Source organism: Bradysia coprophila, unplaced genomic scaffold, assembly GCF_014529535.1.
Source record: "Bradysia coprophila strain Holo2 unplaced genomic scaffold, BU_Bcop_v1 contig_339, whole genome shotgun sequence".
Taxonomy (NCBI): Eukaryota; Metazoa; Arthropoda; class Insecta; order Diptera; family Sciaridae; genus Bradysia; species Bradysia coprophila.
Window position 1 is genome coordinate 2,031 of NW_023503598.1, and position 72,089 is coordinate 74,119.

Below are 72,089 nucleotides of genomic sequence, written 5' to 3' on the forward strand. Positions count from 1 at the left end.
GATGGAAGGGGACAAGTTTCATTTTATAAAGAGCTACAATCATTTAGCAGCTCATTACTGAGTGATTCGTCGGTGTGTGTACAACACACACGTAGTTTATTCATTGCGGTGCAATCTTCTCACTTGACATAAAAGAGTTGAAAAATAAACACAAAAATATTGAAAAAAGAAAATCTGACAAAAAAATGGTTGAAAAAAAATTTCTGACAAAAAAATATTGACAAAATAATTTTCTGTCAAAAAAAATGTTGAAAAAATAATTTTCTGACAAAAAAGTCTCGAAAAATAATTTTCTAACACAAAAAGTGTTAAAGATAATGAAAGCTTCAACTACTAAAGACTGATGAGAATGACATTTGGTAACATATTCTTGTTTCCGGGGCACAGATATCTTGGTCCAGGCAATGAATTGAATAATGGGTCTCCGGTTGATAGTGACGACTTAATTGCGAAAGAACACGATTTAGCTTACAAAACTGCCTGTACTAGTGATGACGTACACAATGCTGACAAAAGGCCATCTTAGCGTTTCTCATTGATTGGCTAAGAAACAAAAATTGGCATTCAGCCGTCGGAGTGATAGGCCTGGGGTTGAAACATTTAACTGAACTCGTCTGTGCTAAAATATTTTACCCTAAACTAGTGAAATCTCAGAGTAACACTAAATAGGGTTGCAAAAACCAAGTATCGCGGAGATTTGTCTATAAATGAAATGTTACGGCTAGATATGATTCAGTCAATGATAAGGTATGGTACAGTTGACACAGTAGCGAGAACGGATATTAATATAAATAAAAATCTTTACAAAATTGTAAAGATTATAGGACTTTGGGTTTTGTACATGCCACAACGCTCCACGAAGAAAAATGAAGTGTCCAATATGCGGTGAAGTGTTTATAAGTCATTTCTACTTATATTCTCACCATTACGAGAAACACGTAAACGTAACCAAACCTGAAGTACAATATTTGTACGGTACTCCTGAAAACGTATGGATCGATCCTAGACCTCGAGCATCCCGCAATGTTAGACGTCTGGGCAGACCACCTTTGATTGTATATCCAGCGAATAACACTTCGAAAGTAAATGAAACAAGACAGTTCGAAACAGAGTTGACAACTGGAAACGGGATGTTACGTGATGGGACTCTTAGAGACCTCCAAAGTTATACATATAAAGAGCTTCAAGCAATTCTTCGGTTTCATAAGCATCATTGTAATAAATAAGGAGTTCCAGAATAATACTACCTCAGTTCTACTCCAAACGGTGACAAGTGAAGATAAAGAATGGCTGTAACCTGTCCGCATTGCTCAAGCACTCTTGCCACCACTTACAACTTAAAAAGGCATATTTCTAGAAAACATTCAGAATATGTCCAAAACGATAGTGACGAAGACGTTGAAGAATGCGATAATGATCAAGAAAGCGACAATGTTGGTACTGAAAGTGATCAAGATGATGATGATGCAGAAGAAGAAGACAAAGGAGACAATAACTCAGGAGAACCAGAATCTATCGAGAGTCAAGCTACCGACTCAGCCGATGAAGATGGTACATACACGTACGACGAAGTTGTAGCAGTACTAAGATTTTATCTGGAACAACACCAACAACTACAACAATGATTTTTTTAAATAATTTACTTGTCATTGATTATGTAACAGTTAAGCTCTTCAATTAATTTCTTTGTTTTCATTTTAATAAAGTACAATTTTACCAGTAAATCAATATCCGATTTTTTATTGACACAGTTTTACCGATCAAATTTCTTGAATCAAATTTTTTCACTACTTAAACCTTAAAAAGGCATATTTTGGCTTACGACCAAACTTCATCATCTTTTTCCTTAAGTTTTTTTTCTTGATCCGCTTTTTTTTGTGCCAAAAAGTTTCTGACAACGCAGTTTTGTATATAATAATTGAAATTTTTTTTAATGAAAATGTCATTAAGATGTAAATTTAAAGAAAACTTGCCGATAAATGATTTCATTGAACCACCGTTTGACATATGTAGGACAAAACACGCAGCATACATACCACAAACTTTTGATTCAAGTTGATGGAGCTGTTGCTCGTTTGATTCAAAAGTTGAACAATTTCTAATAAAAAAATCTGTCATGTCATAGATGTATGGGGGAAATCCAAAACTGTCGCAAAATGAACCTTTACGATTTTTATCCACATAAAGTCCTACCCAGTGAGTACCGGGTGAATACGATGACGAAAGGTTGATTATGAAGCCGTACTCATCCTTTTCCGACAGTATAACATTCTCCAATTTGTCCATTGTGCAGACTTTAAATTTCCGATTTTTTGCTGAATTATTGATTTCCAAGAAATGCTGCAGCACAATGGTATTCATTGTATCTTTGACCAATTTCAACAAAGCGATTACAGTGGTTGACTCAGCTGTAGTACGGTCAAAGTGTAGGTCTAGAAAGATGTTCATTCATCAGTACCCCCTTTTTACCGTTCTTCATAAGGTTTTACAACAGAAAATTTCTTCTTACCTTCCAAATTGTCACCTTGTTTTCACCACTGATATTATTAGTTTCGTAAAAATGCAAACAACCTGCCTCTACGAACCCCAGAACAAAACTGTACTGATCTCACTTCACAGGGTCGTTTCATATTCAAATATGTCCATTTTAAAGACAGTTTCTCACAGTTTGAAAAAAAAGAACCATTATTTACTTGGAACTATGGACGATATCGGCGATGTGTACGAATCGCGATGTATGAAAAATACTAAAGAAATTGATCCTACAAAAATTTTGCAACTAAATGTCACTCCGCAAGCCTTGTCAGCTTATTTTTAATGACCTTCCACTTCCACTTGTCACAAAAACATAACAAGACAACAACAATTCTACAATCAAACGAGAAGGCAAGGAGAGCATGCCACAACAGAAATAGACTGTGCTTGTCCTTCTACATAGAGTCCGTTTTATGCCAAAATATTGTCGAAACTGTGAGAAAGAACCATCGCTCCCATGGATGTATTCATAAACTCAATTTTCCTTCACAGAACACAGAAATAGGCTGTGCTGTTCATACTGGACCGTCTCCTTATTATACAGAAAATATCACAAAAAATCTAAGAAAGAACCAACATTCACAGGCATTTTTTTCCTTCATCTGAGAATGTATAAAAAAAATGACATTCTCTCAAGAGTTACATTCAATACAAAAGACATTGAAGAAACACAGCTTATGCAAAACAGGATCTTCACTGATCGTCTGTATAGTAGTGCAGTTATATAGTCTTTACAATCAGAAAATTTGTCCTTACCTTCCAAATTGTCAGAATTGTACGCCTTGTTCTCACCACTGATTTTTTTTTTAGTTTGGTGAAAATGCAAACAGCCCGACTCTACGAGCCCCAGAACAAAACTGTACCGATCTCACTACACAGAGTAGTCTTATATTCAAATATTTTTATTTTAAAGACAGTTTCTCACAGTTTGAGAAAAAGAACCATGGTTCTATGGACGATATCGGCGCTGCATACGAGTCACAATGATGTAGGAAAATACAATAGAAACTGATCCTACAAAATTTTTCCAACTAAATGTCACTTCTCCGCAAGCTTTGTCAGCTAATTTTTATTGGCTTTCCACTTGTCACAAAAAACATAACAATACAACAACATTTATGAAATCAAACGAAAAGGCTCAAGTACAAATTGCCGCAACAGAAAAGACTGTGCTGATCCTTCAACATAGAGGTCTTATTAAGACAAAATATTATTAAAACTGTGAGAAGGGACCATCGGTTTCATGGAACTATTCATAAACCAAATTTTCCTTCACAGAACACATCTAGACATAGGCCAAAGCCCGTAGCAGGGTAATAGAAAAAAATAAAGTAGTACTTTAATCGAAGTATGCGAATATTTCCATACCTTTTTTCATAATGTCATTGTAAAATTACCATTAAGGCTGCTAATGGTATTATTGGTATCAAAAAACTACTCTATTTGACGTGTAAAATCCTCTATTACACTGCTAGGTGCTTTGAATAGACTCTTCATACCACACCGAGCCTTTTTTATACAGAAAATATCACAAAGACTATGAGAAAGAACAAACACTCACATGAACCTATTCTACAGGCAATTTTTCCTTCTAAGACACATCTGAGAATATGCACCAACTTTTAAAGAAAAAACCGACATTCTCTCATGAGGCATATTCAATACTCCTTGTCCGGTATATATAGGCCAGTAGTAGGTGCACAATCGTAAAGGTTACTCAACCGCGCACCACTCGAATCTACAGCTGCATTCGTATTTTCAACATTACCAGATTGGCCAGTACCGTATTGTATACCAGTACACGCGGTAGTACCCCCTACAGTACAACTTTCACCATCAATACACTGCACAGCACCATTTTCGCCCACAGGATAAGTTCATTCATGGCACGACTCATTTCTTCATAATAGTCCCTCATGTCAGATTCTGATATAGACGAACATTCAGTCAAGTCAACCTCCAAGAATCAGTACTCTTTGAACCTGTCTTCTCTCTCAGTGGGCGCATCGACCTCTTCACAAATAGGATGTTCGTTCCGTGCATCCATTTTTTACACAGTCAGATGTTTCAACACAAATTAGTTTAAATAGTTTTCTGATGCGATTTTTTCTTTTCTTGTTAGAATCGTTTTGTGAGATTTTTTCCACCAAAATTTTTCTTGGGTGGATTTTTGTTTTGCTCACCCTAATTAGTCTTCTAATTAGTTTTTCTAACCCGATTTTTTCTCTCAACGAATTACATTTTATATTTTCGGCTACCAGAAACTCTCAGCGCCAGGTGTCACTCAAATATAGACAAAAACAATTTGATGACAGCAAGACAACACCAACTACTTTTTTATCTTCGCAAAATATTCAAAAAATAATAATAACAACAAAAAAACCAAAACACAAGTACAACCTATCGTACCTCTCTCCAGAAATAGACTGTGCTGTTCGTTCTGCACTGAGTCCTTTTTATACAGAAAATATCACCAAAAATGTGAGAAAAAATCATCGTTCACACGGATCTATTCCATAGGCAATTTTTCCTTCTAGGAACATATCTGAGAATATACACCGACTTAAAAAGAAAAAAACCGATATTTTCACAAACTATTCAACACAAAGGACTTAAAAGAAACACCGTTTATACATGGAGTATATGCGCATAGTTCAGCGCATAGTCTTTACAAAGGATATACACCGCCTATAGCAAAAGGTACTGTGACTATACCGCCTAGAATAAGTGAAAATAACACAAAAGGATATGCGCCGCGTATATAAAGTGGTATCACTGTTATATAAATGAAATCCACCGCATATATAAAGTGGTGATATAAAGGAAATTTACTGCTTATATAAGGCGGTGATACAAAGACAATTTGGCGCTTATATAAAGTAATTAATGTGTGATAAAAAAAAGACCAATAACACTGCATTTTAAGAATACCAGAAAATGTATACCAGATGTGCGACCAAAACTCATTTTTTTTAAATATCGGAAACAAAAAGCTGTGCAAATAGACAACAGAAATATTATAATCAATGCAATGAGATACTGAAACATCAATTTTGCTAAAATGTAATACAAAATTCTCACAGAATGTTTACAACCTATATATTCCTATATTCCATTTTTACAAAGGAAATATACCGTAAACAATATATCATTTATACAGTGTATCTACATATAAAAGGATATGCGACGCGTATATAAAGAGGTATCACTGTTATATAAACGAAATCCACCGCATATATAAAGTGGTGATATAAAGGAAATTTACCGCTTATATAAAGTAAAGCGACAATCTCTTTATATAATGTGGTGATATAAAGTGAAATTTACCGCTTATATAAGGCGGCGATATAAAGAAAATTTGATGCTTATATAAAGTAAATAATGTACAATAAAAAGCGGCAATCTCTTTAATATAAAGCGGTGATATAAAAGGGAATTTACCGCTTATATAAAGCAATAAATTAGTTAATGGCAATAAAAGGCGGCAACCCTTTAATTAAAAGTTTGACAGCTAAGCCACTAATCCCCGTATTACTCTTCTACCAGCTTAACTGTATATCGCTTAGGTATATTATAATAAAGTCTTTACCTAGTTAACCAACAATCTAGTTTGCAATTTATGTCACACAGTGGAAGAAATATAAGAAGTTGCATTTTCAACCATTACAATCCAATCGACGATATTCATTCCTCCCACATGCGATTTACACGTTATATTAATACGGAAATATCGTAGCGTTGGTAATGCATGTGGAATAAATAGCGTCGATTGGATTGTAATTGTTACTTCTTATAATTCCGAGACTGTAAGAACCCAGAAATCTTGTCAATCCTCGCTAAAGAATTTCTTAATGTTTAGACTCCTTTTGACAACATTTGGTTCGATCAACCATAGACTGTTCGTAATAGTTCAACCTTTTAATAAAATTATTCCAATCTACTGAAAAGTTTACGCTTATGCGTGGAAGTGTCACTTCACACATTACCAAAATCGCTAAAATTTCGAATAAATTTTTGGTAATTTCTGGTAAATTTCAGAAAATTCGGTAACTGGATTTACCAATAATAGGCCCTGGCTCGTCCAAGAAATCTATACTGACAGAGAAATATAAGATCCAACCATCTCGATCAACCATTTTAACACAAGGGCTCTATTAATGGGTTTGTGGCTTCCCACCACTTTGAGAAGCACCAGGCCTGTGATGGGAAAAATCGGATGGTGAAATGTTTATGCAGTGGAAAAGTGATAAACCGTTAATTTAGGATTTTACGAGTGCAAATATAATTATGGCACACATTTATGGTGTTAACGAGTCGTCAGTGTTGATGGAGATATTTAGATTACTATCCTAACATGGACTATTTTCGATAATTAAAATTCTCTAAATTATCAAAAAATTATCGAGATTATCAAAATTATCAAAAACTAAAGAGAATTTCGATAGTTTTTTGATAATTTAGAAAATTCGAATTATCGAAAATAGTCCATGTCATGTCTAGTCCTAGTATGTTCATATCTACAGTTCATATAAAAATCGACCGATTTCCGTTCTTATTGCCCGAATATCAACTTTAAAATCGCATAATATTAGGTTATAGGTGGTCAACTTTAGAGTTTTTACAGCATTAGCATAAATTGGGCATGTCACGTACTACAAGAGCGCCATCTTCAACTATACAAAAGTTGCTGACAAGTGATCCAAATTTTAACAAATTTCGTGACCTTTTGGATTGGACACTTCCTGTATTAAAAACGTCAAAATTTAATGAATTCCTGTGAAGTACCCTACAAAGTTGCAGTAGAATATTGTTTTTATAGGAATTAATTACGACAGTGGACGATGGAATTTTTCATTTTTGTTTCAAGGTCATGCTGTTAGAGTAAATACAATCCAATTTGAGATAAGAAAAACTCTACTGCTATGCTAGTTGCTTTGATTACTCTGTTTTATGAATTTCGGGAGCTGCACGACCTCGTGCACGACAATGTAAAACCATAGATTTGTTTAGACTGAATAATTTTACAATTTATTTTCAACATCAAGAAATTACACTTTTTTATTTGCTTAAAATATTAAAATCAAGAAATGAAGAATTTCTGTGTGAGAGATTTCAATTTTTCAATATTTCGTTAGTTTTTTTGTTGTTGTTTCAGTATACAGAACTGCAGCTGGTTTCAATCATAATTGTTTCTTAGGAGTGTTTTGTGTGCGAAGTTTTTTGGTTTTCATTTTAAATATTTTGAATTGTTTTTAACCATCTTAAAATTTTCTAATTTATTTTTTCGCTAAAATCTGGTGATCGATTTTACTGATCAACGATCACACGATTCGAATAACAACTTTCAAATTTACATTTTACGAATGTCAAATCTGTGACCAATACACCCAATGTAAGTGGTTTATAGTCGGATGATTTATTGTCCAGACGTATTAGTAATCAGTATGTGTTAATAGTCAGCTGACGAAAATTCGACACAAATTTGACAGTCATCAAGTGTAAGAAATAACTCCATTTTCTTCATTCTATTTTCTCTTTCCATTTTCACTCTTTCTCTGTAATTTTTATCAACAGGTATAGATTCTTCCTTCTCTATTTTCTTTTGCTACTTCTTCTTATATGTTCATAAAGAGCACATCAAAAATATTTTTTTTTGTATTTTTGATTTAAATTGTTTTTATTTTCTTTCTTATAATTATAATAACCTCAGCCAGTATAATAATTTTTTTAATTTTTTTTTTGTTAGTTTTTACTGTAATACTAATTTAAGTTATAATATATTTAAGACTTAAGTAGTTTCTTTAGACCATAATTTCAATGAGATACACAGAATACTGGATGTTTGTGTGGAGACATCTGTGGATTTGCTTTCCATTTTCAAATTCTTTAATTATTAATTTCATCGTCAGCAAATGTAGATTTTTTTTAATACTTTGAATTGAATTCTTTTCGGTGATTTTCGCTGTTTTAAACATCAGAAAAATAAGGTGGGAAATTGGATGTTTAAAACGGATTTTTTTTTTGGTTAAAAATTTTTCTTCTTCTCGTGGACCAAAAAATATATGAAAAACTGAGATTCTTGTAATACTCTTGCTACATTTATATTATATTCTGTATAATGACAACACTTTGTTTTCTTAAAAATTTATTTTTTTAATAATTCCAATAGGTAGAAATAATCAAAAAAAAAAATTGTTTTTGTAAATGGAACGAAAGATTTCTTTTCTTTAATAAATATTTTTTTCTTTTATCTCTTTTTTCTCAATAAATTTAACGTCATGTATTTTATACAAAATAAGGACAGCAATTGATATGTATAGGTTACAATCTCCTTCGTCTTCGCATAAATTTTTTTGTTTTTAAATTTAAACTTTTAAGTCACAGTTTCCAAACTCTATTCGGTTTGTTTGTTTCTTAATTTTTTTTTTTATTTCTTTGAAATACGTGAATATCATTTTTTTAATGGTTTTTTTGTTATTTTTTTTTCTTTTTTAATTTATTTCCCTAAAATATTCATTTTTTTGCTTTAAATTTAAACTTATGAAGATGCTTTAAATTGCAGTGGATATCATTCTTAGTCCGTTTTATTTAGATCATGTTATGCTTAAAGGCCGACGTTATACGCTTCTCACCAGCTGTGTGCTGTATGTCGTGTTTTATCTGCAATTTTAGAATAGAAACCATTGGTTGTTTATCAGTTGTTTAGACCAAGGTGGATGTCATAAATAATAAAACAAAATTCCATAGAGTAAGGATTTTGTTGTCGCAATAATCGTTTGTCAAGAGAGTCGCCACCGGTCAGCAGCAGGTTTTGATATTTTGTTTTTAGAAGTTGGCACACATGCACTGGTACATTTTACCGGCCACCTCAAGACCTGTGCTTCCACTCACTGACGTAATAAGCACACACTTAGCAAGCTAACCTTAATCTATTGCATAGAAACTCGGGCCGTCTCTTTTGAAAAACGCACAACATTTTGTGAAACACAAGTTAATGGAAAGAATTTTTTACAACACAGGCGAGAAAATAGTAGTTTTTCACCTGAAATGAAACTTTCGGAGCCTTTGTTGTGAAATAGTTATTTGTTAACCAAGGGGAGATAATATAAATTTCAATTCCACCAAGAGCGAAAATTTGCGGCCAGAGCGAGGCGAAGCAATTTGCTTTCACTTTGAAGAAAATAAAGTAAATAGCGAAAATAATCATTTCTTCACCCAAAATGACTGAATACCAAATTCAGTCATTTTAGGTGAAGAAATGATCATTTTCTCACCCAAAATGGCTGAACCTGCCATTTTAGGGGAGAAAATGATTTTTTTCTCACCTAAAATGGCGCCTCTCAGAATGACAACAAAACACCATTTACACAACGCAAGTGGACTAAATAAGGATTTTCGCATCGCTAACCTAACCTAACCTATGTCTAATTCGGGAAAAAGTTGGAAATTGCATTTTCTCTGGTGACTTGATTTTGAAATGATCAGTTTAATTCACGCCGTAAGTGTGCATAAAATTTGAATTTCCAGTGAACGAGTCGATGAAAAAGTGAATTAAAGGGTATAAGTGACGTCCTTGTGTGTTCACATTCAAAACGACTAATTTTGCGTCACAAGTAACAGATGTTGAGTAAGCAAGAAAACTTTAAAATTGAGACAGAACGACCTTCAAGTAAAAAATCGGAATCGTTTTCTACTCGTGGAAAGTGTTTAGAATTATTATTGACGCCGTAAGTCCGCTGGAAATTCAAAATTAAAGTGTGAAACCTACACTGCGTCATATATGGGCAATTCACAATATTCACGAAACTAATTTTTAAATTTATTTGTTCATCCACTGATTCACACAAAATTCAAATTATGAAGCACACTTACGCGGGGCTAGAATTTTTAAGGGAGACGGGATGAATTAAAAGAATCCCTTCGGTTTCCAGTGATTACCGGAGACTTTTTTTGTTTCATCTTTGTTTTATCCTCACTACACTACACACCTAATCATAAACTTTCTTAGTTTTTCATCAATTACTCACACCTGTCCTCAACAAAAAAAGGATTTCCACAAATGTACCCAAAAACTGAGTGTGAGGTAGTGTCATTTTTGAGTGTGAAATCATTTTTGTCAAAAATATTAAAAAAAAAAACTAAAGAAATCCAACTTGACCAAAATTATGTGTTTTTGTCAAGTTAGATTTTTCTTACATTTATACCAAATGTCCCACAAGTTTACAGCTTGCGAGGTGGTTCCATTCCAGAAAAGTACGGTTTTGTACAAGGTAAATATAGTGAGGAGGTAATGTCATAATATATACCCGAATCAGATGTGCGGTGGCACGAAAGTTCGGTACAAACGCCATCTCATACCTTCGTTGAAAGCAAAAAATGGAATAGAAAGTCGGGCCATCTGTTGTGAGATAGTGAAAACATTTTTGTGAAATACAAGTAAATCGTAGTCAACCATTTAAAAAAAATATGTCAGTGGCGTCGAACTTTTGTGCTAGGCCGCGCGTCTGAATGGCATTACCTCCTCACTATATTTGGTTTTGTTAAATAGTAGTAAAACCGAACATTCTCGATAGGGCTTCTTTGGAAAATTTTCAAAATTTCCTACAATTTTCTAAAAATAGGCCCTGGCGTACTCGAATTTTACCAAAAGTAGCAAATTTGATGGATATATAAAACGAGTGTCTAGCATTCAATATCAGAACGTCTGGCACGTTGTATTATAATTGAAATAATTTTTTCTAATTAATTCTAATCAACGTAACGCAATAAACGAATTCATATCGAAAATCGTTGTTATGCGGATTTATATTGCCATTTGTGTGACAATTTTGGCTTGCAGTCGACAACCACTGTTATGGTAGTGTTAACATCAGTTGAAGTCAGTGCTCAGTGGGAAAAGCCTTTCATTGGAAAATAAAATGAAAATATCGAAGAACCATCTCTTACTTCTACTGCATATTCTGCAGATTGATTCCGGACAATTCGCTGAGAATTCAAGGATTTTTCAAATCAATGTCGAGGATACTCCACTGAATCCATGCCGGTTTAATAGCGATTGCGAAATCCAGTGTTTGGATGGAAACTTTTCCACGGATGCGTACATTGAGTCAATTAATTCCACATACTTCGATGTGAGCAAATTGTTTTATTTTATCTAACACACGAGTGTGATCAAGACAGAGTAAAGTTCACCAGGCAGGAGCGCTTGTTAGACTAGGGACCTGAATAATCTAGTAGCCCTATATATTTTGCCAATAAAATTTTTCCATTTATGTCAGTGTTCATTTGAGTTCATTTTCATACAGTGCATTAGGTCCCTTATTTGACGTTTTGAAAATGAACCGCTCCTGCCTGGTTTATTTTACTCTGCCGTGGTGTGATGAGCTTTTGTCTGACTACGAAGCTCGCGTACCTTCGATACTTTTTTTTGATTATTTGGAAGAGGGTTAATTCAACCGAAAAATTATATCTTTCCTTGTAGAACGATGAATGCCATTCAACTGGCGTCAAACTAATTATACCGACCACGTACTTCACCGACAAAACTCTAAAGTCAAAGTGGCTACCGGTTGATATTAACATCATCGATTTGGACGTCGATTTCAATAAAACTTGTGTTTTCCAGCAAAATGCATTCGTCGGAAAGCAGTTCCTCAGTGTGAAAAAGTCAATTGCCTGATGCGAATTGACGTTCAATCAAATTATTTATTTTTTTTAAAATCTAATCTTCCGATGCAGATTTGTCATCCGAAATCTCTGGCCCGAGGAAATACTTCCGAAATGGACGTTCAATGGTCTTTCATCGTTGGTAGATTTGTCTTTCCTAAATGCCCAATTAGCTGTTGGCCGGTGGTGTTGCCTCACTATTTCGTACGCCCTATTGGAATTCGCCAAGAATACTCTGAACTCAGTGACATTAACCGAACGGGACGATTTGTTCAACAAATCATTTCTGATCCAGCACATGCTCGGCTATAGGTCGGAAACACTGGTCAATATGGAGTATGTTAATATCAAGTACAATTTGACGACCATAAATGCACTGAGTTTTGCTGCCATTCCTTTCGTGCGGGTATTGGATTTGTCGGACTGTTACATATCGGTTATTGAAGCCGACACATTCGATGATCTCAGGGAAAATTTGATGATTTTGAGGCTTGATAGGAACAATCTGGTTACTTTGGCAGAAGGTATCTTTGCGACATTCAGTCTAAGTCTGAAGACAGAATCAGCGGATGAAACAACGCTTTCCATTCATTTACAAGAGAATCCATGGCACTGTGGATGTAAATTGTTGTTCTTACAGGAACTACTGCAACAATATTCCAATTTCCATGGTGACTTCTCTTGTAGAAGTCCCACGGAGATTGTAAATTATCCGATAGAAAAATCGGTTTTTTGTCCATTTCCGGTAACTACAACACCCAGTCCTGAAACAACGGAGACATTTGCTGATAATCAATTTGTGGAAGCAGAATGTGCCAACGGTGAGCGAATATTGATTCGTTCTCAGTTGAAAGAAATAACTGCAAGCGTTAAAGATGGAACTGTCTTTGTGAGAGTGAACAATATCGATTCGAATGAAGCTCTTTTATGGTACGAAGGCAATCCGCAATTGTCCAACCGATATTCGATAATTGACTGTGTCCCAAATTCAAGTGAAGATATTGTCATCCCGAATTTGAATAAGAGTATGACATACACATTCTGCTTGATGAAAGTGATACGTACAACGGTGTCACCATTGGACTGCATTTCTATTTATCTGCAAGGAGACGAGGCATCAGAGACAAAAAGAGTTTGGCTAACGAAAAGCAGTAAGTTGATAGTCATCGGCGTAGTCGTAATTTGTTTTGCTTTCGGCATTCTAATCAGTGCGACAGTGACACTGGTCTTCAACAAATACGTGAATTGTTGCGGTCAAAACATCTCTATTGGACAGAGTAGTGAATCGATTCCGCAACAAACTCAACTGAATGAAGGACGTGTCGATGCAGAGTCTGTAGTAACTCCTCCACCACTGCCTCCACATCCCTTTTGGACAACGACCCATGGTGATATATATTACGAAATAATAAAATGAATGCAAAGTTGTTCTCTCGCCCTCCAGTCACACACTTCATTGTATTTTGATGAAAAATCTGGTTTTTCTCAAGCCATTGTGAAATCATTCCACATTAAAGATTTCGAACACGAAATTTGTTTAAAGATTCCAGAATCTATAATGTACAAAGCACGGAGACATCACTAAAACCTAAAACGGTGAATGTGACGCAAATCCGAATGTACTTCTTTACAAAATGTCTGATATCGCTAGGGTCACAGCACTGCACTGCTCCTACTGAATTGACAAGTGACAAATTTGGAGGCTTTGGTGATAAGAGTTGCCGCTTAGGATTGTTTGTATTGTCTGTCTGTACAAAAGAAACGCAGCATCTCCTGTGATTTTATCAGCCTCCAAATATGTTCTATGTTCATGCTGTGTTATAGGTGTGACGGATTCTGTGTCTGAGCGCAAATATTTTACCAGAGAAAATTAACAAAAAAAAAATGCGTCACACATGACAGATGGCTTTCATCTTAAAAATACCTATCTTTCGAAAAACTTGTAACTCGTAACATGTTTGACATAAGGACTTGCGTCACATTCAACTCTTAAAGGCTTTTTGACTGATATCAGTTCTTTTAGAAGTTTTGCTGGAAAAAATTTTACTCTTTGGAAGGTCCCCGAATCCGCAATGATGTTTTCTTTTTCTTTTTCTGAAGGAGCAACCTACCACCACCTCAACAATCCTAAAAATCCAGAAGCTATCTCGAAAAAATCTGAAAAATCCTAATTTTCTCAAAAAAAGCTTAAACTCTCAAAATTCTAGAATGGCAAAGGTTGGAGCTCTGCACCCCGTTTAAGATAGTGCACAGCACTGCTACTAGCATGAACACTGAATTGACGAGTGTCAAATTTGGAGGATTTAGTGATGTCACTTTCTTATTTCAGTGGGGTGGGAAAAATTTGTTTACTCAATTGAAAGTTGATTTGGTGAATAATCCGACGATTGTCATGTCACCCACAGGAAAGTCACTTAATGCAGCTAAAACTGCACTCGAACCACAAAGAATCATAATAATCTCTGATGTTATCTTCTTTTCTGAAATTATAACTGTAACCCTAGAGACGCAGGAAAAATATCAAAATTAGTATAATTCGTAATTGACTTTACTAGCCTTCCGTTTGTGCATATAGATCACTAAAATGACCGCTGGCGTGACGATCGACGGTTCGGTTTTGTGTGCAAACTAATGACAACCAACTTTGCTTCTAAGGGAATTCCCCGTATTTAGTTCAAAGAATTGGACGCACTCACTTATTCATTACTATGTGAAATTGTGAAGTTGGTTTCAATTAGTTTGCACACTTTTCCCCACCATTCCTCACGTTTCCGTCATCAGTTTCACGAAACAAAGAGATCTATCGTTGCCACATGATTTGTTTAGAGGTTTAACCATGAATAGAGTATCTAAGTTCACTACTGTAGCACTGACATTACACTGAGATAAGCTACTGACGTTTGTACAATGTGCTGGTTTACTTTCTTACAAGGACCCTATCAATAGAACAAACTGACAAATGAAAATGATAAATCATATATTTAAATGTGTGTGTGACAGCTTCGTGTACAGACAGAAAAAAAGGACTCTTAACGTCAAAAGTAAAGAGACTCTTAACGTCAAAATAAAGCAAAGTTGACGTTTTCGTGTTAATGGTGTGTGTGATAGAATTTTTCAATGATTTTCGGGTCATAATTCCTCTAGGTAGTCTACCTCTATGCTTTCTTATGGCTTTCATCTGTTCCCTTCCCAGCATTAGTTTACAATTATTCAATTTTAATAAATAAAAGTTGTCCATAGCAACTAGACTATAGCCTGCCAACCACCTTACTGAAATGAGTCAATGACTTATAGATTTTCAGCTTTCCAACATACTCCAATTTAGTAATCAACACATTGTTAACAGGACTCTATCGACCAGAAATATTTTGTGGCAATTTTGAAAACCAGTATGTGAAATTGGAGACTTGTAGGCATATGAAATATGTGTGCGATAAATAACAACGCTGAAAAATGCTTTCTATGAGTGATTGCACTGTACAAAAGCTTCACATTACCATAGCACTGCTAGCAGCATTAACACACATCGTAAGTCAAACGTCAAAACGCCTGTAATTACTGTACAAATGGAAATATGGTGTGGTCTAACTTATACCAACAATGTCTGGCTCCTGTCGTCAATTTGGATTCACCAGCCTCCAAATATTTTCTACGTTAATGCTAAGCGCCGTGCTATGGGGCGTTATCCATTTTTTATTTTAATACAGAGAATCATACGCGCAAAACCCTCCACAACGCACAAAATTTCCTCTTCGAGCTCGCAAATTCGATTACTATTTCACATGACCTCAAGTGATTCATGTTTTAACACTTCAATACCCCATCACCCCGACGTAACTTTTCAATTTAATTACAAATCAATCAAATTCAAACCCACCTGGTCTGTAGCCACTGTCCCAACGCATATTAGAGGATCTTTGAAGTACGAACAGACCTAAAACAGACAATTGAAAAGGCAAATTCAATTTTTATAAAAATAACTCTACACGAAACGCAAAAGTCTAATTCGTTTTCGTATTAATTTAATAAATGGTTTATTACCTTGCGTGCAGCCTGCCGGTGACGTCTCTGCAATTGACAACAAAGTCCTCTGGAAAAGGAAATTTTAGTCGTGAATATCATTAAATCTTTTTCGTAAAATGGTTAACGCTATTTCTCTCTGAGTATACGTCTCAAACAGACATTATCAAACTATTCTTTTCAAGTGATGTCATAGCGGTTATACCCACGCTACGGAAACATTATATATACTGCTACTATTAACATACCCTACCCTATACACATTGAACGTCACAGTCACATACATACCTGGATATATCACAGTCGCTAGATGTTGTACAATCTTCTGCATATTGTTTGGCCAATGCCATCGGCGCTCGACATACACTTGCTCCACTTGTAGCCGAAACATCACAGACTAGGCCAGACTCACAATCGGCATCCCGACGACATAGCTCACCAAGTTTTCGGCCGTAAGCGAATAGGCAATTTCCAACAACTGTGTTGGAAGAGAATTTAATCGATTTTAGAAGCGAACGTTTTGAGTTAAAAATAATTTCTGAATTTTGATTGATATAATGTAAGTGACTGGATGGTTTACAGAATGAGGACAAGCGATTAACTAATTGCACTTAATAGTTCAACTCAATTCTGGCGTTTTAATTTAGTTGGCAGGCATGCATGTAAATATCAATAGGGGTGATATCTGCGCTACGGTTCGATGTGGTATTAAACTCGGATTCCTCAATTTCGACAAATTATCACCTCGGGACACAGTCTAATTTTGTCTAATTTCTCTGTTTTTGTTTCTACAACTTTACAATCTCGCTGATTGCATAAATACCAGCTAGTAATACAATAGTATCGTTATCTCTGTACATAATATTGCGTGTTGTTTTCATATTATCTGAATGAAAACACAGCAAGTTCAACCGAGGGTAACACAATTCGAAAAAAATGGTAGATCGAACCGTCCCGGGTGAAAATGTCGGTCTCATGAGACCACGAAATACGTATTCTCAACGGTCTAACTCCAGTCTCAAAATTGCTGGAATTTTCATTTCGGTCTCAAAATATTTTTTGTGTGCTAAATACATTTTGGATGAACGAATGAGAATGCTGTAGGCTGAACGAGTAGTCTCTTTTCGATAAATGTCTTTGCCAGACCTTGTGAGGCTGAATGAGTGGTCTCATTGCTTATATGTTTTCAGATCGCTTCAGACGGAACGAGTAGTCTCTTTGCTAACATCTATGCATGATCTGTACGAGACTGGATGAGTGGTCTCGTAGCAATAATATCTCCAGATCGCTTGAGACTGAACGAATAGTCTTTTTGCTAACATTTATTTGTGAACAGTGCGAGACTGAATGAGTGGTCTCTGTGGCAGAAAATATTTTTTTGAATTGTGGAGACTGACTGAGTGGTCTCACGATGGAAAAAATATTTCTTTGGACTTGTGAGACTGGACAAGTGGTCTCATTGTAGTTATGTTTTCATTTCGTTTTTTCTTGGACTTGTGCGCCCGGTTGAGACGTCTCATTTTCAGAATTTTTTTTCCGTTTCTGAGACCGGTAGAGACGTCTCTTTGCTAGAATAATTTTTGTTGGACTTGTGAGACCGGTTGAGACGTCTCATTTTCAGAAAATATTTTTTTCCGTTTCTGAGACCAGTAGAGACGTCTCTTTACTAGAAAATTTTTGTTGGACTTCTGAGACCGGTTGAGACGTCTCATTTTCAGAAAATATTTTTTTCCGTTTCTGAGACCAGTAGAGACGTCTCTTTACTAGAAAATTTTTGTTGGACTTGTGAGACCGGTTGAGACGTCTCATTTTCAGAAAATATTTTTTTCCGTTTCTGAGACCAGTAGAGACGTCTCTTTACTAGAAAATTTTTGTTGGACTTGTGAGACCGGTTGAGACGTCTCATTTTCAGAAAATATTTTTTTCCGTTTCTGAGACCAGTAGAGACGTCTCTTTACTAGAAAATTTTTGTTGGACTTGTGAGACCGGTTGAGACGTCTCATTTTCAGAAAATATTTTTTTCCGTTTCTGAGACCAGCAGAGACGTCTCTTTACTAGAAAATTTTTGTTGGACTTCTGAGACCGGTTGAGACGTCTCATTTTCAGAAAATATTTTTTTCCGTTTCTGAGACCGGTAGAGACGTCTCTTTACTAGAAAAATTTTTGTTGGACTTCTGAGACCGGTTGAGACGTCTCATTTTCAGAAAATATTTTTTTCCGTTTCTGAGACCGGTAGAGACGTCTCTTTACTAGAAAAATTTTTGTTGGACTTCTGAGACCGGTTGAGACGTCTCATTTTCAGAAAATATTTTTTTCCGTTTCTGAGACCAGTAGAGACGTCTCTTTACTAGAAAATTTTTTGTTGGACTTGTGAGACCGGTTGAGACGTCTCATTTTCAGAAAATATTTTTTTCCGTTTCTGAGACCGGTGGAGACGTCTCTTTAGTAGAAAATATTATTTCGGATTTTTGAGATCGGTTGAAACGTCTCTTTGGCAGAAAATATTATTTCGGATTTTTGAGACCGGTTGAAACGTCTCTTTGGCAGAAAATATTATTTCGGATGTTTGAGACCGGTTGAGACGTCTCTTTGGCAGAAAATATTATTTCGGATGTTTGAGACCGGTTGAGACGTCTCATTTTCAGAAAATATTTTTTTCCGTTTCTGAGACCAGTAGAGACGTCTCTTTACTAGAAAATTTTTTGTTGGACTTGTGAGACCGGTTGAGACGTCTCATTTTCAGAAAATATTTTTTTCCGTTTCTGAGACCGGTGGAGACGTCTCTTTAGTAGAAAATATTATTTCGGATTTTTGAGATCGGTTGAAACGTCTCTTTGGCAGAAAATATTATTTCGGATTTTTGAGACCGGTTGAAACGTCTCTTTGGCAGAAAATATTATTTCGGATGTTTGAGACCGGTTGAGACGTCTCATTTTCAGAAAATATTTTTTTTCACTTCTGAGACCGGTAGAGACGTACGTCTCTTTACTAGAAAATATTATTTCTGTTTTTGAGACCGGTAGAGACGTCTCTTTGCTCGAATAATTTTTGTTGGACTTTTCGAGACCGATGGAGACGTCTCTTTTTCGTGTGGTCTCACAATGGAAATTTTTTCAAACTATTGAGACTGACTGAGTGGTCTCATGATGGAAGAAAGTTTCACTTGAAGTCCACTGTAAATTCAAAATGAAACGCACAACAGCTAAATCAAATCGTTGAATTTAATCTACTCGCTTTATTGTCATTTATTTTTTGATTCATTGGTTCAAATTCTGAAATGCGCTTATAGTGTGAAGATTAAAAAAATTTCTTCAGAACTGTGAGACTTGTGGTCCACGATGGATTTTTTTTTTTAATTTTGTGAGTGTTAGTGCGTACAAACAATCATTGAATCAAAAAAAAAACGAAAATTGTACTTCGGGTTTTGAAATCGAAGTGCAGTGTAGAAATAACAACAGAGACATTCAGTCTGTGCAAGCTTTAGCGAACAAACTAAATAATTTTTGTTCAATTTACGCAAAGTTTTGCTTTCTTCCATCATGAGACCACTCAGTCAGTCTCACTAGTTTGAAAAAATATTTCTTCCATTGTGAGACCACACGAAAAAGAGACGTCTCAACCGGTCTCAGAAGTCCAACAAAAAGTTTTCTAGTAAAGAGACGTCTCCACCAGTCTCAGAACGGAAAAAAATATTTTCTGAAAATGAGACGTCTCAACCGGTCTCAAACATCCGAAATAATATTTTCTGCCAAAGAGACGTCTCAACCGGTCTCAAACATCCGAAATAATATTTTCTGCCAAAGAGACGTCTCAACCGGTCTCAAACATCCGAAATAATATTTTCTGCCAAAGAGACGTTTCAACCGGTCTCAAAAATCCGAAATAATATTTTCTACTAAAGAGACGTCTCAACCGGTCTCAAACATCCGAAATAATATTTTCTGCCAAAGAGACGTTTCAACCGGTCTCAAAAATCCGAAATAATATTTTCTGCCAAAGAGACGTTTCAACCGGTCTCAAAAATCGAAATAATATTTTCTACTAAAGAGACGTCTCAACCGGTCTCAAAAATCCGAAATAATATTTTCTACTAAAGAGACGTCTCCACCAGTCTCAGAACGGAAAAAAATATTTTCTGAAAATGAGACGTCTCAACCGGTCTCAAACATCCGAAATAATATTTTCTGCCAAAGAGACGTCTCAACCGGTCTCAAACATCCGAAATAATATTTTCTGCCAAAGAGACGTTTCAACCGGTCTCAAAAATCCGAAATAATATTTTCTACTAAAGAGACGTCTCAACCGGTCTCAAAAATCCGAAATAATATTTTCTACTAAAGAGACGTCTCCACCAGTCTCAGAACGGAAAAAAATATTTTCTGAAAATGAGACGTCTCAACCGGTCTCAGAAGTCCAACAAAAATTATTCTAGCAAAGAGACGTCTCTACCGGTCTCAGAAGTGAAAAAAAAACATTTTCTGAAAAAGAGACGTCTCAACCGGTCTCAAAAATCCGAAATAATATTTTCTGCCAAAGAGACGTTTCAACCGGTCTCAAAAATCCGAAATAATATTTTCTACTAAAGAGACGTCTCCACCAGTCTCAGAACGGAAAAAAATATTTTCTGAAAATGAGACGTCTCAACCGGTCTCAGAAGTCCAACAAAAATTATTCTAGCAAAGAGACGTCTCTACCGGTCTCAGAAGTGAAAAAAAAACATTTTCTGAAAAAGAGACGTCTCAACCGGTCTCAAAAATCCGAAATAATATTTTCTGTCAAAGAGACGTTTCAACCGGTCTCAAAAATCCGAAATAATATTTTCTACTAAAGAGACGTCTCCACCAGTCTCAGAACGGAAAAAAATATTTTCTGAAAATGAGACGTCTCAACCGGTCTCAGAAGTCCAACAAAAATTTTCTAGTAAAGAGACGTCTCTACCGGTCTCAGAAACGGAAAAAAATATTTTCTGAAAATGAGACGTCTCAACCGGTCTCACAAGTCCAACAAAAATTATTCTAGCAAAGAGACGTCTCTACCGGTCTCAGAAACGGAAAAAAATATTTTCTGAAAATGAGACGTCTCAACCGGTCTCAGAAGTCCAACAAAAATTTTTCTAGTAAAGAGACGTCTCTACCGGTCTCAGAAGTGAAAAAAAACATTTTCTGAAAAAGAGACGTCTCATCCGGTCTCAAAAATCCGAAATAATATTTTCTACTAAAAAGACGTCTCCGCCGGTCTCAAAAATCCGAAACAATATTTTCTACCAAAGAGACGTTTCAACCGGTCTCGCACTGTCCACCCATATTTATTAGCGATGAGACTACGCACTTAGTCTAAAGCGATCTGGAAACCTAACTACAATGAGACCTTTCATCCAGTCTCAGCATTTGTAACAACGGTTCAAAAATAGAACTACCAGTACATATGTCAGATTTAGCAGCAAGCGTAAGGTCGTTGGCGGTCCGCACTGGAAAGTTAAGCATCATTGGTCGCGGTTAGTACTTGGATGGGTGACCGGAAAAAACATCACGAAATAAAAAAAAAGGTAAAAATAAAATTCATAAATTCATAAAATTTACTAACACTTCTCTACATTTACAATAGCGAATTATAAAAAAAAATGAAAAGTGGTGGCCATCTGTTGACTCAATAAAGAAGTATACGAACAAAAAACTCGAAAAATGAGAGACGTCTCAAACAGTCTAAAAAAAACTCGAATATGAGAGAAGTCTCAAACAGTCTAAAAAAAACTCGAATATGAGAGAAGTCTCAAACAGTCTAAAAAAAACTCGAATATGAGAGAAGTCTCAAACAGTCTAAAAAAAGCTCGAATATGAGAGACGTTTCAAACAGTCTAAAAAACTCGAATATGGGAGACGTCTCAAACAGTCTAAAAAAGCTCGAATATGAGAGACGTTTCAAACAGTCTAAAAAAATCTTTTTTTTTCCTGTCTTTAAAATAGCAATTCGCAATGAGACCACTCAGTCAGTCTCACCAGGTCTAGCAAATCCAAAACTAGACCACTCAGTCAGTCTCACCAGGTATAGCGAATCCAAAACGAGACCACTCAGTCAGTCTCACCAGGTCTAGCAAATCCAAAACGAGACCACTCAGTCAGTCTCACCAGGTCTAGCAAATCCAAAACGAGACCACTCAGTCAGTCTCACCAGGTCTAGCAAATCCGAAACGAGACCACTCAGTCAGTCTCACCAGGTCTAGCAAATCCGAAACGAGACCACTCAGTCAGTCTCACCAGGTCTAGCAAATCCAAAACGAGACCACTCAGTCAGTCTCACCAGGTCTAGCAAATCCAAAACGAGACCACTCAGTCAGTCTCACCAGGCCTAGCAAATCCGAAACGAGACCACTCAGTCAGTCTCACCAGGTCTAGCAAATCCAAAATGAGACCACTCAGTCAGTCTCACCAGGTCTAGCAAATCCAAAACGAGACCACTCAGTCAGTCTCACCAGGCCTAGCAAATCCGAAACGAGACCACTCAGTCAGTCTCACCAGGTCTAGCAAATCCAAAATGAGACCACTCACTTAGTTTCAGGACGTCTCGCAAATTCAAAACCATTCTCGAATGAGACGTCTCACCATTCTCGGATGAATTCCGATGAACAATCTCGATGAATTTTCGGTCTCAAAGGTCAAAAATACGTAGTCTCACTGCCATACAAGCGAACCGGTCTAAAATAGGTCTCAGAGACCACTTTTTTTTTCACCCGGGGTCAGTAAATTAGATGAAATCGTCGATAAATTAGGTCAATCATCGGTAAAGTACAGTGTTTATATGAGGGGTTTATGCATACGCAATATCAGTTCTGTTGAAATTTCGTATTGAAATGCAGTTGGAGTTACCGACATTATTTGCGTACGGTCACAGTGAAATAAGAGCGGCCTGCGTAGACTCGTCATTTACAGCCTTAGTACAATATACCGAAAAATCGGCACATTAAGGGAATTCACGAAGCTGAAATAAGCAGAAATATACGCTGTATATTCCGTATATCTTGTATATCTCGTATATTTCTGTATATCTCGCTTATTTTGACAACTGTCAACAGAAAAATAATTCAATTTCAACTCGATGGATTTTGCTCAAACAAACTGCCATTGCGTAGCGCGCGATCTCAGGAACCTGGAAACGTAATTAGTTTTTCAATCGGTTTAATATTTACCGAGCGATAAGACTTTGAAATCATGATGTGATCAGTATCAAAAAAAAAACTTTTCCAAAGTCTTATCGCTCGGTAAATATTAGACCGATTGAAAAACTAATTACGTTTCCAGGTTCCTGAGATCGCGCACTACGCAATGGCAGTTTGTTTGAGCAAAATCCGTCGAGTTGAAATTGAATTATTTTTCTGTTGACAGTTGTCAAAATAAGCGAGATATACAGAAATATACAGAAATATACGAGATATACAAGATATACGGAATATACAGCGTATATTTCTGCTTATTTCAGCTTCGTGAATTCCATTATTATTTAATGTCGTATATAGATAAAATATCAGAAAATGAATTAGCAATAGATCTGATCTAAGGTTATCCACGCCATTAGTCGTATAAATTTATACGTCAGAGAGGGTTTTTTTCTCCTTTGTTACGATCTGTCAGTTTCTCTATTTTGCGATTTAGTATGGAAATGAAAACTAAAATTGAGATATCTTTGCTGTTTTAAGTGGTTTTTCATATTTTTTTGGACCAAAATGTTTTAAAGTGTATTTGGAATCGATTGACATTAACAAAATAATAAAACAGAAAAAAATATTTTCACACAATCTGTTAATGCCAATCGATTCCAAACACATTTTAAAACATTTTGGTCCAAAAAAATATGAAAAACCACTTAAAACAGCAAAGATATCTCAGTTTTAGTTTTCATTTCCATACAAAATCGCAAAATAAAAAAACTGACAGATCGTAACAAAGGAGAAAAAAGCTCTCTCTGACGTATAAATTTTTACGACTAATGGCGTGGATTTCAGCTGTCAAATCGTCATCCATAGAGACAGAACCAAAAAATTTCCGATCGACGAAACCTATAGATCGGGGGATTGCATCACCACTGTAAACCGCTCTGCTTAAAATTCATTACCGACACTCTGTGATAAATGTCGCATTCAATATATTGTCGGTAAAAAGGTGAAAAGTTCATGGAAAACGGGTATGATCACAATCTTACTGAACTTGTCTACCGTACAACGCATAAAAAACTTAGTGCAAAAGAAGCAAGATTTCGAAAAAGTAAACATAAAAAATTCTCTCACAAAATCGTTCATCTCTTTTGCACTAAGCTTTTTATGCGTTGTAGGGCAGCTCTGGACAAATCAAAGGAAATGTAAAATTGTATGTCACGATTTTCTTTAGTTGTTTTCCCCTCGACTTTACGAGTATTTGTTTTAGACTGTAAGCTGCAACGGAACATAAATGCTAATAACATCCGATTTATGCTTTAAAAAGGAATGTGAAAACTTTTCGAATCAGCAAGGGAGAACAAAAGAGAGGAAAAAAATTGAAAATCTTAAAGTTCTTGTGTGTTAGTTGTGTTCTTCTATCCAATGTTTTTCTGGATTAAAAGAAAGCAAAAACTTTTCACAAAGCTCTGATAAAGTGCCCTCATAAAAGTATAATTTCCCGTGTGGTAGTGGTTTAGTGGGATGCGCTGGAAACTATTTCTTTCTTTCTTTAAATAGAAAAACCCGGACTCGCTAACTTAGTTCATTGTCTGCAAAAGTTCGAATAAAACTTGGAATATAAAGCTGACACCAGCATCCGAATTAGGTCGGTAAATTGTGAGATATTTTAATGATTAGTGGTACCGTCCTTGAACTTTTGGCAGGAAAAACGTGTTTGTTAGTGGGCTGAAATGATAGTCGGTGTTCCTCCCTAAGAATTCATCGAATTTTTACTTTTAATTTTAAACTGCGTTAGTCATACATCTATTTAACGTCATCGGTTCACCCTGATTCTTGGATTTATTTTTCTTTGAATAAATTTTCTGAAAATTAATTTTCAATTTGCATAAAAACGAACACTTCAAAACGTTCAAAACTTTACGGAATGAATGCCGTTTCAATGAATTGTATAATGAGCTGTTTATGAATTCCTATTTTTTAAGGCGAAATGGTGACAAATTATACGCAGAGAGTGAAATATGGAGTTGAAGTGTTACGAAGGTTCACAAGTTTGATTTGAATTTTTGTTCAAGGATCCGATTAAGATTCAGAGAACATTTTTGTAGCTTCTTAAGTGAAAAGACATGCATCACGGAAAATGACTTGATTCTCGGGAAGTATTGTAATAAAAAGTTTAAGCGAGGCAGCTCTCTAGCAATATCACACCGATGGTTTACAATCGGTGTGATATTGCTAGAGAGCTGCCTTGGTTTAAGGTTAAGTTTAAAGTGAAAAAGGGTCACATGAATTTTGTGGTTTCAATGGTTTAGAAGCGCAGAAGCGAGTCGTCATCTAAGCCTGTGTTGAATATCAGATTATAATGGAAAATAAAACGTACTTGTCGAACCCATGAACATAAAACGGCCGTAATTCAAAATCATCACTTCTTCGTCATCCGTTCATTTATCTTGGAAAAAAACTCAAGGTAATCGATCGTACAAGAAATACACGTATGATATAATCAATACTCTCTCTCTCTCTCTTCTCTTAGCAAACAAGCTACTTTTATTAAGGTGGTGAAAGTGTCAAGTAGCCCTTGCACTTTACATGTAAATTACAGCGTAGTCAGTCCAAATGTAGAATAGCGTTTGTAGCATACAAAGAAATAAGGTGTGAATTTGACACATAGAGCGGAGAGTTTGTTTGCTAGAGAAAGTATTGGTATCAAATAATCACAGAAGAGTTTTAGTTGAACAACGATATGCAAATAAATGCTGAAACTCATAATTTGATAGATGCTTTTTGCGCCCACGTGCAAATATAGGCATATAAAGACTGTTAGCACCCGGATGCAAACAAGGCTGTATACTTTGGGGAGGTCACGCAGATGCAGATATGCGGGTTACACACCACGTTTCATACAAAAAATTCACCACGCCATACAAATTCAATTTTGGTGAATTCGTTTGTTTGGAAAAGGTGTGTTCCCGCGTATCTAATAAAATGGCGATCTGCGTGACCTCCCCAAAGTATACAGCCTTGGATGCAAATAGACATATAAAGACTATTTGCACCCAACAAAGTAATACTTGACTAGCCACTTTATTAGAGATGACGCCAATGGCACTGATACCACCAAAAATTATGTATTCGAATCTAATCAACAAAATGGGAACGGAAGAATATCCATGTATGTGTAGTAGGTGATGAGCGAATATGTGGCAGCGTCCTGGTCGGCGTATAAAATGAAAATGTGACCAATCGGTAAATCAGAAATAACCCGTTCTAGCCGGACAGGCCTGCGGCCTCGTGTCATAATTACACATCTGCCTAATACAGTACTTTGTATAAATAACTATTATAGTTAGTCGTTCGCAACAATCTGCGTTCATTCGGCAGGTTAAAAGCTTTTAATTTATTATCACTTTGATAGCCTACCTCAGTCTGTCAGAAATAACATTCCGACTAGGGATGGGAGACGTTCAAAATTATCGATAGTATCAATCGAAAGAAACTATCGATAATCGATTAATCATATCGTTATCGATAATTTGATAATTATCGATAATTATCGATAATTATCGATAATTATCAAAATATCGAAATTCGATAATTATCAAAATATCGATATTTTGATATTTATCTGAAAATTCATGATCATGTACCGATATATCGGAATATATCGATAAATATCGGATTTTCGGACCGAAATATCGATATATCGAATTATCGATATCTTGATAATTATCAAAATATCAATAATTATCGATTATCGATATATTTTTGATAATTTTCGATAAAAAAAAGTCGATAATTATCGATTATCGATAATCGATAATTATCGATAATCATTTTTATTATCGCCCATGCCTAATTCCGACTGTATTTCTCGCATAGTAATCAATAAATGATGGCAAGTTTTACTTTTTGTGCCTACATTCTTCTTGAATATTTTCAATAAATTCGCAATATTATCCTATCAATAAAACCAACGCACTTCAAGCATGAGTGATACTCTAAATGGGGTACTGAAACTTGACAGTGTGTCATATAACTGTAAAACACTGTTAAAAACCATTTCATACAAAAAGTACTCTATTTGGCAGTTGTCGACCATGATCTCTTTTACTTGAAGTGCGTTGATAAAACAGAAAATGTTTATGTTTCAGAGGTCCATATATTTAAATCGATAAAATATTTTTGACAATGAGCGTATGTTTTCAATATAACTGAGGATATGCAATTGTTGGTGCATTTAAAAGTGCTGGCTTAACGACTGATATAGCTGGTTGAGGATATGCAATTGATACTGATCTGTAAGCAGGCTGAATGTAATTTGACTGTGCAACAACAGCTGGTTGTGATATAACTGCTGCTGGAGCTCCATAAGCTGGTTGTGCGTACGATTTAAGAATTGGTTGAATATAACTTGACTGTGCCACAAAAGCTGGTTTGGATACAAATGTTGCTGGAGCTGCATACGCTGGCTGTGCTACATACGATTTAAGAATTGGTTGGGAAACAATTGATTTCAATGCTGGCTGCACAATCGCTCCCTTCAATGGTTCTCGAACAACAACGGCATTAAATCCATTTATTGAATCAGCAGTGTAGTCAACAGTACCTGTCATCACCAATTGATAGAACAATCTTTTGAATTCAAAACCGCAGACTAGCTTTCACAGATTTGACTTACGTTTGAATCCATCAGCATCGATTAGCGAGTATTGACCTTGAACATTATCTCCCGATCGGGTTTCCTGTTGATTTTTGACATCACCAGTATAGCTGTCTTGAACGTTGTATGAGAAAGAATATTGTGGATTTGGATCGTACTCATCCAGTTGTTTCGTCAAAATTGGTTGATCCAGACGCTGAAGAATTGGAGATTGGACAACTGCAGTTGGCAATAACCCAGCATTAACCACAGCAATAAGAGAAACAAGTGTTATAAACTGAAATTTCAATATTGAAAGTTATCAAACAAATGAAATTTTAATGAAAACAAATTTTTTACTTTAAATGCCATGTCTTCTGTTGTTTAGTTTCTGTGTAAAAAGATTTTATTTCCTTAGTACGTTGTCCTTTCGAGCACCGTGAACTGAATGATAATTCGATGCCAAAATTTTAACTATTTATACAAAATTCAACTGAAACCCACTATACATTGCACATATATGCACGACCATTGTCCGTTCGCTGCATCTACCGTGAAAAAAAATGCTCAAGGTAATCGATCGTACAGGCAGAAAAGCTGTATAGTACTATGAAAATCTGATGCAATATTGAAATGCATGGTATCATGTGAACACAGAAGTGTTTTAGTTGAACAACGATACGAACGTTATAATAAAAGGATCAGTTTGGATAATTTTGTGTTATTCGGACGAACTTAGCTGTAAAGTAGACCGAATTTAACGTCGATTGTAATGTTTATTTGAAATGTGAAATGAAAAATTCGGTACAGGCTCTATCCCTTGAGCTATCCGTACCTATTTCAAGTCACATTCAATTTTTGTTAATCAAAGACAGTTTTTATCAAATTACTTTCTGAAACACGTTTTATGCGTTGCAGCACTGTAGGCAAACATGCATATTATCACTATCTTTAGGAGTATATTGACTCGCACTTGATATTAAAAAAGAAAGTGCCGGAGATGCTTGGAAAAAATTCGCACAGAGCAAAAAATACGCTGGTACCGGAAGAATTGTCTATCGATACCAGTTTCTCAAAGAAATACCAAATATTCTAAAATTACGTAACAATAATCACGTACTCAAATCATATGATATTAGTCGACAGTTAAAGTTGGTTTTTTCATAAAAAATATTTTATTCAAAAACATGAGGTAAAGTTAACTTTACTTCACGGAGCCAAAACTATAGTTTTTGAATGAAATACCTTACTTTACAATGGGGCAAATGATTCAAATGGTATTTCTTGTGTGTTTACCGACCTGGCAAATTTCACACAAGATATCCATTTGCATCATTTGCATCATTTGCCCCATTGGTAAAGAATGTCATGGTCATGGTCATCTCGTATTTTGTGCCGCACAAAATACGAGATCATCGGGACTTCGACGGAGAAGTTAATTTCTCATATTAGAAATATCTCCTCCTACTGATTTCCTTCTGATGGAAATTGCTATGACGCCGTATGACCAGTAAAATATTTTTTTATAAATAAAACCAACTTTAACTGTCGACTAATTTCATATGATTTGAGTACGTTCTTAAATGTTACGTAAATTTTAGGATATTAGGTATTCATTGACATCGATAGGCATCGATAGGCAATTCTTACGGTACCAGCGTATTTTGTGCTCTGTGAGAACTTCTGCCAGATCCGGAGATGCCTCAAAAAAATATCTGTGGCAAAACAAATTGGATGATCCTACATTCTCAAATGCATTATTGATTGATGTATAAAAAATGTAAAAGTGAATAAAGTCAACGACATTAATTTTAAATGAATAATATGATGTTAAAGTTCATAAATCGTAGAACAATTTTTCTTTTAGATTAATAATCTTCATTGATTGAAAATATAAAAACAGAAATTTTGCAAAATACTCCATATTGCACGCGTAATTCATGTATATTATGCACAATCTAAATACAAAGTAAAAGTATTCAAACTGATCGTTTCCATTATTTCGTTCATATCGTTCAACTAAAACACTTCTGTGTTCATCATATGATACCAAGTTATTTCTTTATTGCATCAGTTTTTCACAGCACAGCTTTTCTACCGGTACGATCGATTACCTTGAGCTTTTCTGTAGATTTCAGTTCAATTCAAACATTATCGTCTTGTACTGGGCTGATCAGAAATTTCTGTATAAATAGTTACATTTTTGGCATCGAATTATCATTCAGTTCACGGTGCTCGACAGGACAACGTACTAAGGAAATAAAATCTTTTTACGCAGAAACTAAACAACAGAAGACATGGCATTTAAAGTAAAAAATTTGTTTTCATTAAAATTTCATTTGTTTGATAACTTTCAATATTGAAATTTCAGTTTATAACGCTTGTTTCTCTTATTGCTGCGGTTAATGCTGGGTTGTTGCCAACTGCAGTTGTGCAATCTCCAATTCTTCAGCGTCTGGATCAACCAATTTTGACGAAACAATTGGAAGCGTACGATCCAAATCCACAATATTCTTTCTCATACAACGTTCAAGACAGCTACACTGGTGATGTCAAAAATCAAAAGGAAACCCGATCGGGAGATAATGTTCAAGGCCAATACTCGTTAATCGATGCTGATGGATTCAAACGTAAGTCAAAATTGTCTACCGACTTCAATTCAAAATTATTCAATAAATTCGTGATGACAGGTACTGTTGACTACTCTGCTGATTCAATAAATGGATTTAATGCCGTTGTTGTTCGAGAACCATTGAAGGGAGCGATTGTGCAGCCAGCATTGAAATCAATTGTTTCCCAACCAACACTTAAATCGTATGTAGCACAGCCAGCGTATGCAGCTCCAGCAACATTTGTATCCAAACCAGCTTTTGTGGCACAGTCAAGTTATATTCAACCAATTCTTAAATCGTACGCACAACCAGATTATGGAGCTCCAGCAGCAGTTATATCACAACCAGCTGTTGTTGCACAGTCAAATTACATTCAGCCCGCTTATAGATCAGTATCAATTGCATATCCTCAACCAGCTATATCAGTCGTTAAGCCAGCACTTTTAAATGCACCAACAATTGCATATCCTCAGTTATATTGAAAACATGCGCTCATTGTCAAAAATATTTTATCGATTCAAATATATGGACCTCTGAAACATAAACATTTTCTGTTTTATTATTTCGCTAAATTTTTGAACATGCTAGATAAAAGAATAGATACCAATGCGTGCCAATGATCAAACCATGATCAGGATTTTTATTTTTAATGAAAACTAGATCCCACCTTTTGGGTGGATCAGATCCCACCTTTTGGGATCTTCACTGTCAATTTTTTTAAATATATTTTTGATCAATTTAATTGTGAAACTTCCGAAGCATCACTAGTACAAAAGTCTACATTTGATTCCAACTTATTTTTTACATATGCTGTATTCCTAAAACATTGTCAAATTTAGCACATCAATATATCGATAACTCAAGCTAATTGTAACAAAATTTGACAAAAAATTCTTTGGAGTAAATGTGGTAAGATCAATTGATTTTTGACTCCTTCTCCTTCTCAATTTTCTTATAAATCATAAATAAAATGCGACTCGTGTGAATTGCGGACCTCGCTCCGCTCTGGCCGCAAATTTCCCACTCATATGAGCTGTCTTATTCTGCTTGATTGCCTCTTTGCTAAATTTAATCAAAGATTAAGTTTTGCGAATGAGGAACGATGGGAGGACTCTTTCACTTTGGCACAAACTAAAAAAGTGCTATAGATGTTCTTCTCTTCCATTTTTGTATAAAAAAGGAAGTCCCTGGGTACTTACTACATTCACAAAACCTTTCAATCGGCTAAACAATGGAAAATGAAGCATAATTGACAATACCTTCAACGCAAAAATTTCTCTTGTGTTTACAGCCTCAGAATGAGAACAATTTTTAGGTCTTTTTTCCATAGGAAAAAAAGACCTATTGTGGGCACTTCATCTGTCCGTCCGTCCGTCCGTCCGTCTGTCCGTCCGTCCGTCCGTCCGTCCGTCCGTCTGTCCGTCCGTCCGTCCGCCCGTCCGTCTGTCCGTCTGTCCGTCCGTCCGTCCGTCCGTCCGTCCGTCCGTCCGTCCGTCTGTGTCACAAATAAAATGTGATTGATAAAAGTTAAAATTGCAATGCTACTATGAACAAACCAACACCAGGCAAATCAATTATTATTTGTTATCTGGTAACCAATCGCTCATAGCAGACATTGCAATTTGAAAGTTTGGTAGTTGTTGGTAGTTGGACCCCCAAAATATTTAGCAGCAAAGATGTTTCTTACTCGAGAGACGCACACCGACTGACGAAATTATTCGGCCTGCTTGCCTTTTTATAACTCAAATATTTGGTAGTTGACTACCTCGGTGGTAAATTGCAATGCTACTATGAGCAAACCAACACCAGGCAAATCAATTATTATTTGTTATCTGGTAACCAATCGCTCATAGCAGACATTGCAATTTGGTAGTTGTTGGTAGTTAGACCCCCAAACTATATAGCAGCAAAGATGTTTCTTACTCGAGAGACGCACACCGACTGACGAAATTATTCGGCCTGCTGGTCTATTTATAAATCGAGTATTTGGTAGTTGACTACCAAAGTGGTAGTTGACTGACTACCAAAGTGGTAGTTGACTGACTACCAAAGTGGTAGTTGACTGACTACCAAAGTGGTAGTTGACTGACTACCAAAGTGGTAGTTGACTGACTACCAAAGTGGTAGTTGACTGACTACCAAAGGATGACTACAAAGTGGTAGTTGACTGACTACCAAAGTGGTAGTTGACTGACTACCAAAGTGGTAGTTGACTGACTACCAAAGTGGTAGTTGACTGACTACCAAAGTGGTAGTTGACTGACTACCAAAGTGGTAGTTGACTGACTACCAAAGTGGTAGTTGACTGACTACCAAAGTGGTAGTTGACTGACTACCAAAGTGGTAGTTGACTGACTACCAAAGTGGTAGTTGACTGACTACCAAAGTGGTAGTTGACTGACTACCAAAGTGGTAGTTGACTGACTACCAAAGTGGTAGTTGACTGACTACCAAAGTGGTAGTTGACTGACTACCAAAGTGGTAGTTGACTGACTACCAAAGTGGTAGTTGACTGACTACCAAAGTGGTAGTTGACTGACTACCAAAGTGGTAGTTGACTGACTACCAAAGTGGTAGTTGACTGACTACCAAAGTGGTAGTTGACTGACTACCAAAGTGGTAGTTGACTGACTACCAAAGTGGTAGTTGACTGACTACCAAAGTGGTAGTTGACTGACTACCAAAGTGGTAGTTGACTGACTACCAAAGTGGTAGTTGACTGACTACCAAAGTGTAGTGATGACTACCAAGTGGTAGTTGACTGACTACCAAAGTGGTAGTTGACTACCAAAGTGGTAGTTGACTACCAACATGGTAGTTTACTAATACGGATGTTGTAGATATGTTTACTGTTTGAGAGCTGCACACCGACTGATGAAATTAATCGGCTTGCTTGCCTATTCATAATTCCAAAATTTGGTAGTTGAATACCAAAGTGGTACTTGAATGAGTACCAAGCTAGTAGTAAACAGAAATTGAAAAAAAATGAAAAAGACCTCACCAGGCTTCAGCCGGTCTATTCTTGTTATTTCCTTAGGTGAAAAATTATACTGCGCTTTCGATTGTATTCCGATTGGCACCACAACTTCTCTCTCTTTCCATTGTTGTAGCGTAAACGGTGAGAAGACGGAGTGAAGTGTGTTTCGTGTTTTAAGGTTTTTTACAGTTTTAAATTTGTCACTCAAGCCAAACTTTGGCTGCCAAAGAGAGTGTGTATGTGGACTCACTCAGAAGGGAATGTTTTTTAGCAGTCTGCTCGATAAAAGTTGCATTCGTTTGTCATTGTTAAGTCTAACTGTCATCCTGAAAATTGTCTCGATGGTAAAGCTGAAAACACACGAGCAATTTTGCATTGCTGAGATCGACAATTTATGCAACGTTATCCAATGTTCAGTCTGTGCCACAAATCGTATTACTATAGAAAACGCAGCAAAATTGGCGAACACAGCAACGTAAAAATTGTTCGTGTATCTTATTGGTTTCTTGATTAATATTAGAGATGCATCTGACTGCACATGGTACGTTGCAAATTGGGAACGATAAAAATTGAAAATTGAATTTTTTTTAAAACGAAAAGCATGACGTCAAATAGAAACTACAATTTTCTCGACGTGGAAGTCAATGTGAAGAAAATAAGTTTTTCCTTTCATAAAAATCGATTCGTCTGTTTAGCATTATACCGTCAAGATAGCAGCTTTCACTAAATCATTCACATAATGCGAAATCTGGAAGGTGGAGATCGTTTATGTTGAAAAGGCGTTCCGAGCATTTCCAATCATCGATTTTCTAATAACTTTTTACCCAGTTCCCTCCCGAATAAATAAATTTTGATGAAAAAAGAGAAATCCGGTGAACAAACATTGTGGCTGCCATTTAAAGCCACACTGTCGAAACGAAACGAAAATAAAAAAAAATTTGAATTTATGCGTTGACAACAATCGTATGCATACGAAATTGGGGTTATATAAACCAAGTGAAATTTCCAGTTGAATTCAGGCGAACATAAATTTTGGTTTTGAAATTTGGTTTTGGAAATTGGAAGTTGTCTCAGACAGGCTTTGGAATTTTTTTGTTATAACTCAAAAATGTTATCCCCTTTTCGCCCATTCTTCCCCCTTTTGTTTAATGCAAAGAAATCGTGTAACCGTGACCTTATGAATTTTAATTTGATATAAAGCGGATCACGAACATAAAGCAAAATCACCAAAGGATACAGGTACGGGTTTTTTTCGGGTATTATTATGTAGACGGTGCTTGCATTGTTGTACGTTACCCGTTGCCTGTGTAATAAACTTAATCAAAATTCTTTTTTCGAAGAAAAGACCGGGTCTTTTGTTTGATTTAAGAGAAAACATTTTTTTGTTTCGTTCCTTCGAGAGATAGCTTTTTTCACGCACTGTAACTTATCAGTCTGATATTCCAAGATATAAAAGCGAAAATATTCGTTTTTCCTTTCTTCGCTATAATATTCCACAATCTTTACATTTGAATGGACGAGACTGACTGTCTGAATTATAAATGAGAATTTTTTTCCCTTTGCCGTTGGCTTTCGTCGTATTTCTTTGGCTTCAAATCGCACAAATTCTCTGTAGCGTGCGTGGGACGGTATACCCCCGAAAAACGGTTGAATGAAAAGTAAATCACGAAACATATTTTCGCTCCACCGGACATGAATTGTAACATTTTGTAGTCAATGACCTGACAGGATATTACGTACCTCGAGGTAATAATGTTGAACAATTTAAAATCGGAGCGGAATTTATAAATGGGCATGATGGGCTGGTGGGAACGACGAAAATAGAAACCGAATGTAACAGGTCATTGTGTGTTGTATTTAACAAATAAATGTTTTCGCTTACTTACACAAATTTGCTTAATTTTCGGTTTTAATAAACTTCAATGAGTCGCTCGGAAAATATAAATGTTTTACGTCCGGCAACACAAAATGAAATCAAATTTTAACAGAAATGATAAATTTGAACATAGCCCATTACACGAGAAAGGTGTGTACGTGCGATGAAAGCAAAAGGTTAGGAACGGTCAAGTCATATTAGCCGGAAGACATACGTGATTACACTTGTTTCCACATCGGAGAAACTAATTCTTTCGCTAAATAAAATGTATGCGACAATGTCAACATGAAAGTGTTTCCCATGCTTCAGGGACGAAAGTGGAGGAATTTTTGAATTTTCTCACGATTTCGTCCCTGTGCATGTAATCGGTTAACCTGGGATCAATTTTGAGGAAGAGGACATTTCGTCGTCGAAAAAGAGGACGCTTTCAAATTCAAAAAAGAGGTCGAAAAGTGAATTTTTAACGAGGAATTACAACGAGTGTACATGCACTTTGTGCAGTTATTGTGGAATTAACACCAACACCAAAGTAAAGAATTCAAAAATCCGTTGTACAATATGCACTGAAATCGTCATTATATTCACCGAATATTACTCGATTCGGACTTCTTTTTGCCTCAACAAAATTTATTAAAAAATATGACTTGGTATCTGAAACAACTGTATACAACATTTTATTTCTTGTAACTGTTACGTTCATGGATAAAAGAATTTTTTGAAAAGATTGATGATGGTGATGAAGAAGGCGAGCGGAGCGTGCGAAAATTTCTGAGATAAAAAATTACTTGTATTTCAGAGTAGATCATTGGCTAACGCCGCGCCGCGAAAATTTTTCACTCTGTGGGTATGAGCAGCACTCTGTGGGTATGAGCAGCATATTTACTTAAGTAAGAAGAAGGTCTTAAAAAAAAGAGGACAAAGAGGACCTTTTCATCAAAAAAGTGATGTTCTTAGAATGTTTGCAAAGAAGAAGAAATAGATGAAAAAAGAGGACGAATGGGAATAGGAGCCCAATACCTTAACCAAGTTTGTGACGCGATTTCCTTCAGTTGTTTTTCAGCTTAAACAACCTCACTGTCTCATACGTGTTTATTGATACGGTTTTACCAATACCACGGGCGTGTATGACTATAAAACTCGTATGCCTAAAGAACGGTGTTATCGTTCAAAAAACGACATTATAATTCGAAAAATTTTTACTCGTCCTGTGTGAATTATGCTCAAAACAAACGAGGCATTGAAAACGTGTTTTGGTCCTAGTTTTCATTGACAGATGCAGCAGTCGCGATTTTGAATAGAAAAAGTTCTAACTTCATTTGACAGTTTCGAAAATTTCGTCATGAAAAATAGGACCAAAACACGTTTTCAATGCCTCGTTTGTTTTGAGCATTATCGTCTAAAATGTAAAGCTTTAATATATTGTCTGGACGATATAGATGCACAAAACGTCGTGGGCATTACCGATATTAAGAGCGCTCACCCCTTGGCAATTTTCTAGCCTACATTTGTGCGAAAAATATTCATTTTTTGATGATTTCTATGAACCAAAATCCTTTTTTGAAAAAGTAAAACCATTGAAACATTCAAAAATGTGTTACTTTTAAGGGAAAAATTGGTTTGTGTTCGATAACTTAACCCACTTGGAGAAACCTTTGCAAAACACATAAATTTACACATTTGCAAAGGTTTCTCCAAGTGGAATAAGTTATCATTCACACACCAATTTTTCCCTTAAAAGTATTTTTGCATGCTTTAATGGTTTTACTTTTTCAAAAAAAAGATTTTGGTTCAGAGAAATCATAAAAAAATGAATATTTTTGAGCACAAATGTAGGCTAGAAAATTGCCAATGGGTGAGCGTTCTTAAAATTGAACTTTTCATTCGAATCAGAGTGAGAGCAATTTTCTTTTAAGAATTTTTCGGATTCTTAAACCTTTCATCCGAATCAAAATTATTTCATTTTAGAAATTTTTGGAAAATTAAGCTTTTTGTCCGAATCAAAGTTATTTTCCTTTCAATGTTCTGTAACTGACTTTCTTAAAGTAATATTTAACACTTCGCAGAACCTTACCACTTAAATGTCAATTTTTTGCCGTAACATTCTTAAAATCGATTTTTTAACCGTGAAGCCATGATGGCATATTGGCAAAATATAGAAGGCAGCATAATCTATATTTTTCTACATTTGGCCAAAACCTTGCCATCATGATGGCTTCACGGTTGAAAATCGATATTAAGAATGTGTAGGCCAAAAATTGACATTTAATTGGTAAGGTTCAACATTACACTTTTCTCACTATTCTGAGGGAGTAGCCTTTTGTCAAGGTCGAACAAAATGACTGAATGTGGCGCATTTCGTCAAAGGATAAATTCCGTAAAAAAACGAACACCTTCATCATTCAGTTGATCAAGGAGCCACCGTCCTAATACAAATTGTAAAAGTATCATACCAAACTCCTTCTTTACACAGTTTGTAGAAGGATGAATTCAGTAGGAACAAGCCAAAATCCTTCATTAACAGTTTGCAGAAAGTTTAATTTAGTTGTATGAGACCAAACTCCACCCTCATACAATCTGTAGAAGGACGAAGTAGGAAAAAAAGAAACACCTCAACCATACGATTCATGAAGGGTTCATATAGGCTGACTATTTTATCTAAATAATATTCTGATATAAAGGCTGGAGAAATACATTAATAATATTGGGTTTTGAAAGCTACCATTACGTTATTTTTCTGACACGATCATCTTCTGGTCATTTATATCATCATCTCTCCATTTATTCCATTATTTCTGCATATATTTTCAGTTTCTGAACGAATACTGGTCTTAAAATAATATTTGGATTCATGTGTTTTACCTTACGGTGTGCGAATAGTCTCTTCTTGGTTATTCGTGCAATGTGCGAATAGCCAAAGTATTATAAAGTGTCTAGATTAGATTAGATTAGATGGGAGGGTGTAAGCCCAGCACCTAAGCCTCAGATGGGCCTGTTGTGCTATTGTACAAGTCTCTTGATCATATGGACTGTGATTTTACATCATATCTCTCCCGACTTAGATTGTTCACAAATCGACCGTGTGTTAACGTCCCATACGTTGTGAATTCTCCAAGCCGTGGGTGGTATGCGAATACCACAACCATCACTAATTGACCTGTACATTTTCCCAAAGATGGCGCTATCAACATTGTCATGTTGTAGCTCTTTCTACTATTGACATTATGTCGATATGGTTTCTTTTATGGAGAAAGCGAATGTTGGGTTTTTTGATATTTCCGACTTTGTTACGGTTACGGCTATTAGTTTTAGGTAATAGCAAGTGTCTAATCACCATAGGCCATGAGTTGCCTCTTCGTATAAATCGCCATGCCACCATGTGACTGAACTCGTTCTGGCGTTGCAGGTTGTAGCGTTTGAATGATTCGTATTTCGTCATATCCCTTGACATCCATACAACGTATCAATCAATAGATCTGTTAAACCTCGCGGTCATTTTGGAGTACAAGATAGTTTCTGTATCTTGGGATTGTACCACAGCAAATTTGTAAAAATTTGCTATGTGGTTTTGGGGTGTCAAATGAGAACCCGAAGCGTTTGTACCTTACCTGCACTAAAATTGACTGCCAGATGCCATACGGCAATGTGTCATTTTCGTACATTAATCGAGCACGTAATTTAGCATTAGCTTCTGGTAGAGTCGATTGTTAATCCGTAAACCGACGCCACGAAGCACATGTTAAATAACAAAGGAAATAACACAATTGTTGATATCGCACAATGAGGCGAGAACGACTTTATTGATCAAAGAGAAAATGACCTACGAGAACAACACTTTGACTTCGTTAATAAAACCTTTAAAATAATTTCACCATTTAAACATTACAGCAAAATAAAAACACCAAAGCCGTAAAAGTTGGCACAGAAATTAGACAAAATCGAAAATGAATTCACACACAGCCACACAAAAGAAACACTTTTAGAGAGCAACGCATAAACACGTCCGTTCTCTGTGACTGCCGTTGTCCAACCATAAAGTGTCTACTCGCACGAATAGCATTTTCGCTTTTTAAAATAATCTGAACGATATTGTCGCCCAGAATTATTGTTTTTAAAAAACAAAATTTCAAACGAAATTATCTTTTCCTGAACGATATTATCAAGGTTCTGAAAGAACAGGTTAAGACACATCTGAGTTGATCATGAAGGCGGTGACACACAAATTTTGACAAATCGATGCTTTTTATGGAACAGACTCATTACAGATTGTTTGAAATGTCAACTTGATAAAAACTTTCAAACAATCTGTAATGAGTCTGTTCAACAAAATGTGTCTATTTGTCAAAATGTGTGTGTCACCCGACTTCGTGGGTGTGTTAACCTGTTCTTTCAGAACCTTGGACATTATCTTCTATCTATGTCGCCTCACCGTATCTAACTTGGATTACAAGTAGCAAAGTCAAGAGTCCCAATCATGGCTCATTACAGTGAACGACATCTCAAATGTCTCACTGTCAAATTTTTCTGAGAATTTTATTGTGTCATTGCAAATTCACAATGACATTCTCTGAAAAAAATGACAGTGAGACATTTGAGATGTCGTTCACTGTAATCGGATTTTTTCAGAAATTCTTAAGAATGAATGTTTAGGAGTTTTTAAGAATTTGGGAATTTTACATAAATTTTTTAAGATTTCTTAAATAGTTATTTCAAAAAATTTAAGAAATTATTCTTGAAAATTCTTAGAATTTCTAACTTTCTCAAAATTAAAAGGGAATTCACGAAGCTGAAATAAGCAGAAATATACGCTGTATATTCCGTATATCTTGTATATCTCGTATATTTCTGTATATCTCGCTTATTTTGACAACTGTCAACAGAAAAATAATTCAATTTCAACTCGACGGATTTTGCTCAAACAAACTGCCATTGCGTAGCGCGCGATCTCAGGAACCTGGAAACGTAATTAGTTTTTCAATCGGTTTAATATTTACCGAGCGATAAGACTTTGGAAAAGTTTTTTTTTTGATACTGATCACATCATGATTTCAAAGTCTTATCGCTCGGTAAATATTAAACCGATTGAAAAACTAATTACGTTCCCAGGTTCCTGAGATCGCGCGCTAAGCAATGGTAGTTTGTTTGAGCAAAATCCATCGAGTTGAAATTGAATTATTTTTCTGTTGACAGTTGTCAAAATAAGCGAGATATACAGAAATATACGAGATATACAGAATATACAGCGTATATTTCTGCTTATTTCAGCTTCGTGAATTCCCTTTAAGAAATTTCAAAAAAAAAATCAAAATTTAAGAATTGAAGCCATGATGCTGCTAAACAGATAAAAATAGCTAAAATCAGTATCCTTCCAAATGTTCAAAGATATTTTACTGGTCTTTAGTACGATGGACATTTTTATTCAGAAGGAAACCTTGCTGAGCGTACATTCACCTCAATATTTCCTCTCGTCTCAATCACACTGTTTGAAATAAATTACAGAACAGTAAATGATCACCATTTTGTGTAGGACACACCACCCCTCTCCACTCCAACTTTATCTCGTAGGCATCTTGTGTTACATTACTTTAAAGCGACACAAACAAGATGTTGCCAAGGTGATTTCGTGACTTTATTAATGCATCGAAATGTAATAGCTTCCCCTTCCCCTAAAGAGCCATTTTCTTAATGACTCGACTACTGATGACAATAATAACAAAGTCAAATGCTAAATTAAAGGCGTCGATAAATTTTCGTTTCAGCAAAATGAACGTATTAGATTACACATAGAGCCATTCCCTTTATGTGTACAGCTCTCATAATCATTTTAGAGTACATTTTAGCTGGGACAGTATATATAGGAGCGCGTCTGAATTAGAAAATAAAAACTTAATGTACATGTCCATTCTGGCCAGTCCATGCAATTACACCGTGTGTTTGATCTTATATTTCATCTACGTTATACCATAAATGCTTATCGCGTCTGTTCTGTAGTGTGCATCACATGTTTTCACATGGTAAATTGCATGTGAAGCGGTAAAAAACAGTCGTCGTTGTGTATAATAAGTGCACGAGTAGGTGGAGTGGATGCTATTAGAAAATCGTACGTAAGCTATTATTATACCATAATGGGTAGTCTCCACTTTATTTCGTTATAATTAAAATGGAATTGCTACTGTTCGTTCAATTTTGCTAGATTGATGCGTGGGCAGTCAAACGGTGAACATAAGAACCTGTGTATGACAACGTCATTCGGTTTTCAGTTGAAATTCTATGTTATTATGACTGGACAGTGTTTACATACATATTGTTGGGTCTAATCGGTCTAATCACAGTGTTAGAACATGGTGGTTAAAGGAGTACGATGTTATCATATGAAGATCGGGTAGAAAACGCCGGACAAGATATTTTTTTTTACTCTGGAAATCTTTTGCGTTTTTGCGTCTCCCAGAATTGATTTGCCATTGTGGTGTTGAAGTATTTTTCCCAGATTCATTCCAAAACACCCGTCACTAGGATCCCGTTCATATGATCTCTTGAAAGTTTCTATTTCCTTTTATATACCATGTGCCTGCCCTCTCTTATTCTGAAGTATTATGTGAAAACAACGTATCGTATTGTGCGTTGAGCTTTGGAGAGCTTTTGGAAGCTTTGAGCTTCTTTTGGATTTCATGGGAAAAGTAAAAGATTTTAGTGGAATCCAAACGAAGCTTAGAAACTTTCAAAAGCTCTTCCAAAACAGATACACAAATGCGATACGGTATTTTGTGTAATGCTGACGTGTCACGCTAAAATAACGTATCATATTACATGTGTGCTTTGGAGAGCTTTCGAAAGCTTTAAGATTCTTTTTGATTCCATTAAAAAAGTGAAAAATTTGGAATACAAAAAAAGCTTAAAAGTTTTCGAAAACTCTTTAAATGCAGATATACAAAATGCTAAATGTTATTTTGGCTTAACACTTCATAGTGCAATGCTGCCGTGTTCAGCCAAAATAACATATTGCATTGTTAATATTTTGAGAAAGTTGAGCTTATTTTGCGTAACAGTGTAAAATCCCACCTTTCCAATCAAAAAAGCTCAAAGCTCTTGAAAGCTCTTCAAACCATAAATACAGCCTGCGAGATGTTATTTTTGCTTAACACGCTTTAACAGTGCAGCAGCGTAGAGGCATGTTTAAACAACGCTCCTAAGAAGATAATGTTCCATTTAACCCAAACATTATGCAACAAGGGAAGTATTAACTTTGCATAAATTACAAAAGTTGAACACTAACAACATAAGTAAATTTCACGACAAGAAACTAATTTCCAAACGAAATTAATCAAACACCAGCAGCAGCTGCAAGCTGTGCAACGATACGGAATTATTTCCATTCACTGCACCCCGGAACGTTTCATTTCCAAGCAACTTTTCGCGTACACAAATATTTTATTTAAGATGGTAAAAAGATAATGAGTTTGTTGGGTGGTTGATGGGCGGTGCAGATGATGATGGGTGGTGATAAAGTATTGATGATAATGGTTACAACTACTCTTACCTCCGTCAACGTTTACACAGACACTTCCAGGGCAACAATATTCGTTTGCTGTGCATCGTTTGCCGTAACACGGTTCATCTGGTTCGTCTTCATAGACGTCATTCTGAAAATGTTGGAAACATTTTCGAGCTTAGTTAATCAAATTTTGTTTTCTTCTGTGTTGTATACACAGGTTGGGCTTGGGTATTGTCATCTAATTAAAGGAAAATAATAAAATTTAAAAAAAATGGTTTTTAACAACATTTTGGCCGTGTCAGTCAGATTACACGGTCTTCTTGTTGATAATTCAGATACCGAAGCACGAACTGCTTAATAGACATAAATATTTTACTCAACGCGTTTCCTGAGGGAGATGAATGGGATAATATTTCAGGCAGTCAACATTTGAGTACAATAGCGTACGTGTCAATGGTCTATGGAAATAGTAGACTACAGCTTTGTTTGGAACGTTTTATTTTGCCAAGTGTGGCGTTTGCAGCTCGAGCCGGGACAGAAGGATGCAACCAAAAAAAAGGCAAAATACAAAGTTCCATAGGACGTAGGTTATTTTACGGAATGTAGTAATGCCTCGTTTCCGGGATGAGGGTTTGTATCCATTTGCCATCATTTCTCCCATAGTCATGTTATCCGAATAATAAGATGTGTCGTTTATAAATGGCGTGGCGGCAAAAAATGGTTGGTTGATTTCACTCGTCTCCCTCAAAATTTTCCTTTTTCTTAAAAATAATTTGGAGGGTTATTTTCTCCAGTCGCTAGATTTCGACTTTTATGGAAGTTTTTATGGCTGAATAGTCGCGCTGACTTTATGTCAGTAACCAGTGCCTGCCGCTGGCAGTTTTCTTATTCACTGAAAATTCTCTTAATACTAACCTGATAGAATGGATAATAGCCGATGCCGCTGTGACTGCCATATCCTTCATTTTTAAGCGCTTCCGGTTTGAAACGATTGAACAGACCACCCCATGCGTTCACTGATTCGCCAAACAGTAACGTTGCTCCAACTACCATCCACAGTATGGTCGATTTCATATTTAATCTGAAAATTGAAGAAGAAAACTGGAAGTGAAAATTGAATGGGAATTTAGTGAAAGTGAACCAAATCCGGTTCGAGAGTAAAGGCTTTCTGGAAGGAGGGTCTTATTCGGGAATGAACGTTTACATTCCGCGGAATAGAAAAGGTTCGGTTAAGAGGCATGAGTTTTGGAAACAGGCTTCCTGAATTTCCAGAAGCTTCTTGAAATTTGCCAAAGATTCTCTAATTGTTTTCTTAGAATATTCAAGAATTTCAGTAAAATCAGTTCAGCCCTAGTTCGGTCGTTTTGCATCCGGCCGTAATATCGTCTTTTTTAATTTGTTTAATTTATGACAGAGCTAACACTTAAAACCATAAGTGGTATTTCCAGGTCAAACAAGTAGCTCATGTAAAACTGACCCCAGGAATACCTCCACTCTCCACACCTTTGTTTAAAGAAATTGGAAAATTGATTTCCTTTTGTTGGTAGGTTCAACGCTTAAATTGTTTCACGTAATTATTACGTTCATTTCTTTTTCCATAATCCATGTGGCTTTCACGCCAGGCACAAGTGAAATATTTTCCACTTTATGTGTCATCTTTTGCCATACACACCATATTTTACCTGCTGTTCCACTTTCATGGGTAATTACTTCCTCGTTGTTTCCATACATTTACAGTACGTGAGTCTATTACGAATAGCGTACATAATGCTACATCTGCAGTGTGGGTACTGTGGGGTGATATCAGTCTGTGATCAGGGCCTATTTATTAGGGAAGCCTTTTCCCAAATTCTAACTTTAACTTTTTCCATGTATTTCTCTTTTCACAAATAGTGCCGACAAACCACTTCACCACTTCAGGTGGAGTATTCACCACTTGGATACTGTAAGTGGATACTGAGTTGTAGCTTTCCAAACTTTAAAATTGTCTGCAGCGAACCTTTACTCAAAAATGTGAGGTAACGTGAGCTTCACTTCACTAACGGTGAAACTTTACATCAAATTTTTGAGGAAAATAATACCTTACCTGCTAAGGACAAATGATGGAAATGGTCTTCTTCTGTGTTTACCGAACTCGGCTTCGCCTCGTAAGGACAATTCACTCAAGAAGTACCATTTGCGTCATTTGTCCCATTTGTCAAAGCAATTATTGTGCAGAAAACATTATTGTAATTGGAATGTTGCATCCCACACGTTTCGAAGAAATTTTTAACGTAGTGTTACAATGTAGCATAGATTTTAACCTGGTGAGAGGACGATGTAATATCTCTTCTCTGAAAACACAGAAATTATCCAAAGTTTTTTTTTTCATTTAGTTACCCACCCACGTTAGATGACAACTACTGGCAATTGAGGCAACATTTTAAGATTACATAAAGTCGTAAAAACACAAGCTGCACACAAACGGTCTCTAAGGTATTCGAAATTTGTCTAACTTGAGAAAAGTTTGAGAAAGTTTTTGCAAAACATAGAAATGCACTTCACCGAAACAATATTCCACATGGTAACCGCCTTATATGGATTTACATTTATGTTTTAATTTGTAAATGTAAACTTTGTCCGTAGCAGACATCCGAAACTACAAGAAAATGTGAAAGCTTCTAACATTTGTATTAATTTACGGCACATCAAGGACTACAAAGTAATGAATCATATATGCATCGAAACATTGGGGGTAATGGGGTTGTTGCAGGTGAATCCTTTTCTTACTATAAGTGGTGAAATACTATCTCATCACCCGAAGGTATGTCATGAACCGACATATTTCTTAACTCATCCTTGGCCAATTAGTTTGTAAATCGATTCGAAAAAGGTCGCCCAAATAATTGGATACTGGTTCAGTTTTCGACATGATTTTTGACATAAATTTGATAAGTCTCCGTATCTGGGGTTACGTAATTTATGGTGAAAACGGATAGCAAATGTCGTAGGTTCAAATGGTTGATGAAACGAGAGATTAAATATAAGGAAAATCACATCCATCGTGTTTAATGTAGGTCAATGATATCTGACATTGAAGAACTAGAAGGAGAAATCGTCTTTGCCACAAAAAAACGATGAAAGGGACAGTCGATTGACGTGCGAGTATCTAGCAATTAATAACTTAAATAAATCTCTCTAGATATGTGTCATAATTCGATTATATTTCTCAAAACGTAACATAGCGACGCGAAAGAGACCTAATTCATTTATTTTCGTTTGTTTTCGTCTCCCAGGGTAAAATCACTAGTATTCGACCATGCATATCTAAATCCAGCCATTTTGTTGTTTTCTATGGTTTAAACAATAAATGGCCGGATTTAGATGGAGAGAAAACGAAAATTTAGGTCTCTTTCGCGTCGCTTTGTATTGAAAGAGTAATTTTAGGGTTCTGGATGAAGAAAAAATTAGAACACGACGTTTTCCAAGTTTCTCGTTCAAGCCTCAATTTGGCTCAATCTGGGAATGAGGCAGAATATAATTCAGAACAAATAACCAACCAATGTGTGTTCTTCTAGTTCTTCAAAATCTTGTGAGGGTAGACCTTGTAGAATTCATAAAAAAAAATAGTATTTCTAGGTGTAATTAATCCAGCAGTCTTTGCATCTTTGCAACAGTTTGCAGGCTCCAATTTTTTTAATTTTAATTATTTCGGTTAACAGTACAGATGCAATGATTCTAATAGTTGTTTTAACCTTTCGAAGGCGACAAGTGTGTCTGCAATTCTATTATCGGATCTATTACTTCATTTGATCTAAGTATTTTCAAGAAACTGATTTCAAATCTTTTACTTCGTTTTTTCTGCCAATGTCGCACTAGTCAGAGCTTGTCGCTTTATCTATAACAGCTCACAGCCGTCTGTAATAGGTTGATACAACGATACAATCATTAATCCAAAAAAAAGGTTTTAATAGGAAAAATTAATTCAAGTGGAACGCCTGCACCACTCACGCAATTTGCATCCCATCCTATTTCTCAATTTTCCCGACACCGAAAAAAGAAACCACTCCATACACAAGCCTTCATCACATCCATGAATGAAAACCGAAAACAACCAAAGAACATTGTTATAGAGACGTAATACATAACTCAATCGTGTACCGTATAACCGTACATTATATGCAACAAATTATAATTCCATTCTAAATGGTGGTGTGTTTTCGTCGTTCATACAAAATATTTCGTTTACACAATGGTATACGTAGACCTACGTACATAAATGATGTGAATTTTCTAAAAATAAATTCTCATTTTCGTAACGCGTAATGTGTAAAGAGTAGACGTGTGTTGTATATACACAGCGAGATGATTGATGATTGTTTAACATATAAACCGTTAACATGAAATTTCTGTTAAAACAATTGATAAATGTTGTTCTTTACGCCACGGGTTAGATAAATCACCTGAAGAAAATGTGAAAAAAACGAGAAAATAATTTAATCGAAAATCCTGCAGAATATTTTCCAATTTTTTTTTCTTTTGCATTTTTGTTCCTCTGAAACTAATCGATAGAACGAAATTACGAAACAATGATGTTAGTTAGCGAAACTATTATGCGAACCGTAGACACAGGCGACAATATATGAATCAGTTTCGCTAGAAAAGAAAAGGATTGCAACTGTAACCCTTACCTGTTTACGCTTCCAAATATCAAGCAGTACAGAGATAGTTTTCACAGAATGTAACACAAAAGGAAACACTAGTTTTTCAATGGATTTCCGTTTCCGATTCAGTCAAAATTAACACTCGGAAAAACTTTCTCGAATTTGACGTTGTTTCCGTTTTTCTGAATGATCAAAAGCACTCTTCTGCACACACCAGGCACATAAATACAATTCGGAACAGGTACAACGAAAACAAATTTTTTTGATCTTATTTTGTGTGTGTAATCCTGTCTTAAATTTTGTTTTCAAAAATAATAGATTTGTGCGCCGATTTTAATAATACAACCGAAATTATCAATGGACGATGAAGTACTGCGGACGACCTCCTGTGCTTTTCTTCTATATAAGAAAATGTGGCGCATGCGCCCATCTATACCATTCGAATCCTGAATGTATATAGGAAAATATTGAGAGAGAAAAAAAAATTTTATTTACGAAATAAATCAAATTGTTGTCACAGAAGCTTTTTGTGTTTATGTATATGGAACGGAATGGATGGGTGTAGTATATAAAGCGAACCTACGTTAATGGTGAAATTTTTGTGCCGTTAATTTTTCATGAATTGTGCATTTAGCGAAAATTTCGAGTGGCAATTTTTACGATGATGTCATAGGATGAGTTTGAATTTTCTGTTTTTTTTTCTGTGTATATGCAAGATGTGTGGTCGGACAATCGGCACGTACAGGTGTGCAGCCTTGAGTTTCCGATGGATATATACGAGAGTGGACTACGAAATCGAATTACAATCACTGATGCTGTTGGGTATTTTGATTCAGCATTTTTATCGCGTACGCGTTACATTAGATGGATAAATTCAATTTATTTTAACTTTAACGACAATTTTATTGAATTCGTACCACATTATGTAATCCCCCGGGAAAAACAGATAAAACAAATCTGATCTCCCATATTTTAGCAATTGCAGTTCGTATGAGATGAGCACATTATACGCTTGCATGTGGGACAATAAATGCCTGCATTATGTCTCATGCACCTAGCCCTATTTACCGTCGTTACAACTTATTTAAGTCTTTTCGGATATAGACACCCTGAACTCCATGATGGTTTCTAAATATTGGGATTCGATGTGATTTCTCTAGCCTTTCTCAACTTTCATCAGGTTTCTCGATGAATTTGGGTCACTTCCGACATAGCCATCCTGTTACCGAAATGGTTCCTAGATTTTGGGATTCGACATGATTTCTCTAGACTTTCTCAACTTCCATCAGGTTTCTCGATGACTTTGGGTCATTTCCGACAAAAGCAACTTGTTACCATAATGGTTCCTAGTAGATTTTGAGATTCGATGTGATTTCTCTAGCCTTTCTCAACTTCCAACAGGTTTTTCGGTGAATTTGGGTCACTTCCGACATAGCTATCCTGTTACCAAAATGGTTCCTAGATTTTGGGATTCGACGTAATTTCTCTAGACTTTCTCAACTTCCAACAGGTTTTTCGATGAATTTGGGTCACTTCCGAAGTAGCCATCCTGTTACCAAAATGGTTCCTAGATTTTGGGATTCGACATGATTTCTCTAGCCTTTCTCAACTTCCATCAGGTTTCTCGATGACTTTGGGTCACTTCCGACATAGCGATCCTGTTACCAAAATGGTTGGTTCGTAGATTTTGGGATTCAACATGATTTCTCTAGACTTTCTCAACTTCCATCAGGTTTCTCGAGAACTTTGGGTCATTTCCGACAAAAGCAACTTGTTACCATAATGATTCCCAGTAGATTTTGAGATTCGATGGGATTTCTCTAGCATTTCTCAACTTACATCAGGTTTTTCGATGAATTTGGGTCACTTCCGACATAGCTATCCTGTTACCAAAATGGTTCCTAGATTTTGGGATTCGACGTAATTTCTCTAGTCTTTATCAACTTCCATCAGATTTTTCGATGAATTTGCGTCATTTCCGACGAATTTCCAACATTTCCGACATAACACACTTGTTACCAAAATGGGTCCTAGATTTTGGGGTTCGATATGATTTTTCTAGCATTTCTCAACTTCCATCAGGTTTTACGATGAATTTGGGTCATTTTCATCATGTTATCAAAAGGGGTCCTAGATTTTGGGATTCGACGTGATTTCTCTAGCATTTCCCAACTTCCATCAGCTTCTTCGATGAATTTGGGTCATTTTGATCCTACATTTTGGGATTCGAGGTCATTTTGATTTCTCTAGCTTTTCTCAACAGATTTTCAGATTTTTGATGCATTTGGGTCATTTTCGACATAACCAACTTGCTGCTACGATGGTTCCTAGATCTTGGTGTTGAAGGTCCTGTTCCAACAGTGACTACTAGATTTTGGATTCTAGAAAATGCAACTTAACTATTTGAAAGTCCCTCAAATTATACTTTCAAGATAAGTGAAATCGGCCCAAAAACTACTAGAGGTAAATGTGACACAAGTCCTTGTCTCCTTACTTACAAAATAACTGATATTGCACTAAGTACACAAAGTATAGAGGAAAAGGAAACATTTTTCAAAAACACGATTCTAATTTTAGTTTTTATTGCGGATATTAGTAAAAACAAATCGGATTTCCGTCACACATTGGATGCATTCAGGCCCTGACTGACCAATAGCCACAATTCCCCGGATGCATTCTATTGTATTAATCTGACCTTTTGGTTTTTGTTCCAAATTTTCGGCAAATTAAATTTGTATCTGCATTTCAGTGTTAGCACACTTGGCCGTCGTTCAACTATTTTAACAATTTGCAGAAACTCTTTTTTGGTCAATACAAACGCATCCTTACCGCAATAATCATCAAATTCTAATTCTTCCAAATTTGTCAGTTGCCTTATTATGTCTGGAAGATTGCTAGGGAAATATGGACTAGCCAGTGCAGATAAAGAAAGCTTTCTTAATTGGGCTACCTTCGACCACGGAATTGTTCGATAGTGATTACAAACCAACATTAGTTCACGCAAATTCTCTAGTTTTGATAGAACATCAAAAACATAAAGTTGGACGTCGTACAGAAAAAGCAGTGTGACCTTTTCCAACGCCGAAGATGATTGCAGCAGTGCATCGACCTGATTCCAATTTTCAATGTCAGTTAAAACGTCCAATTCCCTTAACTTTGGAAGACTTATCGCATTGGAAACATCGAATATAATCATTGGTCTCTTCAAGCATCGTAAAGTCAATTCCACCAATTCCCCACAATTTTTACCGATTGCATCTACAAGATCGCTACAGCAGTATATCGATGAACCAACCAAATCGAGAAATCTTAGGTGTTTATGGCGACGGACAAACTGTGATATAGAATCAGTGTTGTCGTCGTTATTGGCGTACCATCCAACATGATCCCGAAATGTGAATCGCTCCAATTTAGGGAAGGTGTTCTTGAGAACTGTCACACAGCCAGTGATTTTCAATTCAACCAATGAATCACAATTGATGTATGTGGATGTAACAAAGCGATCGTAACCGTGGACCGAAAGTGCTAACAGTCCCTGAAAGAGAGACTTCAATTTCATACATTCCCAGTGAATACTCTGCATGGAGTAAATTTCGAGTCGCTTTAACTTGACGTCATCACAATACTTTGCTATCAAATTCACGACATCCTGATGGCGTATTGAAAGCTTGCAAAGATTTCGTCCGAAATGTTTTAAAATTCTTTTGACATGATGGACATCCACAGTCTGATCAAACATTGCATGGTTCTTCCATTCGATGGTGTATCTGCAGTTAAATGCATCTGGACTTAAAATACCGAAATCCTTGGGAAATGCGCGCTGGGTCATCTGTTTGAAGAGTTGGCACGTCTCTGCAAGCGAACACAGGTCCATCGGAGTCAGTAAACTGCACGAAAATATTTCGAGAAGACAATACTCATTCAAATCCTTCATATACGTCCCAGTAGTATTCGTCATTTCAATGGGCAACGTGGCGTCAATCTATTAAGCACGAAATTATTTTATTTTAACAGCATAATGGTAGATGCCGGAGAGTCTCTTATTTCTTACCTGATCTACGTTCGCCGCAGCAGATGATATATATTGTTGCACGTTCATGATAGTTTCGTCTGATCGTCAAATGATAATTGGGATAAAATGCAGACTGAAGGTTCCGGTTTCTCACAAACACTGGAGCTCAATGACTCAAGAGATGCACTGTGCTGCGCCATTTTAACGATGGAAATATACGCTAACATAGCGTCATCGGCTTACGTCAAAGTATAGTCGATTTCATGATAAGATAAACTTACCACGCTTACCACACAAAAGACATTGAAAACAAATTTTGGTCCGAGTTTGACGGTTGCAGTACATAAGTATATAAACACTGATGAATTAATGCAAACCTTTAGCGTATCAGAACTATTTTGTGTCCCTACTTTCAGTTGAATTCATGTTTGTAGTGTTGCCATCATCATATTTTCTTGTATTGTGACTAATGTTCTTGCACCCAAGGCTGTATACTTTGGGGAGGTCACGCAGATGCAGATACGCGGGTTACACACCACGTTTCATACAAAAAATTCACCACGCCATACAAATTCAATTTTGGTGAATTTGTTTGTATTGAAAAGGTGGGTTCCCTCGTATCTAATAAAATGGCGATCTGCGTGACCTCCCCAAAGTATAAAGCCTTGCTTGCACCTGCTAAGTTTGTATGAAATCGAATTCACCTCAGCACAAGCTGTAACTTTACGCAAACGAATTCAATTGACGTGTGCAACATAACGAAACTAAATTCACCTGAAAGTAGGGATGCTCATTTGCATTACCTTCAGTCTTTGAGTTGTAACAATTACGACATTTTTGTCATGTCATTTTTGCGAGGAAAATTATTTTCAATGTCTCGTGCGTGGTAAGCGTGGCACGCATAAGTTAATGTTAATGTCCAATATTACCGAATCAGATACAGATGTAAGGTAGAATGAAAATTCTATAAAAGCGCCATCTCTTATTTTTATTAAAAACAAAAAATTGCGGAGAAACTCGGGCCATCTGTTTTGCGATGTTTTGCATTGGCGAAAGCTGACGACGCAATAAAAACTAGAGTATTCCATTTCGGAATTAGTTCAATTGTGTCCCCGCAGAACTACATTAAAAAAATTGCGAAACTGAACACTTACCTCGTTTTTTTGCAAGTCTCTGAAAGAACAGGTTAAGACACACAATTGCGTCAACGGCTGCGAAGTTTATATGTAAAATGGAACTTAACAAAAACAAAATTCTGAATTTTCGAGACAAATATTTGCTTCAAGTTGATTTCTCTACACTCTCTGCTTCTCTAAACACTATCTGTTTATGAAATTTGGTGTCACCCGCCTCCGTGGTTGTCTTAACGAGTTTTTTTTTACGAGTTGTCTTTTGATTTCCCTCCTTTCTCTCTCATTTTTCCACATATTTTTGACGTATCGTGCGTTCACCTAAAGTGGTAATATCTGCCTTAGACATTCCTAATTTCATTTGACAGCTAAAAAAATTTCGTCATGAAAACTAGCGACTCATTTAGATTTCATTTAGGGTCAGGGTCGGACTGGCACGAAAAACTATGATCACCCTTATAGAAATGGTAACTTATCATGTTCAGTAAATTTTAATGATATATTACGGCTGTGAACCGCGACATTTGCCTATTACCTATTTTAAGGAAATCTGACTTTATATTTCGCTTTCATTATTGATCGAGGTATTTAGGGAACGTGACACATTCGAAAAAGTGAATGGAATAAAATTTTCTAATTTAACTTCAAAGAGAGGCATTAAAATCCACCTAAGGCATCATGTGAGAACGATTTATATTCGATTTAAAAAAAAAGACATTTTACGTGCGACTGTAAAATTTTATGGGTGAGACGTTCTGTTCCAAAGAGGACGTTCATAAAGAACACGATATGGATCTGGACAAGCGTCATGTTATGGCATGTTGTCGGCATATACGGAAATGTGTGGATTATAGAAGATGGCCATAAATGCAAAAAATAGGCTCTGTCACAAATTCCTGAAAAGTACAAGAAGATGTCCTTAATGGACAGCCTCTGTCAACATAAACAAAAGAATCTACTTTAATGTCAAAATATTCATAATTGGTACCCCTGTTACATATTGTAGAGTATGAGACGCATATCAGTGCGTCAATTGACAGGTGTAAGATATTCGAGCGGATCGAGAATGTCACATCTAGTCGCGCCCCAACCCTATTTCCTAACTAGTTAGTAAAGTAGCTATTTTAACGGATGGTAGAAAAAGCTGCTGTCGGTACATTTTTTCTGTGTAAACTTTTTGTATTCACAAACGCGAACAATGCAAATGAGTTTAATCATTTTGAATGGGCGAATGAATTTGTTGAACGAACAATGAAATAGAAAACAAATATTTTTCCACGAAATTAATTGTTGAGCACCCGTTTTTAGGTGTACAATACAATCGTATGGTAGAAAAACGGAGAATAAGAGGTGAAGGTTTTCGTACATTTCCCTTTGTGTTTCCTTCTTCTTACTTCCATAGTTTCCAGTGAAATAAAGGAATCACTTTACATGTTTCAGCAGCGAGTAATGTCACAGTCACATTAAATGTTTATAGCAATTTTGATGGTGTTGTTCTCTGGATGGTCAAAGCGCCAAGATAAAATCTGTTTAAATTTCCCTAATCGTTTTACGACCGTAATTATAATGCATCACGCACACCATGGAAGTTAACTATGCTAGACTCAGAGTCTCCTTGCAGTTGTCGTATAAATGTTACAGAGGTTTGCTGAAGCTGCGGATGAATAATTTCATTGAGGTATATGAAACTTTAATGAATCTCTTGTCTATCTTCAACTTTAACCGACGTTTAAGGTTTTCTTTGTACTTTCGTCAACCTCCCCTAAAAGTATCGAAATATGCTTAGCATACGATAAGTAAAAAAAAAACTCACGTCACTGCTCGACCGTAATCATCGGATTATAGGTCCATGGCTGTATGATAAAGTGCCATTTTATGGCGAAATAAATTTATTAAATAAGAAAAAAGCACCCGAGATAGTACGTAAGCCATCACATGAATACGATAACTAATTCCCCCCAATGTATTCACATTTTATAGCGTCGTGCATACCATTTATATACCACCTTGTTTGGAATGCAAAATATAGTAAGTCTAAAAAGCCAACCGAATGCATGTAGAAATCCATAAATGGATGTCGTCTGCAGCGGAATATAAAATATATGGAACGTGATAAAATATTAATTTATTAACGAGTGTGGAGTGTACCACCGTAAAGGGTATGGTTTCTGACTGGATTTGTTGTGGAAATTATTAGCATCCTTAATGTGGGTATCTTAGGATCTGAGGTATCCCGGGAAATTTATTCGCAAAATTGGAGAGAGATATTTATGGAATGGAAATGTGGTCTCGTGAAAAATAGTAGAAATGAATGTCAAATCAAGCAGTCGTACATTAAACCGAGTTGCTCTAAAAAAGACCATTGAGAATTTCACTACTTGAACCGATGTATTTCTTAAATGTTCGGAGAAAATGCTAAACACATGGTAATTTATGCAACTAGTTGCGAAAAGAGGTAGTTTCTGTCACTAGATGTGATCGCTTCGCTCGTTTGATAACCACATTGTGTGACAAAAACTACCACTTTCGCAACGTATTACATACCACCATCGATATAATATAAGGAAGATAAGCAAAGCATGAATCGAACATTTGTCCGGAAAAAATGTTTGAATGTATGTGTAACGTAACTTACGTTGTAAGAAATCGTGGAAATAAAGCCATGTACATATTTGAATATTTGTATGTGTGTGTGATATATTTCCGAATTTTCGTTCTTCGTGTGTGTCAATCTACCCTATATTATATCGATGCATACAACGTTTTCTGCGAACATACATTCTACTGTACGAACCCTCCCGAGTAGACATTTATGTACGCTTCAAAAATTGGTTCACTGCGATTATATATCTCAATAGCCGCATGGTTAGAGGTGTTGCTTGATAAGCATTAGATCTTGGTATTGGGGGTTCGAAATTTGGTCAGGGCAGAATTTTTTTTACGCTTAATGGTTCACAAAGAGTGGTGAAATGTAAATCCATTTCACCAATAGTGGAGAAAAGTGAAATATAGAAAAACATAGAAAAAAGACCATTCGATCGCCCAAGGCTGTCACCACTGAACCATCTGGCAAACGTGGTTCTAAATTTTAATTTTGTTTAATGGGGACGTTAAGGCTTCATTTCCTCTTTTTAAAACAGTACTCCGTGTGAACGACAAAATAGATTTGTTCCAAGGCTGTATGAATTGTCAAATTTGATCCATAGAACCATAACCTCAAAAATATTTGTGTGTAAATCTCCTAGGCGACGTTGCCATATTTGTATGAAACATCACGTAGGCGATGTTGCTATGGATCAAATCATCGTGGTTCGGGTTGTCAAAGTTCGTGTTTACAGCTATTTGGAACAAACCTATTGAATTTTTTGTTTACTTAACGGCTCTCTCTCTCACGGCTCTCACACTGATTACTTTTTGTTGAATAAAAACCATACTTAAACCCGACCCGAAGAAGAGGACGGTAATCCCACATGTCAATATAAAAGTTTAGAGTCACGGACGTACCGTACTGTAGAGTATGGAATTTGTTCTTTCATTATTCGTTCGTCAAACGAGTCGCCACCTATTTTTCCTATTTACAAGTTGGTACACGTGCATTGGTACCTCTGAAAACCCGTACTTCCACCTATGTAATAAACATATACGGTTTTTACGACAAGACCATTTTGTGTCTTTGACATTTATCATCTGTTAGATTCGAGCTAGTTATGATTAATTAATTGCATTGACAAACTATGACATAGATTTCAACCAATTTTCTGACTTATTGAAAATTGTAATTATATGGTGGTCGCACCATTGTTGTGTAAATTTTAAACATATTTTGGAATAGGAATCGATCGTGTAAGTGCATCGTAGTTGATTGGCCTTACAATGAATGTTTTAATGTTTCCTACCCTAGGTTGGCTGTTAGTATAAAAGCTTCGTTATCTATTGGGAAAGCATTAGTCTGTGGTCGAATTTCAGGTGTATACGAGGTGGTTTGTCGTTACATCCTTCGCTTGGCTTTGTGATTGAGAGTTCAGTGTTCGTTACTAGTTTCCGTTAAGTTAAAATGTTGTTCCATTTGAGTTCTACCATAATTTGAATAAGAAACTAAGCGACAAATTTTAACAAAAGAATGCAAATTACGGAAGAGTTAGTCGTAATCTTGTTGCGTTTGAACTTTTACATCGTAGAAGTTTTATGGTTACTAAAACTGTTGCGTGGAAGGCTTACTTCAGTTATATAAACGAGTTCCTGTAGCTCCAATATTAAGTTATTATAGTTTCCAGATAAGAAACGTTTCCTCTTCCTGCTTGAGTAATTTTTTAAGAAATTGTATTTGTCCCTCTTTCGATATGTCCTCGAAACTTTCACTATATTGTAATGACTCTGTTCTTCGAATCACTCGTGAGTTTCGCGCTTTCCAGCGCCATCTGTTATCATTTCTCTGTTTCCAAGTGGTTTCCAAAAAAGAAATTGATCGCAAAACTTTCTTTTGTTGGCTGGGTTTCGAAGAGAATGTCGTTGACCTTGAACGTAAATGTTAAAAAATCATGACGTTAAATGTTTTGTCTGCATTAAACTTTAAGAAAAAAAAAGTAGTAAAATGTATAATGAGCCAATCGCTTTCAAGTAACAGTTTGAACAAAGACCATGAATGTTACAAATGTTAGAGTAATATAGTCGGGGTTGCATTTACATTTTCTAATAAATTTTTAAAGCCATGATCAGGACCAAAATATAGCAGGTCCAATTACGGTTCTCAAAAGCAAAATTCCCTAAAATTCGTCGTCCAAAGCAGATTCGAAAGTAAAATTCATTTTACAGGCCCGATCTTATAAAATACAATAGGCCCATCGGACACATTCCCTTCTGCCCGTCCAGATGGAGAAGAATTTTACTATTTCATTCCGCTGATTGTTCACTTTTTTATATTTTCTTAGACACAGTCACACCATTATCTACATCCACAACCACAGTGGTAACAGAGGGAATTTTGAATGCAAAACGAACCCCACTAATGGATCACTTAAAGAAAAGTGTCTCATGGTAAATGGAGGAAAATGATGCGTATAAATAATTGATTTCAATTACTTTTAAAGAAAAATTAATGAAACTAAAAATACTGTCGTCAGCACAGACAGGGTTCGATCGGTGCCTAGGGACGTTTACTGCATATGTTTGTTAACAGTGGAGAATTTCAAGTTTCAGGTAGTTGTTCGTCTTTACTCAAAAATAGCGTTAAATTTCTCAGTAATTAGGTAAACTACATCTAGTGAGTCGTAATTAGAAATAATTTCCAGAAAGTTTACTCTCATTATGTTTTGCGAGCTCTTAGATATAGCAAAAATATATCCAAAGTTCGTTACATATCAACCCTGGGTACAGCGGTACATACACAACAAAAAAAAAAATAAAAACAACGAAAAAGAATTCGTAAACTTTGGTAATTGCTTTCAATTACTCCAAACGAACTTTATCCATTCATAAAAAGTAATGAACAAAATCTGTGTGTACTTTTAGTCTTTCATTGTTGTTCGGTCACAGAGTTTCGTATTAATAGATTCCTTTCTGTCGTTACCGTCGTAATCAAATTTATTTTCATTACGAAAATTTTCATTGGTCGTAATAAATTTGGGTAAACTGCAGAGTCAATAGTTGTTAGGATTCTATGCCGGGAGAATTTTTATGACGAAAATGATGGATTTTCAAATTTGATCTCGTCGTTTCGGCCCCTTTAATGTAAAGTTACGTACGTATCAATCTAGAGATGTATTCTTCAAGTCTTCTCTTTCGGGCTGTCTATACATAACGTCAGTTTAAAGGTGATGAGGGATTCTTTTGTGAAACCGGCTACCGAAACCGGACACATTTTCCAGTGGACTTTTTTATATGGGCGTAGAGTTCAAAACATCTTTCAAAAAAAATTCTTAATGCTTTTCATGGACTCAATGTAAGAGGTCGTGTAGGGTGTCATTAGAAAGATTATTGCATGTACTTTCAGGTCAAATGGGGTCCTATTGGGCTTAGAATTCGTTCACATTCAGATATGAGCAGTTGAAAAATTGGGTTAAAATGCGACTATTTCGATGAACTTCTAACGGTTCTTCTATGTCCGAAACGCAACGAAGACATAAAGTAACTGTTGTGCCTGATATTGTCATGACATGATTATTTATTACATATCACATGCGTTGAAAACCGTAATTTTCATGTTTCAACTACCTCCCTCAGCATTAATCGATTAAATAACTCGGGATAAAAATGAAAAGTCTCGTTCTCGTGTGTTCATTGACCTCGGCTACGCCTCGCCTCGGACCAACTCACTAGTCATGTAGAAAACTATTGTTTACCAATGGCGCAATGGCTCGAGTTTGAATTCCCTATTTTCTCCCCGAGGTGAACACATAATTTTTCATACGCAAAGAAGAAAGGACTCTTGTTCGCCTGAATTGTCATCAGAGAGAGCGTCAACAAAACCCCATCTTTTCACTGCATTGAGTGGAAAAAATAAGGTTATTCATGCCACACGGATAAAAAATTGTTTTGACGAAATTTATGCATGTTTAGTGTCATTGCAAAGCTGACCATTAGTGACCTGGGAAAATAGTTTTCTTATGTATTCGTCGCATTTCGCGCGTAAAGAAACCACTAGAAGTTCACCGAAGTAGTCAAATTTTTACACCTGATCTTACCTCAGTGTGGATGAATAATTCTAATTATTCTAACAGGTTTGTTCCAAGGTCATATGAACTGTCAAATTTCATCCCTAGAACCATAACCTCAATAACATTTCTGTGTAAATCGCGTAGGTGACGTTGCTCCGAAAATGGTTATGGCTTCTTAGTGTCTACTAGGCATATATAAAAGAGTCCGTTAGAAAATTCATTCGATTTCGAAATGCTGTTTTTCAAAAGAATCAAGCGGAACAGGACTCAGATGGGCTCAAGTCAAAAAATTGGATAGGATGAATATGTTTCCAAATTAATTTTTAGTTCAAATCAGAAATTCCGATTAAATGTCCTGCAATGGATCTCTCTTAAAAGAACTCCTCACAATTTAGCCGTCTCAGCTAGAACATTGAGACATGAAATTTTTTTAGATTTATTGTTGAATTGGAGCAACACAAGCACTTGAATCATTGAATCCTTCTAAGACGTCGGACGAATATCCCTAACATTCCCGTTAGAGATTCTATTCTATTCGGATCATTCGGAAGATGGAAATTTTCACCAACGTTAAATCGCTTCTTGCGGCATCCGGAATCTTTCCTAGCGCAAGCGGTGATAGAAATGATAAGCTGAGCCGCCAACTCGTACGAAATTCGAAAGTGTTTGTATTCTGCACGGTTTTCTACGGATTTTATTCGCTGACCGTTGTTTATTCGGTGAAATATTTGGGTACGATGGAAGCGATACAAGCAGCTGGCTATATTAATAACGGTGTTTTATGTGTCGGCATTGGATATACAACTCTGGTGTATAACAGAAATCTATTGCTGGATACAATACAAAGTTGGGAACAAGCAATTGCTTACAGTAAATTAAATGCGAAGGCAGAGAGAAGTTCACAGTCTTAAACGAACTGCGTCTTCCTATAGGAATGCAGGCCAAACCGTCATCGGAGAAATTCTATCAGCAAGGAACGGCAAATATGGCCAAGATTTTCAAACGTGTCTCCATCTTCTACCTTTGCTTAACGGTGTCCATATTTATAACAACAGTGATCGTTGTTCCGATTGTGAACCTACTTTCTGGCAATTTTGATCCAACCACATGGATTCAGGTCTACGATGCGTTCATGTAAAGCCCAATATGCATAATTATGTGAACAGTGATTGTACATCCCGGGAATCAATTATGCTGCGTTTTCCACAAAGCTGTAAACTTTCGCGGGAACACACCACTTCTGATGATTTTACATGTAAAAAAATTCACCACATCATCAAAGCGACGAGAATCATCACAGGAGGTGGATTTTTGTATGAAATCGGCCATTTTATCATCAACTGTGGTGTGTCACCCGCGTCACCCAAAGTTTACAGCCTTGGTTTTCCATTGTAATTTGCTATTCACCCAGGGCTTATTTTAGAGAATTTTAATTCTGAAAATTCCGAAAATTCTGAAAAAATTCCGAAAAAGTTCTGAAAAATTCCGAAAAATTATTTCAGAATTTTTCGGAACTTTTTCGGAATTTTTTCAGAATTTTCGGAATTTTCAGAATTAAAATTCTCTCAAATAAGCCTTGTATTCACCACAGGCTAAGCAATCGAAGACGCAGCATAATTGTCGATCCCAACAATGTTACATTGCTCGTGTGTTTTCGGCCTTAGGCTAAAAATAGACGAGCAACTCTGCGTTGATGGGATCGGCAATTATGCTGCATTTTCCATTGTTTAGCATGTGGTGAATATCAGGTGACAATGGAAAACGTGCCATAGTTGTCGATGTTATAAACGCAAAATTACTCGAGTGTGGTCCTTTAATTAAATACATGAATTGTGACATGGCAGTGATTAAGGTCAAAAACACACGAGGAATTGTGCGTTGATGGGATCGCTAATAATCCAACGTTTTCTATTGCAATTAAATATTCACCACAGGCACCACAATGGAAAACTCAGCGTAATTGTCGATGTCATCAAATAAAAATTGCTCGTGTGTTTTCAGCCTAAGCAAGTCCGTTTTATGAGTATAAAAAGATTCAAAATGAAAAAAGGAAACAGATGGCGCCATTGTACCCGAGATCTACTTTCACCAATAAATTTAGTCACAGCCCGGCTACTAGCATGAACACTGAATTGACAAATGTCTAATTTGGAGGCTTTAGTGATACGAGATACCGCTTCGGATTGTTTGTATATAGATTGTTATGATCAGAGCGAGAAAACCGAAGACTAGTTATTATAACTTGCTTTGGGGTACTTGTCAAAGTATTTGCTTCTCTTTCGACGTGGTACGTTGAGAGCGAGAGGACAGAAGACCAGTTTATTTTAACTTGCCTTGGGGTACTTGTCAAAATATCTTCTTCTCTTTCATAATAACACTCTATTGTATGTTTTATCTCGTACAACGAAAACAAGTTATCTGTCTGTACAACAGAAACACAGTTCATACTGTGATTTCATCAGCCTCCGAAAATTTTCTATGTTCATGCTAGAAGCAGTGCTTTGGTTTAGTATATAGATATAGACAGATTTGACGATGTGGAAATTTATCAGTATGTAGGCTTGAGTGCTTCTTTTACCCTCCCATTTTTTTCCAGTTTCCCCTTTTCGAAAGACAGCTACCTAACGTTCTTCGGAAAGAATCTGACTGTCTTTATCACTACATTATGTTACTACACTGTCATTGCATCATCCATGCTCATCTTGATGGCCACATGCGTATGCTATGAAGCCTGCATTGATGATTTCCTGGATGATATTCAATCATCAAATCCAATTAACTGGGTGAATGATACGTACTGCACCAAGTATTTCGAGGTGGAACGTAAACTGGTGGATGCAATACGATATCAAAATAGGATCAACGAGTGAGTTGGACATTAAGAACTAGTTTAGTATGTAGTTATACACATCTGAGCGTTAGGGGTCGGATGTGTTTACGCCTTTAAATTATATTCCATTTAATTATGAAAATTTATATGTCGATGAAAGGCACTTGACGAGAATCGCTCAAATTTTGAGTGGAATCATTTTTTTGAGCATTTTGAACGCTGTGACTACCATGGCTTTGGCACTTTTTTATATTGAAGAAGTAAGTACACGAGAGAAAAAATCATTTTCTTAAAATATTAGAGAAATCATAACAGGTGGCGCCCTATCTGTAAATTCAACACAGCGCCATCTGTTATCATTTCTATGGAAAATATGTGTCTTTCCTTGTTTTGGTCGGCTAAAGTCTAATTGATTCTATCTATGTCGACATTCATTTGCCATAACGCGCCTGACTAAACCATTTCCATTCGCAGGAATTACGTGAAATGAGCGCTCATGTCGTGACCAGCTTCGATATCTTTCTAATCCAAACCATAATATGTCTCATTTATTGCTATTTTGGTAATGTTATTACATCCAAATCAATGGAAATTAGCAACATTGCTTACGCTATCGAATGGTATCGTTTGCATCCGCGGATCCAAATGATTATTAAGCTAATAATTCTTCGATCACAACGTGAAATCTACTTTTCTGGATTTAGTATCATCGTTTGTTCGTTGGAAATGTTTAAAAAGGTAACCGCTCACAATCCGTCACTTTATAGCACTAGGGTTGCAATAAAGCCGGGTGAAAATTACGTAAATAGCTATTTTGCAACTTAAACTGTCAAACTTGACAAGATAACAAAAGAAAAAATTGAGCAAAACTTTCGCTGTCTCGCTTTGCAACCACATACGATTAGTGCACGGGCTGAACACACCATGAATAGCAACGTTGAATAGCGTCAGGCCCGTGGATAAATGTCTAACAAAATGTTTTAATCACATTGTCGTATATTTACAGGTCATTGACAGTGCATTGTCCTATTATCTGATTGTACGATCAGTTTCGTTAACGTAGAGCCGATTTCTTGTTTGCAAAATAAAAAATTCACGCAGCCGTAAGTGCACTTCAGAATTTGAATTTTGGATGAAGCAGGTTGATGAACAAGGACGATGGAAAATAAATTTCAACGCACTCTAATGTGCGAATACCGTGAACGGGAATGATTCAACGTTACGTTTGTTTGCCACTTGTCTCTTTACATTTTGATTATTCAGCGGACTTAGCGTTAATAATGGTAAAAAAAAACTTTATATGAAATGTTGTTGGTGTATGTTGAAATAAATTATCTTTGTAATCACGAAACCTCATTCTATTGGTAGTAGCTCTGGTATTAGTTCCATGGATGAGAGAGAGAGAGAGACAGATCGTTTTATATTATCATTTGCTCCCATATCTTCAAGGACAACACAATCGCTGCAACTATTTTATAGTCCCAAAGTTGATAGATAGACAAATGATGATGAGAGTGGGACTCTGCTTACAAACAATATAAATTTGTTTTTGTGACCTCGAGACAAAAAACGCTTTCACTTAACACTCTACGGCGAAGTGTTAAAAGAGAATGTCAAAAAGAATATGCCCCAAACGAGCTCAGTTAAATTGACTGGTTTGTTCCTAGGTAACTGGAGTTAAACAAGTGGTCTTTTCTCTCTTTCTTTTTTCGTTCTTTTAATACTATAGCTCATACCTACCTTACTCATTTTAACCTTGTGCAATAGTAAATCCAGTACGTTTCATAAATCTTTCAAACATTTAGTACAATTTTCTCCGAAAATCGGAAATGTCAAAACTGTCAAGTCTCAAGTTGACATATCACGCGTGTTACATGAGTTGTGTACATCTTTTCGAATTAAAATGTCCAATTCGGTTGAAAGTGGCAAAAGTTGGAAACAAATCCACCGAGAAAGCAAAGAGCTGAAGAAGAAGTACAAGGACCAAAATCTGGAGAAGAAGTTGGAGAAACGAAAGCAAAGGGAAGCAGTCGATCAGCAGAAACAACAAAAACAAACAACTGTAGCGCCAGTCAGATCTGTATCGACCGTCAGCATAGCCGTACCGGGCTCAATTCTAGACAATGCACAGTCCCAAGAACTGCGAACATATTTGGCCGGACAGATAGCTCGAGCCGCTTGTATATTCAAAGTGGACGAGGTGATTGTGTTCGACGATCTTGGTGTGAATTCATCGACGAATCCGAAACGGTCGCGTGTCGAAGAGATAAACGACGACGGTGAACAGATCCGACATTGCTGTGTGCAATTGGCACGGATATTGCAGTATCTGGAGTGTCCGCAGTATTTGCGGAAATTCTTCTTCCCTTTGCACAAGGACCTGAAATTTTCTGGTCTTCTCAACCCACTAGATGCTCCTCATCATCTGCGGCAACAAAATGATTTCATTTATAGGTGAGTGTAGGACAACGTTGTTCCGCAGAATTGGAATCCAAAGTTTAATTATGGCCGTATCGTGTTTTAGGGAAGGAATTGTAACGAATAAGCCAGCCAAGGAGACGAAAGGCTCATATGTTAACATCGGACTGCTCAACGATTGCTTGGTCGACAAAATATTGAATGCCGGATTGAGGGTTACGGTTAAATTGGATGCGAGCCAAGGTAAGTTTTTGTTTAACAAGACATTACGGGTGTCAGGGACTCTATTCCTAAAGTTTACCAAGTCGAGGAAGTTCAGGCCCAAGGGCTGTATGAACGAGAAGTCTTTTAAAAAATTTCGCCGTTCGAAGCTCAAAGGCCTTTGACTCTCCACTATCCAGTCCGACTCTGAGGGAGTCCCCGAACTCGCTCCAAATTTCTGGCTTCTTCCCGAGTCGACATTTTCTGCTTGAACGAGTCGAATTTCCTAAAAAATTTCTTTTTATCAATTTCCAGACCTAAAATCACGTAAACTGAAAGGTGTCATCGTATCACCTTCCGAGCCACGCAACGATACCGGCGTTTATTGGGGCTACACCGTACGCATTGCAAAATCGTTGTCGGACGTCTTCCTAAAATCACCATACGATAACGGCTACGATCTAACGATCGGCACATCGGACAAAGGTGACTCCATCCATGACGTGACAGCCGAATCACTGCCATACAATCATGCGTTGATCGTTTATGGTGGCTTGCAAGGCCTTGAGTCGGCACTGGAAACGGACGATAAATTGGACGCAGAAGATCCGAGTTTGCTATTCGATCATTACCTGAACACTGTGCCATGTCAAGGTTTGTACGATCTGTCACAAGTGTCACATTGAATGCAGCAAATTAATTTTCTTCGTTTTGAACAGGATCCCGCACAATACGGACGGAAGAGGCCATTCTGATATCGCTGGCATCGTTGCAGGAGAAACTGCAACCGCAAGTGAAACCGAAGGAATTTGACTTGGGCGAATCTATACCGCAAAGTGAGGATACGGGCGTTAAGCAATTGGAACATAAAATGCCCAAGGAGAAGAAAGAGAGACAACGAATAGCACCGGATGTTTCAGGTGATATGGACAGATTTGATTGATTTTTGGTTAATAAAGAGAAAGTTGTTGAAACGAAGTGCATTTTCAATCGCATGGAACACGTGATGGACACGTGCGGGGAAAATAATGCGGTTCAAAGGATGCATAAGTGCATGATTAACTGATTTTACCTGAAATTTGTTGAAGTGGCACACAGGGAATTAGTTGCAGCCCGAACAAATGATGCTCGATTAGCGGCGATTCTGTGTTTGTACCTCGGTGGTCATGGCAAAGATCCGAATGATGATGATCAGACGATACCACAACGACAGACAATTGATTCCGAAAGTTTCGAAAACGCGTGTGATTTAATGTGAAACTCTTCATTTCTCTTACTTCATTTTCTTCTCTGCTGAAAAACTATTCTTCCTTTTAAATCACTTACATTATCCACTCTTTGCCTTGTTACAATTAAATTGCCGGAGGCAATATAGACAGCCCCGTACGAAGTCAAATTTCATAAATTCCTATTTAAACAGCTATATACCGCTATATTTACCTATATTTCACTGAAAATAAACATTTCACAGAGGAATATGCTATTATATAGCTCTATATGCCTGTATATAGCTCAATATAGCTGTATATAGGTATATATAGATGTCCATATATGGAATCCCTGAAGCACCCCACACACATAACAAATTATTTCCATGTTAACAGAAACTCTCTAAGTACCATTTTTCCCAAGATATATCACTTTTAATAAAATCCAATATGGCCGCCGGCAGCCATTTTGTTAGGAGACCGGAAATAGTACCGACGCTTTACATTTGTTAATACCTTTCAAACAAAAAAAAATTCATGAAATTCGGTCAAAATTTACTCGAGATATTGTCAAAATACACCACGTTCACTGTACTTCCGAGTAGCCAGATAAGAGCTCACTCCAAGAGACCTAGCTCACGCTCCGGAGAACATAATTTCATAAACTTTTTTTTCCCTGATTGGTACAGTCAATACCTATCTAATAAAGCTAAAACAAACGAAAATTGGTTAAAATTTGGCCGACCTACAAGCAAAAACTGCTTGCCGCCCTGTGCCTGTTTCACACCAAGGGGTCTAACTCACAAGTCGGTCATCCGATTTCCATAAACTTTTTTTTTTGTCGATCGGTATTGTAAATATCTTTCATTCGATGTATCATTTACGAGTATAGCGTTTAAATGTCCGGAGATATCTTCGAAAAACCGTAAAGCACTTATTGGGGTCCAGCTCGGGAGGGGTCGATCCAAAATCACTCATCTTCGAACTTAGCCTGTCTTTTGACATTACCAAACGGGGAAAAAAAGAATTTTCAAAATCGGATGCGTTTTACTCAAGTTATCGTGCAGACAGACAGACGGACGGACGGACAGACGGACATTTTTTTTCTTGCTGATTTGGCATCTCTGGACAACCACAATAGGTTTCCCCTTACTCAGGGAGTCCAATTCGACGTGTTACAAACGTATGCGTAAACCTATAAGACCCCGGTACTTCGTACGGGTCTAACTAGTCGAATGACCAATCCAATTATATTTTATAGGACTAACACTACGTAACTTACACAAAAAAAAAATGGTTAGGAAATCACACTCTTCCCAGCACACTATTTCGTCTCAGCCTCTCAAAATTTCATTAACAGGTCGAAGCGGCGATTATACCAAACATGATTCTTAGCAACATCGTCCCGTTTTAACCTGTTACAGACGGCAAGCATATGACCAGTATTATTATCGGGTCTATTACTTCCATCGATCAAAGTATTTTTAATCTGTTGATTTCAAATCTTGTACTTCAAATTTTTAACTTGAATTTTACTGTATAAAGGACCATGTTACCCAGAGCTTGTCATTATTTTATCGTCATTATCGATAACAGATGAATAGCCGTACGTAAATATCTGCTTTTGAATAACTCTTTGTGTCGTTTCATCGGGCTTGTTTTCATGGCTATTCTCTCTGTAAAAAAGAGAAGACACAATGAGTTGACAATGAGCCAACCCTGTCTTGGGGGATGGAGTATTTTTTGTACCGGCATATTTACCTCTGCGGAACGTTTGCTTGCTCTTGTCGCCATTCGCATTCTGCCCGCCAGTGAATTTGAATACGCGCCTTGGAATCGGTTGTCTGTGCCCAAACTGAAAATCACGCAATGGGGCGTCTGGTGTCCATTGGTTTATAGACTCTGGAGGACTTCGGAGTCTCCGTGTGTTGTTGAGGGCATTCCATTACAGTCAGTTCAATAAATAAACTATGCTTAGCGAAAAATCTTGCACAACAAATCCACAGCACAACAATCGACGAAGCACAAGCATTGGACTGTCAAATGTAAGTTAGAAGCTATTACCCGAATCGGGTCACCCGATATACAAAATATATTTAATTAGGGTGGGTCGTATTTTCATTTTGTTTTTATTTTAAAAGACCTGGCCACAGGCTGTACTCAAAATTGACCAAGGAATCCGAAACAGCAAAAAAAAAAATGTTAAAAATTCATTTTTGCCTTGCCTCTAGACTAATTTTTGATTTTTGGGGTAGTAGCATGAAATTGCACACAATGTTGACAGATATCTCGGGCAGTTGGGAAAAGAAGACATTGCTGCTAACTGTAGTGAATAGCTGAGGAGTCCAGCTATGAAATACCATAAGAACGTTGTTGTTCTTCAACTTCACTCGGGCAGGGTAACTCTGTCAGTGTTCCCGAGTAAGACTTTTCGACAAAAAATTTCAACTTTATTTGCAAATAAAATCGGCAAATCACGACATAATACATCGTGTGAGGTATGTCTGAACAGGTAATCTCATAGAGAATCCATTGCAGAGAAGTTTTTTGATAACAAGTTGAAAAAACTCACAGGAGCTTTGTTTTTGAAACCCAAAGTTGGCAATTTTTTGTTAGAATGAGTTAAAGTTAAATCAGTCTAGAGGCAAGGCAAAAATGAATTTTTAACATTTTTTTTGCTGTTTCGGATTCCTTGGTCAATTCTGAGTACAGCCTGGGGCCAGGCCTTTTAAAATAAAAACAAAATGAAAATACGACCCACCCTAATATTTATACTGACGGCAATCATATTAACAGTTTTACTATCAGATCTATTACTTCGCAGAGCTTAGATCTCAGGCTAAAGAGTAACTATATTTTTGTGATCAGACAAGTCACCAGCAGGGTCCAAACAGTTTTCGAAGCCCCCCGGATATCCAAAAAAAAGAAAAATCTATAAAATGAAAAATTTTCCCATCGAAATATTTTTTTGTTATGTTATTCTTACTAATGGTGCCGCTCTCTACAAAAACCACTAAAAACATTTCATGTCCACGAGAGGTCGAATAACATTTTTTTGAAGCTCACCGTGTTCGTTTAATCTTTTTTTTTTTTTTTTTCAAAAACACCTTTATTGGTATGAATAGTACAATCTTAGCTTGACGTTAATTTATTACTACTGATGAAGTGTACTAATTTCTTTACGAATGCATCGAAATTAGTAAAACGTGAGTGGGTTGACGATCCATTGACCGGGCCCAAATGAAGTGTTCGGATTCCTCATCACGTCAATTCGTGTGGTTTGAGTCGGTTCAGCCTCCTTACTTCGCTTGTGATGTCGAGCAGGAGAATGGCTTCTATGTTGGTGTGGTTTAACAGCCTCGTTTCGTGTTTGATGGCATATTCTCGAATTACTTCGGCTACCCATTTTATTTCTAGATCTCTGTGTATTTCTTTGTTCGTCACAAAACGGTATGCGTTGGTGATCATTCGTAGAAATTTGTTTTGGCATGTTTGGATGACTTCGATGTTTGATTTTTTAGCGCAGCCCCAGAGTGCTGCACCGTACATCCAGATCGGTGCTAATATTGATTTGTAGATCAATCTCTTGCAATACAGGTTCAGTTGTGAGTTGTATCCAACTAGCCAGTACATTTGTCTTGATTTCAGTTTAATTTGTTGTGCTTTCTGTTTCACATGATGTTTCCAGTTTAATTTGTTGTCCAAATTTAGTCCCAGATATTTTGCTAACTCTGCCTGTGGAACTGGATTTCCATTTAGGAAGATGCGGAGATTGCTATTTATGTGACGCAATGCGAAAGTGATGTGATTAGATTTTGACTCATTGAGTTTTATTTTCCAATCGATGGTCCACTGATTTATTTTATCCAATGATTCTTGCAGTTTTTTAACAGCCTCACTATGAGATGAATCCGTTGCCATAATCGCTGTGTCATCAGCGAATGTGCCAATGAAAGAGTTCTCTGAGACGGGTATGTCGGCAGTGTATATCGTGTAAAGGAGAGGAGCTAGTACGCTTCCTTGTGGTACACCTGCCATGATTGGATAGTAGTTGGAATAAGTTTCTTCGTCTTTCACTCGGAATTTCCTTTCCGACATATATGATTCAAGCAATTTACAGTAGTTTTCTGGAAGTATTTTGCTCAATTTGTAAATGAGTCCTTCGTGCCATACTTTATCAAATGCCTGTGATACATCTAGAAATGCTGCTGGACAGTATTCCTTATTTTCGAATGCTCTTTCAATTGTAGTAGTCAATCTATGAATTTGCTCTATTGTTGAATGTTTGTTTCTAAAACCAAATTGGAAATCAGGGATATTCACAAAAGGTTTTATACGTTTGATCAGTAGTTTCTCGAAAATTTTTGAGATTGTTGGTAGGAGAGAAATTGGTCTATACGATGTAACTTTCTCAGCTGGCTTGTCGGGTTTTCTCAACATAATTACTTGTGCAATCTTGAAGCTCCCTGGTACACACTTCAATTTTAGACAGGCGTTGAAAATATATGTGATCATATACATGGCTTGTTTTGGCAGTTCTTTGAATACACCTGGAGCAATCTCATCTACTCCTGGTGCCTTTTTTTTTGTTTAGCTTGTCAATTTCCGTTGCGATTTCATGCGGAGTTATTTTCTTAATTTTTTTGTATGGTTGATATAATTTTGTTGTATCAACGTTCGATTGTATCTCGTTGGGTTGAAACACTTCTGCTAGGTATTTTGCAAAATATTCCGTTTTTTCGCTATCCTTCCTTATCCATTTTCCATTAGAGTCTTTGATAGGTTGGTTTTGTACGCACGGTCGCTTGAACTTTCTTGTAGCTTTCCATAATGAATAATCATTTTCCTTACCCGATCCCAAATTACTCAGGTATTTGTCTAAACATTTTTGTTTATGCAGTTTTATGAGTTTGTTGACTTTGTTGCTTATGTGGTTGAAGTAATTTTTGTCATTCCGATTTCTGGTTCTATGCCAGTATCTCCGTGCTTTCCTTCTTTCTTTGATTAAGTCTCTTATCTCGGCTGGATAATTTACTTCTTGAATGGGCTTTGGTTTTACTTTCGGAGTTGCTTTTCTTGCTGCATCTCGACGCAGGCTGATGAATTTTTCACACTGAAGATCAACTTCCTGTTTTGTTTTTAGGCTGACGTTTAAGTTTATTGACTCTTCCACCAATTTCCTGAAGAAGTTCCAATCTGTGTATTTATTAGTGAGATTTTCCTTTTTGTTTTTTAGTACAACTGATGCATTGAGGGTCAATAGAACCGGCGTGATAGAACCGGCGTGTGATCTGATGTTAGATCAACAATGTTTTCCAGTTCCACGTTGTTTGTTGAGATTCCTTTAGAAATGAAGAGGTCCAGTAAATCCGGTATTTTTTTCGGGTCTGCGGGCCAATATGTGGGCCGTCGTGCAGAGTGGTAGGTACAGTTTTCCTTTTTAATTGCGTTCAGCAGACCGTTACCTTTAACGGGAGTTATTAGTCTCGATCCCCATGCTGTGTGTTTGGTGTTGAAATCTCCTCCGATGATGAATCGTTGTCCCATTTTTTTGAAGATTTCATTCCATTGTAGATATGTAGGTGTTTGTTTTGGAGGGCAGTAAGCTGCTGCAATATTCACATCCTGATTGTTGAAGTGTATAGTTATAATATTTGCTTGGATAAACTTTTCTCGTATATCTTCTTGTTTATGGTGTTTTATATTATTCTTAATAATAATTGCTGATCCACCCCTCGCTCTATCGCTAGGATGAGTAGTCCAGTGAATTTCATAACCATATAATTTTAGGAAGCTTTTGTCCGTAAAATGTATTTCAGTGATCAGTGCTATATCTATATTTCTTCTTCGCAGAAAAATTTCAAGTTCACGGGCTCTTTCTATCAGCCCATTTGCGTTCCAAGTTATTATGCGCAGGAACGAGTTAATCATTTTTGTTGTGTTGAACGTTCGATTTTTTTTTTTGGTAAATGGAGTTTTTCCAATTTTACCAATCTGTTTAATAACTGGCCGATATTGTTGTTGATATCGGTGAGC

General features: G+C 36.5%; 5 protein-coding genes across 6 annotated transcripts; 3 read left to right on the plus strand and 2 right to left on the minus strand.

Moving 5' to 3' along the window:
* Positions 1–7,732: 7,732 nt before the first annotated feature.
* On the minus strand, positions 7,733–28,452 carry LOC119079840 (larval cuticle protein A2B-like). 2 transcript variants are annotated; one of them, XM_037187905.1, is made up of 5 exons: positions 28,365–28,436; positions 28,044–28,302; positions 27,658–27,971; positions 21,573–21,576; positions 7,733–8,044 (listed from the first exon to the last, which is right to left on the minus strand). In XM_037187905.1, the coding sequence occupies exons 1-5, from the start codon at positions 28,374–28,376 to the stop codon at positions 8,028–8,030; spliced, it is 606 nt and encodes a 201-aa protein (XP_037043800.1). In that variant the 5' UTR covers positions 28,377–28,436; the 3' UTR covers positions 7,733–8,027. The 2 variants fall into 2 exon arrangements, with proteins under 2 accessions (XP_037043800.1, XP_037043799.1); XM_037187904.1 differs by lacking the exons at positions 7,733–8,044; positions 21,573–21,576 and having other exon boundaries at positions 27,505–27,971; positions 28,365–28,452.
* Positions 8,281–47,982, minus strand: LOC119079842 (prohormone-3). The gene is made up of 7 exons (XM_037187907.1): positions 47,629–47,982; positions 43,874–44,039; positions 43,004–43,106; positions 16,510–16,699; positions 16,243–16,291; positions 16,079–16,135; positions 8,281–9,195 (listed from the first exon to the last, which is right to left on the minus strand). Exons 2-7 carry the CDS (start codon positions 44,030–44,032, stop codon positions 9,124–9,126), a joined length of 630 nt encoding a protein of 209 aa, XP_037043802.1. The 5' UTR covers positions 44,033–44,039; positions 47,629–47,982; the 3' UTR covers positions 8,281–9,123.
* LOC119079843 lies at positions 11,452–12,220 on the plus strand. The gene is made up of 2 exons (XM_037187908.1): positions 11,452–11,666; positions 12,017–12,220. Exons 1-2 carry the CDS (start codon positions 11,454–11,456, stop codon positions 12,212–12,214), a joined length of 411 nt encoding a protein of 136 aa, XP_037043803.1. The 5' UTR covers positions 11,452–11,453; the 3' UTR covers positions 12,215–12,220.
* On the plus strand, positions 30,173–31,155 carry LOC119079841 (cuticle protein-like). The gene is made up of 3 exons (XM_037187906.1): positions 30,173–30,313; positions 30,376–30,634; positions 30,695–31,155. Exons 1-3 carry the CDS (start codon positions 30,302–30,304, stop codon positions 31,096–31,098), a joined length of 675 nt encoding a protein of 224 aa, XP_037043801.1. The 5' UTR covers positions 30,173–30,301; the 3' UTR covers positions 31,099–31,155.
* Positions 47,983–64,056: 16,074 nt separating the features above from the next.
* Positions 64,057–65,823, plus strand: LOC119079798 (putative methyltransferase C9orf114 homolog). Its single transcript, XM_037187859.1, has 4 exons — positions 64,057–64,680; positions 64,751–64,887; positions 65,161–65,499; positions 65,565–65,823. Exons 1-4 carry the CDS (start codon positions 64,130–64,132, stop codon positions 65,786–65,788), a joined length of 1,251 nt encoding a protein of 416 aa, XP_037043754.1. The 5' UTR covers positions 64,057–64,129; the 3' UTR covers positions 65,789–65,823.
* The last annotated feature ends 6,266 nt before the right edge of the window (positions 65,824–72,089 follow it).

What these genes read in the sequence shown, in the direction of transcription:
- LOC119079843 (XM_037187908.1), top strand. Translation starts at nt 11,454, where the DNA reads ATGAAAATATCGAAGAACCATCTCTTACTTCTACTGCATATTCTGCAG. An exon ending in TTAATTCCACATACTTCGAT is followed by an intron (nt 11,667 to 12,016) that starts GTGAGCAAATTG and finishes CTTTCCTTGTAG; the next exon opens with AACGATGAATGCCATTCAAC.
- LOC119079840 (XM_037187904.1), bottom strand. An exon ending in CGATGCTGATGGATTCAAAC is followed by an intron (nt 27,972 to 28,043) that starts GTAAGTCAAATC and finishes TGGTGATGACAG; the next exon opens with GTACTGTTGACTACACTGCT.
- LOC119079841 (XM_037187906.1), top strand. An exon ending in CGATGCTGATGGATTCAAAC is followed by an intron (nt 30,635 to 30,694) that starts GTAAGTCAAAAT and finishes TCGTGATGACAG; the next exon opens with GTACTGTTGACTACTCTGCT.
- LOC119079842 (XM_037187907.1), bottom strand. Translation starts at nt 44,032, where the DNA reads ATGAAATCGACCATACTGTGGATGGTAGTTGGAGCAACGTTACTGTTT. An exon ending in GCTATTATCCATTCTATCAG is followed by an intron (nt 43,107 to 43,873) that starts GTTAGTATTAAG and finishes CAACATTTTCAG; the next exon opens with AATGACGTCTATGAAGACGA. An exon ending in ACCGGCAGGCTGCACGCAAG is followed by an intron (nt 16,136 to 16,242) that starts GTAATAAACCAT and finishes TGTCTGTTTTAG; the next exon opens with GTCTGTTCGTACTTCAAAGA.
- LOC119079798 (XM_037187859.1), top strand. Translation starts at nt 64,130, where the DNA reads ATGTCCAATTCGGTTGAAAGTGGCAAAAGTTGGAAACAAATCCACCGA. An exon ending in CAAAATGATTTCATTTATAG is followed by an intron (nt 64,681 to 64,750) that starts GTGAGTGTAGGA and finishes ATCGTGTTTTAG; the next exon opens with GGAAGGAATTGTAACGAATA. An exon ending in TAAATTGGATGCGAGCCAAG is followed by an intron (nt 64,888 to 65,160) that starts GTAAGTTTTTGT and finishes ATCAATTTCCAG; the next exon opens with ACCTAAAATCACGTAAACTG.